Source organism: Carex rostrata, chromosome 23 (genome assembly GCF_964058835.1).
Source record: "Carex rostrata chromosome 23, lpCarRost1.2, whole genome shotgun sequence".
NCBI classification, from domain to species: Eukaryota; Viridiplantae; Streptophyta; class Magnoliopsida; order Poales; family Cyperaceae; genus Carex; species Carex rostrata.
Genome location: NC_135940.1, coordinates 6,080,955 through 6,151,742, shown reverse-complemented (window position 1 = coordinate 6,151,742; position 70,788 = coordinate 6,080,955). Strand labels below are relative to the sequence as shown.

The 70,788-nt window shown below is 35.4% G+C and overlaps 8 protein-coding genes across 11 annotated transcripts in view; 4 read left to right on the top strand and 4 right to left on the bottom strand.

The window, feature by feature from the left end:
- The window catches only part of PNG1 (peptide-N-glycanase 1), an 8,388-nt gene extending 125 nt beyond the window's left edge, over positions 1-8,263 (bottom strand). The window contains exons 1-17 of one of the 4 annotated variants that reach the window (XR_013518234.1): positions 8,087-8,263; positions 7,943-7,996; positions 7,296-7,463; positions 6,648-6,746; positions 6,297-6,383; positions 6,133-6,215; positions 5,423-5,536; positions 5,145-5,199; positions 4,975-5,061; positions 4,471-4,526; positions 4,313-4,372; positions 3,975-4,062; positions 2,243-2,968; positions 1,579-1,661; positions 1,384-1,486; positions 856-987; positions 1-222 (exon numbers count right to left, since the gene is read on the bottom strand). The exon at positions 1-222 is cut by the window's left edge and continues 125 nt beyond it. Coding sequence is in view for 2 of the 4 variants with exons in the window: in XM_078324440.1 (XP_078180566.1) it covers positions 111-222; positions 856-987; positions 1,384-1,486; positions 1,579-1,639; positions 2,243-2,968; positions 3,975-4,062; positions 4,313-4,372; positions 4,471-4,526; positions 4,975-5,061; positions 5,145-5,199; positions 5,423-5,536; positions 6,133-6,215; positions 6,297-6,383; positions 6,648-6,746; positions 7,296-7,463; positions 7,943-7,996; positions 8,087-8,164 (2,163 nt within the window). In the remaining 2 variants the exon portion in view is untranslated. Of the gene's footprint in view, positions 223-855; positions 988-1,383; positions 1,487-1,578; positions 1,662-2,242; positions 2,969-3,974; positions 4,063-4,312; positions 4,373-4,470; positions 4,527-4,974; positions 5,062-5,144; positions 5,200-5,422; positions 5,537-6,132; positions 6,216-6,296; positions 6,384-6,647; positions 6,747-7,295; positions 7,464-7,942; positions 7,997-8,086 lie in introns of those variants that run through there. The other 3 variants (XR_013518235.1, XM_078324440.1, XM_078324441.1) reach the window with 3 other exon arrangements.
- Positions 8,264-18,224: 9,961 nt separating this feature from the next.
- On the top strand, positions 18,225-27,988 carry LOC144574536 (protein CHROMATIN REMODELING 4-like). Its single transcript, XM_078324501.1, has 11 exons — positions 18,225-18,582; positions 19,091-19,324; positions 19,662-19,763; positions 19,863-20,447; positions 20,543-20,632; positions 20,756-23,086; positions 23,182-23,336; positions 23,549-23,663; positions 23,882-23,940; positions 24,127-24,685; positions 26,238-27,988. Exons 2-11 carry the CDS (start codon positions 19,106-19,108, stop codon positions 27,768-27,770), a joined length of 5,748 nt encoding a protein of 1,915 aa, XP_078180627.1. The 5' UTR covers positions 18,225-18,582; positions 19,091-19,105; the 3' UTR covers positions 27,771-27,988.
- Positions 27,989-32,559: 4,571 nt separating this feature from the next.
- LOC144575219 (peroxidase 7-like) lies at positions 32,560-34,022 on the top strand. Its single transcript, XM_078325329.1, has 4 exons — positions 32,560-32,841; positions 33,056-33,238; positions 33,330-33,492; positions 33,625-34,022. Exons 1-4 carry the CDS (start codon positions 32,560-32,562, stop codon positions 34,020-34,022), a joined length of 1,026 nt encoding a protein of 341 aa, XP_078181455.1.
- A 1,929-nt stretch (positions 34,023-35,951) lies between these two features.
- LOC144575103 (peroxidase 7-like) lies at positions 35,952-37,697 on the top strand. The gene is made up of 4 exons (XM_078325220.1): positions 35,952-36,389; positions 36,559-36,744; positions 36,925-37,087; positions 37,185-37,697. Exons 1-4 carry the CDS (start codon positions 36,138-36,140, stop codon positions 37,580-37,582), a joined length of 999 nt encoding a protein of 332 aa, XP_078181346.1. The 5' UTR covers positions 35,952-36,137; the 3' UTR covers positions 37,583-37,697.
- A 2,349-nt stretch (positions 37,698-40,046) lies between these two features.
- On the top strand, positions 40,047-45,614 carry LOC144574541 (uncharacterized). The gene is made up of 7 exons (XM_078324507.1): positions 40,047-40,967; positions 41,884-42,005; positions 42,485-43,147; positions 43,504-43,774; positions 44,219-44,372; positions 44,890-44,989; positions 45,257-45,614. The coding sequence occupies exons 1-7, from the start codon at positions 40,233-40,235 to the stop codon at positions 45,372-45,374; spliced, it is 2,163 nt and encodes a 720-aa protein (XP_078180633.1). The 5' UTR covers positions 40,047-40,232; the 3' UTR covers positions 45,375-45,614.
- Positions 45,615-45,804: 190 nt separating this feature from the next.
- Positions 45,805-47,202, bottom strand: LOC144574542 (uncharacterized). The gene has a single exon (XM_078324508.1). The coding sequence runs from the start codon at positions 47,051-47,053 to the stop codon at positions 46,010-46,012; it is 1,044 nt and encodes a 347-aa protein (XP_078180634.1). The 5' UTR covers positions 47,054-47,202; the 3' UTR covers positions 45,805-46,009.
- Positions 47,203-51,291: 4,089 nt separating this feature from the next.
- On the bottom strand, positions 51,292-55,709 carry LOC144574539 (ethylene-overproduction protein 1-like). The gene is made up of 4 exons (XM_078324505.1): positions 53,632-55,709; positions 52,722-53,016; positions 52,120-52,429; positions 51,292-51,909 (listed from the first exon to the last, which is right to left on the bottom strand). The coding sequence occupies exons 1-4, from the start codon at positions 55,635-55,637 to the stop codon at positions 51,674-51,676; spliced, it is 2,847 nt and encodes a 948-aa protein (XP_078180631.1). The 5' UTR covers positions 55,638-55,709; the 3' UTR covers positions 51,292-51,673.
- Positions 55,710-65,525: 9,816 nt separating this feature from the next.
- LOC144574540 (ethylene-overproduction protein 1-like) lies at positions 65,526-70,330 on the bottom strand. Its single transcript, XM_078324506.1, has 4 exons — positions 67,908-70,330; positions 66,986-67,280; positions 66,377-66,686; positions 65,526-66,165 (listed from the first exon to the last, which is right to left on the bottom strand). The coding sequence occupies exons 1-4, from the start codon at positions 69,911-69,913 to the stop codon at positions 65,930-65,932; spliced, it is 2,847 nt and encodes a 948-aa protein (XP_078180632.1). The 5' UTR covers positions 69,914-70,330; the 3' UTR covers positions 65,526-65,929.
- Positions 70,331-70,788: the final 458 nt, after the last annotated feature.

Here is a 70,788-nt window from a genome sequence, read left to right as displayed (position 1 = left end):
TACCATCTCCCCCATAAATCAGGAACACCATTGGGTAAAATGAGATAATATAAGATTACTGAAAAAATAACAAAATACAAGGGCCATCTCCATGTTTTACCCATTTTATTTTACAAGTTCTCTGTTTTTGAAGAAGAAGAATTGGGTGCCGCATATAAATCAATAGCGCCAATCTGAAATCTTGGCTGTGAATTACAGTCCCTTACAGAGAGAACCCGAAATCTGTTTAAAAACGTGAAAGCACTTTATTTTAACAACAAAATTCTTAACAGAAAACAATATAAAGATGAGGATGCAAAATTGAACCCCTGTCTGGCATTGAACCTCAACTTGATCTTAAGCATTTAAAATTCAATTCTTCTGAATTTCATTATTTAAATTCAGGGTTAGCGTAATGGCAATGACCCTAAACCCTAAGCACCAATGACCGAAATAAGAGTCAACTCAACTTAACAAGAAATGGTCCAGACAGACTTTTTGGGGTTATCTGGATTTCTCAACCTGCTATTAGGTACCAGGTCTGGATTTCCGGACCCACTATTAGTCAAGTTTGGGTTAAAATTACCAGCTCATGGCCTAGCCAATTATCCGGTTTGGCACATAATTAAATAAAACGCCCAACATGCGAACAAACCCAAGTTCTTCATTAAAAAACGTTTTACACAAAAAAATATAAAGATTTGCGCAAGATTGAGTCGTTCGGTTACCGGAAAACCACTTTGGGTCAGCTGGACCAGCAAAACTTTCCCTCGTACTAAAAAAAAAATTGACAACCTGACCCAACCAACTGCCACCTCATCATGAATCCGACCTTGTAAAAGAATACTATGACATCCTATAGAGAAATCAAAGTACCTGAATGTATTAGCAACAAGACGAGTCCCTATTTTGAATGACTTGCGCGAGAAACGGTTTTTAAACAATTGAGAGCTCTGCCTGTCTATTACTGTCCAGCTGGAGCCTCCATCTGTGCTCGCTTCAAGAACCCTACTCAAAGAGACCCATATATTTTCAAGATAATGGAAAATATCACATAATCCCCCATATACTAACTGCAAAGTGAGAACCCTATGCCTAACATACAAAACAAGTTCTTTATACCCCCCATATACTATTTTCAGGGGTGAAGACAGACTTTCAAGCTATGGGGTCAAATACAGATTGGGGTTCAATCCATTTATAATTTTCATGCCAAGTATGGGGGTCAATTTTACGGTACTCTTAACATTTTACTCGAAACTAAACAAACATTCATGTAAAAGTGTACAAAATTTTTGAAAAATGAATGGAGGTCAATTGACCCCCTTTCACTATACATACATCGGCCTCTACTTGGTTGTATTGATGTTCAGTAGGGGAAAACATAAATTTGTATAATCTTACCAATCCATAGGATCCCGCTCAGGAGCATCATTAGCTGACATGAGATCATAAGATTCCAAACTATACATCTGACAATCGGACGCTTTGTAAATTAGCCAACATCCTAGAAAAGTCATAAACAAAACAATAAGCTAGAATATGCAAAATTGCTAGAAATTTGGAATAAAATAAAAACATGTTCCTTTGATTGAGTACCTTTCGCTCCATTAGGTTCCTCCCATTTGTTAGCACGAGTGCCTTCAAATGCTGCTGTAGCCTTGACCAACAAACTTTTGCAACTTAATACAGGAATTAACATAAAACAAACAAGAGAGTAATTAGAGTGAGGCTATGGTACTATGCATAGCACAAATTAGTCCGTACTACGGATCAATATTTTTGTTTTCAAAGTCCCAATAGTCAATCTGAACCGTTTAACGTGATTTTCATATAAAAATTTACTTGCAAACTAAATATTACATTTTTTTAGATTTTTATTACTATTTGTTTAGATAGGTAGAAAATCACTACTTTTGAATGGTCTAGAATCTTTAGATCAAGTGATTTTATACCTACCTATTAGATGTAGTATGCTTGGTAACAAGAATAGATAATCTGTAACCGAATACAGTTAGGTTAGTTGCTGTTACAAAGCATACTCTATCTAATACTATCTGAAAAAATAGTAATTGTTTTTTTAAAATGTAAAATTTGATAAACAAGTACATTTTCATATGGAGATCATGCTCAACAGTTCGGATCAATTGTTTGGACTTTGAAAATGGAGATATTAATCCATAGTACCGGGCAATATGCACTATGCATAGTACCGTAGCCTCACTCGAGTAATTATTAGTTAGAAAATTAACTATTAGCATACTATTCCAAAAGGAAGCTGCTCGCCACTTGCAATGACCATACCGGAGCAAAGTCGATTTGGTTTAGGAAAAGCTATTCCATCTCTCTGATAAACCCTATTCTTGTAACTATTTATCACCTCGTCAACCAAATCCAGTGCAACAGGCAGAGCTAAAGAGGTATTTACTGGATTCCCAGTTACAGCAACTCTGACCACTCCATCATCACCCCATTCACCCTTCAAGGAAAGAGAATCTAACAATTTTTCAATGCACCCCTTCATCTTCTCAGAAATTTCGAAGGGTTTCAAATCTAAAGAAGTTTTTCTCTCCTTGAAAGGTCGACTTTTAATGTCTAAAAGAAAATCCTTTAGCACCTCCATAACATCAGTGGTTCTATCTCCAAGTTGAGACAAGAGGAGAGAGAAAGCATCATATATAGCTGACACATGAGCATCTACACATTTTCGTACGGAACAAGATGACAAACCCAGTGCTTCGGTTTCAGTGAGACCCAGTTCAGATCTTGATTTGCGCCACTCAGCCGATCCACTTTGCCTCCCTGGTAGGGATGATTCAGAATCTGAATTAAGATAAGATGCATTTTGAAGCTCATCTAGTTCTCTCCTGTCCCGATCAGCCAGAATTGAGAGGGCTTCAGCTGAGTAATTTCTACGGCATTGTTTTGTTATTGAAGAGAGAACAGAAGCAACAGCACTTTCAGTGGCAATTATTCTTCTAGAAAGAACCTATGAAAGGTAAAGTTCAAAAATACATGGATATCACGTATATACCCGAATAAAACATGTATATCATCAATAGCCCTTTTCTTCAAACTACCCAGACATACCCAAAACTGCTCCTTCTGTGGTACTTAAGGTAGCAGTAGTTTGAGTAAAATTTTGATTAGTTAGGAGAGGGGTATATCTTCGATAAGTTAGGAGTGAGGTATATCTGGTTGTTGCTTGCATATAATGAGGTGTATGGGATATTTCAAGTTTCGAGTTTAAATTGTACTTCAATATAACTTACAACAATGATTGAATCAATGAAATCTTTATAACTTAAATAATATATATATATAGAGAGAGAGAGAGAGAGAGTGTGTGACTGATGTGCATTCGAATGTATATGGGCCGAAATACATACGGCCCAAATTCGACTTTTCAAAATCCAAACGGTCGATCCGAACCGTTCATCTTGTTCTCCATATTAATATGTGCTTGGAGACCAAATTTTACATTTTTCCGAATTTTTTTACTATTTATTAAGTATTTTACAAAATTATTGATCCAACAGTGGCTGCTGATTTTACTGTTTTGTTAAGTCACCGTTGAATCAACAATTTTGTAAAATACTTAATAAATAGTAAAAAAATTCAGAAAAATGTAAAATTTGGTCTCCAAGCACATATTAATATGGAGAACAAGATGAACGGTTCGGATCGACCGTTTGGATTTTGAAAAGTCGAATTTGGACCATATGTATTTCGACCCATATACATTTGAATGCACATTAGTCACTCTCTCTCTCTCTCTATATATATATTTATGTATATATATACATAGAGAGAGAGAGAGAGAGACTACATCCTACGAGTTTTAGCTCACCAACTTACAAGCCAAGCATCCACATTCCAAATTTAATTTTCAAGTTGTTTTGTAATATAAAGATCCTTGGTGAGCTTAAGCTTGTATTAGCATTACTCAATTATGAAAAAATATAGAACAATGATGATATATTGTGGTTTCGCACCTCATGCCACTTCCTGGTATAGCGTCTTGTAACATCATGAACTCCATCTTTGGCGATACCAATGACGTAATTAAGTTTCTTGCCCCACCTTAAGAAAGTACAAAGGAGTATTTAATGTATGCACAAAATTAGCAAAGTATTCAAGCATGATTTAACTGATATTCTGGTCAATAAATCGTAGCAAATGCAGTTGTGTATTAGACCGTGCACAGCATAATTTAGATTGCATCAACGCCCCCCCCCCCCCTCCCCCACAAACCCCCCCGCCTCTCGTGTGAGCTTGCGATTTATTATTTCTTTAAAAAAATAGCAAGTACAAAAAAAAACAAAAGACATACCCTTTCTCATACAACAGTGGATTATCATAAATACCTTCACACGGATCGAGATGCATCCATCTGTAAATAGAAAAAATAGATAGCAATTAAAAAAAATAAAAATAAAAACATGTTTTAGAAAAGGGCCAAGGGGAGAGATGCAAGTTGGACTATATCACCTTCCATGGACTTGGGAATAACATTCCGTCCATACATGATCAGTGAAATCCATAATCTGAAGAATGAAATGTTGGGGTTAGATGCGGAAGCATTTAAGGAGTAATTTCGTTGAACACCTTGTGGGCATACACCAATACCCGACCAAATGGAGAAACCATTATTTTTCAGTTAAATCGCCCATTATTTTTCTGTTCTAGTGAAGTCAAAACTCCATTACTCAAAGTGTCTTTCGCTTGAGTTCACATTATATTTTTTCTTTTAAAATAATGAACTCAGCTTGTGCTCCACTGTAGAAAAAAGGTAGTAGTTCACAAATTGGTATGGGAAAATAAACAATTAAGTGACAATGCCTTTTTAAACTAGTAAACTAACAGCTGAATATTTTTTCCATATAACCTTTACTTTATATGTTGGATTAAATTTGCAATATTGTATAGTTTAAATGTTGCAATATAAAAAGAAAAACCTCACAACAACAACTTATATTCATTTGATAAACTAACCAGGCGAGCATCATATCCAAAGGCTCGACAGTAAAGGGTGAAGCAGTTGGCCCACTCACCACAGCGACCCCTCCTCGTTTCTACAAGCTGATAAAATGTCCCTAAAGAATCACATGCATTCATTCACTAAAAAAAGAAACTAGCAAAAAGACAACACAATGATTTCATACCTTGAGAGGATCATTATATCTTGGAAAACGAGTTATACTTGAACAACGGTTGCACCTATAAATAAAAGTCATGACCAATGCCAGCTAAGTGTGCCTCCAACTATCATCATTTCATGTACTATGATGTTTTCTTTTTAAACATATGAAAACAAAATTGGCAAGTTATCCAATGTTAAGAATTGATTGTTAAGTTTCTGCTCTGCCTGAATCTTATATACTTACACTCAGAACAAGGGATACATTTACCAAAGGTAACATCATGTATTTATTTTTCATACCTATAAACCTCAACTCTTGAAGCACCATACTCAATCTCAGAAGGAAGTGGAGCACCCATGCCAATATTGCTTGTTTCATGACCACATTTGTCGCAGGGAGGTGCATTGACCCAGCTAAATAAATATAGCCGTAATGAGAGAGAGATATTACCATATGAGTGTACTTATTTTTTAGTATGGTTCATATATGCAAACTTGGATCAGAACAATAAGTATACATCCATGAAAAAACAACATCTTCCATCAACATTTCACAATTGACCAATTAATTTTGGGTAATTTGGGTGGTTGTCTACTGACTATGGGAAAATTCATTGCTCGGTTACAAGCAGGGATATGTTGTATTCTGGTCTGAATTCTTTTTTCTGGTAAGATTTGAAAAGTCGTATTTCAAAAAATAGGAGAGACGATACTCTGTATATGTCGCACCTACTTTTTGTCTAACACAAACAGTAAACAATAAGTCAGTCACTAGTGAATTTATTGTCTAAAAGATTCCAAGTACAAAAATATAACTTTGTTATGTATGTGTCAGAAAAAAAAAGGTAGGTGGGATGTAAACTTTGGTTACATCTTTCCTATTTCTCAAAATGTAATTTCCAATTCTTAGCAAATAAATTTTGGAAACTACTATTATTAAATATAATTTGGTAATCTAGTGGCTTATTTGTTACACCAAAAAAATTGAGAAGTTCAAAGTAGAATTTAACCTGAAAGACTGTTTAAACCACAGAAGTAATTGTAGCAAAAATGAATGATCCTTTTCATCTTTTGATGGGTTGAAATTTCCTTCCTGCTCAATTTTTTTTTTCAGTTATACAATGGTCCTCTCAGATCCTTCTTTTTATGATTTTTAAAGAAAATTTAGGTGCACCTTAGCTAATGAAACCAAGGCCTTCTCCTCGAGCTCATCAACTGGAACAGTTTTCCGTGCAGCCTCTTGGCGTATAGGGCTCTCATACTAATTCCAACAAAACAAACAATTGAAACATTGTTCAGCTGATACAAAATCAATTTGTTAGGTTTTGATAACTGAATTGGGGCTCAACTGGTGCAGAATTGATACAGCTAGTGTCATCTCGGTATTAAGTTCTGGTCAAATTTACACATCATTGCATAAATGAATATAGAATATTTCTAATTTTACTTTTAACAAGTAGATTTTACAATCATCGTGTTATACTGTTATGCTATAGTCTGTTATAATATAACATAAAGAACTCACCATCAAAACCTGCTTCACGTAAGGTTCAACCCTACTCCTAAACTGTTCGCCATTATCCATCGCACTATACTGTTGTAGTAGGAGTGCCTCCTCTTCAGCCTATCAGTTGCAGAATAGAGAAATCAGAAATACAAAATAACCTTAAATATGATTTCTCCACTTCGGTATTACACTTAGGCGTATTCATTGGATCCGGTTTATTTGGTTTTCAACCGAACCGACAAATTTTGGAGAAAATGGTTTCATTTTCGGTTTAAATGGTTCAGTTCGGTTGAATTTTTCAATTACTTCGGTTTTTTATATTTGGTTTGGTTTAATCTCTCATATTTTGGTTCAACCAAACAAACCGAAATTCACTTGATATTTACTTGAATTACTTCGGTTTTTTATATTTGGTTCGGTTTAATCTCTTATTTCGGTTCGACTGATATATATCTTGATATTCATTTTTATGATTATTAAATGTATCAGTGTATGTATTGCGTTTAGGCCTTTTGAAATTTAATCTCTCTACCAAACAAACCGAAATTTACTTTGCTTTTTTTGGTTCGGTTGTTGTTTAGTTGACAGGTTTAATTCGGTTGGTTCAGCTAGACTTTGAAAACCGGATAAAATTTTGTTTTGAGTATACGTTTGAACACCCCTAACCTGCAACACCCGAGCCAGCTCTTCATCAGACATCTCTTGGGACTTTGTTGACTTTGATGACTTTGATAGATCCTTAGCTTCTTCGATGGAGACCAATCTGAGCTTAGCAGATAATGCATTGAGATCCGTGCTTTCATCGACAAGAAGCCATTCATCTTCTACAAGTATCTTTTAGTGAAGGACAGAGTTACTGTAGGTATGTACTCGCAAAGTACCCAATTTATTTTCATGAAATCAAAGGTACTCTAATGGATTTCTGAGCAACAATTTCACATGATGTTTTTTTTTTTTCCCCCACTACCACCTTAATGGTACCTATTCCTAGGTACCAGTATCAACTCTCTACTACTGGGCACATAAGCCCTACTGACACCAATTCTCAAATCGGTATCAATTACCTACAAGCCTGATATCTACTCCTTACCAGTCTTTCCCATTTTAGTACAAGTTTGACAAAACAGTAAAACACGTATGCATAAAATAAAACTCAATTGCACTAAAATTTAGTATGATCCAGCAACACAATAGCACAATATTCCCTCCTTCAAAGTGCAGAAACAGTTTAATCCTAGTGCTAGGTGCTAATGTGGCAGTAGACAAATCCGTACCAAAATAAAGAACAAAATTTGGAGGGGTAGAGAAGATACCTGTTGATCACCAGGTTCCACGGAGGTCAGAGAGAAGATCTGGAATTTGAGAACCTGTGCACAGAAAAAAAGATAAGGGTCAAATTACAAATGCGGCAAGTTTTCAGGGGTCAAAATTAGAAATGAGAAGACATCAAGGGACACCTCGAGGCCATCGTCGGTGTCGTATTCGATTGGGAACTCGTCGCCGTTGTGGCGGAGCTTGAATTCCCGAGCCACCATTCTCTCCCTTGTCTCTTTCTCTCCTCTCTCTCTTTCTCACTTCAGACGAGGAAAGGTATCGTTGATTTATTCTTCGGCTTCCTGTGGTCGATTATTAAAGAATTGGTGTGGTGTGGTGTGGTGTGGTGTGGCGGGTAAAATTTCCCTGAAATGACAAATGGTTGAAACACATTTAAGTGCGGACCCATATGTCAGACATATATCAGATCTCAAGCCCACATCTGATGAATTCAAATCCAGTTGGTACCCTGCCTTGTAGAATGAGGTAAGTATCGTTTTTTTTTAATTTTATTTAATTAATATAGCACGAATCATAAAGCGAACTCCTGCAATTTAAAAAGATACTAAGATTATTGGGAGAATTTTATATATACCACTCAAAAACTGTGAAATTACGTATATACCATCCAAATTTTTATAATTACATTTTACCATCTCAAAATATAATAACTCACATATTTATCCAACATAACTTTAGTATATATCAAATATACCCAAAACTCAGATTAAATATATTTAATTTTCTTAAAACTATAATTAATCAATGATTAACTTAGCACTCTCTTTCTTTTCTTAGAACCGTTCTTCTTTGTAACCAATATATAAGATTAAAACAAATTCCAAACTGAGTCAATAACAAAATACAGAATCTCAAACTCAGTTAGTACTTTGATAACGGTTGTGATATCAGCGTCGAATTCAGTATGAGAAATCGGAGGGCATTTTTAAAATTTTCTTTTTTTTAGAGTATTAATAAAAATGGTCGACATCTAACAGAGAATCTAGAGAAACAACCAAACATGCAGGCCTCGCTGTAAGCCTTAGCTGCTGCACTAATTGGATCCATACAGCATTTCCTGAAGATCTTGTTATTCCTCTCTTTCCAAATTATCTAACATCTCGAGAAGAAGTAAACACCCCATCTCCTCCTTGTTATTACTTCTTGGTGTGCTGATATTAACACAATAATGTTTTATATCAACACAACAATTTCAAATTTTCAAATTTTATTGACAATTTTACCCTCCACATATATTTCTTTCAAATGCTATTTTTGATACAGGTGAGAGCCATTTATAAATTACTATATATTCTTCATTGTTAGATCTTTATCTAATTTGAAATAACACAAAAAAGGAATATTAACCCATACATCTCTGGTTGTACTGTACATCAATGATTTTAACTTTTGTTAAACATGTATTTCGGCCCTTTTTGTTTCAATATATTTAGTTGGTATGAGAGATATAAAAATAAATTTTAATACATGATATATCATTTTTTTATTTAATAAATTCAAATTGCTTTGTTTATTTTAATAACTACATATACAAATTCAAAATAAGACACTACTTCAAAAAAACTGGAATAAAAGCATAAAATTATTATTACTAAGCAAATCTTATGCTTTAATAACATAGCGAGAGAAAAATGTAATTTATTCTTTTCTCAACTCAACAATGGAGCTAATTATATTGAAAATAATGTTGATAGTAGTAGAATGGACTCTTTAATTCCTTAATTTATGTTGTGGTAAAAATATAATTATTTCTAGTATTAACACAATTTAATTAATTTGAAGAATTCATTTATATCACCGTATTTTTTTTAATATGGTCATATATTATCTGTTGTCATGTATTTAACAATAGATTTTAATTTTGTCTATAAGAACCAAGACAAATAATAAATTAATATCAGACTCGAAAATATTTAAATTAATTTCAATCCAAACAAAAGATCATATAAAATACAAATTTATTTAATATAATAAGTATGAGAGAAAATAAAGATAAATAATTATTAATGAAAGAAATTGTGGAAATAAATAGTAAAGAGAGGTTAAATTGTATACAATGGTTAACCAATAAAAATACATATTTATTTCTCCATATTAATGATTATTTGTTTGTTGTTTTATTTTCATAAATGAAACTTACTTTAAAAACATTTCAATTTCAAAAAAATGAAAATAATAAATTAAAAAGCTCATTTTTTACAAATGGAATAATTATTGAGTGAGTCTATGGTACTATGCATATCACGGGTTGTTACCGTGCTACGGCTCTATATTTGAGTTTTCAAATCCTAACGGTCGATCCAAACCGTTCATCTTGTTCTCCATATTAATATGTGTTTGGAGACCAAATTTTACATTTTTCGAAAAATTTTTACTATTTTTTTAGATATTTAGAAAATCACTTGATCTGAAAATTCTGGACCATCCAAAAACAGTGATTTTCAATAAATCTAAAAAAATAGTAAAAAAATTTCAAAAAATGTAAAATTTAGTCTCCAAACACATATTAATATGGAGAACAAGATGAATGGTTCGGATCGACCGTTAGGATTTAAAAACTCGAATATAGAGCCGTAGCACAGTGCCAAATCGTAATATGCATAGTACCATAGACTCACTCATAATTATTCCATCAAACAACTCCGTTATATAATACTGTGTCAATGTGAAGTGTATGTACAATTAATAGAGTTTCTAGTATCTTTTTTATTGAATCATGATAATATATTATGAATGTAGTTTGTACCATTTTTTTTTTCTAAATTCAACAATGAAAAATTTGTACATACCACCTAATACATAATCAATAAAAGTGAGAAAAATAAAACAACATGTGAGCAAAAAATGAAGTCCATATTTAATGTTACAAATTCGACTAAGTCCAGTCAAGTCACTAAAAAGAAAACTTATTTTTATCTATTCTTTTTTCACTACAAGAAATGATTGCTTAAATTTTTGTATCTATATTCTTAAATTTGAAAAATGAAACATTTCCTTAAAGATTTTACTAAAGTACAAGGCGATTACTTATGAAAATAAAATATATAATCATTGATATTTAATATACAGACAGTTTATCTTGAAAAAGATATAGTATCTAGATAGAATTAAAGCAAGGACATATTTGTCCATACAAATAAAAAATCTAAATTTGTTGTGTTAATAAAAAAAATTATTGTGTCAATATCATTACCCTTATTTTTGATCTACATGCTTTGTAGAATTTTGTTACAGTTTCGCGCATTGAATTCCCCTTACACACAATCTCAAATCCCAGGTGCAGTTTAACTGTTTCGCGCATTGAATTCCCCTTACCAATATTGTTTCAATTGGACAGGTTGAGCACATCACACACCGCAGGTCACATGGTATGCCTCTAGTATCCATTATCTCACGAGTGAGTAGTCTGTTATTTATGCCAAGATATGCACAGATTAATTATTTTCACTGTTGGTGGGATTCTTAGCTGCCAGGTAAAATGGAAGGCCCATTTGATTCTTCGAATCTTCCCCCAGACAAAACCATGTTGTAGAACGATCCAGTAGAGTACACATCCTCTATTTGCCGGTAGAGGGGCTATGCGCATTGCCATTGTTGGATATGTCCAGTTATCGAACCAATAAGAGATAGTAGAGCCCGAATTAATCATCCATTCTGTACTCCAATCAAACAAGTGTCTGATTCTGAGTTGAAGAAGGTGATTCGAGAAAAATGATCCTCTAACCATCCATATCCGATGGGCTTGGTTTGAGGCATTAATGGATCTAATGGCTATGATGGATTTGGACCACAACGACTCTTGTTGCATGTATAGCTTCCACCACCAACGAAGTAGCAGTGACAATAAGTTTCTTTTTTCCAAATCTACCCCTCTCATTCCACCATATCGCTTGGGTGTACTGTGTACAAACCAGTTGCCAATTGACTTCATACAACGCATCAAGTATACATTTTCACTTTATTACTATTGATCGTGCATTACGCGAAATCAAACAGGTTTTGTCCATATCTTACCCCTACCTTACTGATTCAAGATTATCCAAGTTAGGAAAAAGAAGTTAAATAAAACGGTTGGTGATTAAAAAGTTGGTTTAAGAGAGAAAGATAATGTTTTCATTAATTAAAAAAAAAAAAAACATTGGTTGAACCCGGCAATACAAATCTATCTATACGTATTTTGGAGACATGGTTGAAAAAGGAAAAATAAACCAATCCTTTGCGTGTAATTTGGGGACACAGTCGAATCAATATTTATCAAGTTGAAATTTACTCTAAATTTTTCATAAGATTAGTAACATATTTTGCATTTTAACATTCTTTTTAAGAGAGCAATACTGGTTCCTCACAGCATTTATTATAAATATTAGAACCAAATTACCAAACTAACATTCTTTAAATATATTTTGGTTGTTCCTGTACATTCGTGTCCCTGCTGATGTAAAAAAGATGGCCTTATAATTGACATAAATTTATTAATTAAATCACAATATCTTCTGTGTATGATTTCTTTTATAGCAAGTGTTTGTTTGTATCATCAAAAGAATAGTATAAAAATATTGCTATTTGAGTCATAGTATACTAATTAATAATGTAAGAACTATAAGAATACTAAAATATGGTTCAAATACAAATCGGGTGAGCTAAATTACAGTGTTAAAATAGTATGAGCCGCCACACTTAACCCTGTGATATTTGGCACTTCAAAGCCAAGGTGCACCCTCAACACTTGTTTAAATTCAAATGTACACTTATTATTTCCGTTTTTTCCTGAAATTTTGCTGATTTTTTTCCTATAGTTTCTGCGACGAGAACTAAACAGACTGTTATACGATGGACTAAGCATTGAGCGAAATTGGATTAAACTGTGTACGGTCAATTTGGCAAGGAATCCGTATCATCTCAGAGGTGTAAATAATAAATTCTGATAACAATCTCTGTACATTCATCTCCGTAAAAAATCCTACAGAAACTTTCAAAACAATCATTAATAAACTGCTAGTGTTTAAATTGAAGTATCAAAATATTTATCTTGAATTTGTAAGTATTAATCCCTATGCAATGATCTCTATTTATGATAGATTAAATCAATTCATCAGTTATGCCCGCACAATTTTTTTTTATATCGTCCCAGCATAATTGGGGACCATTAAATAAACAATCCCCTCACCCAATGATAAATACTTGTCGGTTATCCCGCACAAAATTTCATTTTTTTTGGTATCTTCCCTGCACAAATGAGGACCATTAAATAAACAATCCCCATGATAAATACAACTCAAACATTATTATAAATACTTGTCAGAAATAATGATAAATATTTTATTGAACATCAATAAACATATAAACATTTATTTCTAAATATTTTAATTGCAACTTTCAGTAAAACATCTAGATTAGATGAATATTTTATATTACATGGATAAATACTTGACGATACAAAAATGAATACTTTGTTCTTGAACTTGTCAATAAGTAATATTTAATTAAATCAATGTATCATCATGTCAAAGACAATGATAAATACTTCTCAGATATAATGACAAATATTTCTCAGAAACAATGATAAATGTTTTCTTATACTTTGTTCTTGGACTTGTCAATAAGTAATGTTTAATCAAATCAATGTATCATAATGTCAGATACAATAATAAATACTTCTCAGAAACAATGATAAATACTTATAAAAAACAATGATAAATATTTTTTTGAACTTTGTTCTTGAACTTGTCAATAAGTAATGTTTAATCAAATTAATGTATCTTCATTTCAGAAACAATGATAAATGTTTTCTTGAGCATCAATAAACAGATAAATATTTATTAGCGGAGATTGTTATTAGATGACAGTATAATTAATGCGATGATTGTTATTAAAGGACAGTATAATAAATGCGGAGATTGTTTTAGATGATAGTATAATTTAATGCAGGAATAAATAAAAATTATTAGCGGGATAAATGAGGGATAAATGACAGTTAAGGAAGTTAATATTGAAAGAGAGAGAGGAGTAAAGAGAATGATATAATTATTCTTTAACTTAATATGAATTTCAAAATAAAACTCCTATAGTTTTAATAAACACTGAATTGAATTGAGTTAGACCCGATTAGAATTAATTTAGACGGTCCATTTTTTAAATTGCACATCGGATGTCCATTTTGAAATTCATTCTCTTCACTGAACATCCAACCTGTCATGGGGAATAACCGGAATATGAACGGTACTATGCAGAGTGGGCCCCTCTATTTCGTTTTTTTGTGGCATGCATGTAGGGGTGTAAACGGATCGGATATTATCCGATTTCGTACGGATCTGAATGCGGTAAATTACTTAAATTATCTGATATGTAACTGTATTCTAGACTATTTGTGTCTGTATCTGTATCCAAAAAATTATAACGGATAAGGATACAGTAAGATTTTTAACTATCTGTAACTATCTGTATCCGATCATTTACACCCCTAAACCGAAACAAATGTACTTTATGTTCTTAAATTGATTTATTAAATTGCATATTAATACTAATGATTTATTATACTGCATATACATATATATTTTGATAAATAATATAACACTATGACATAATTGGTAACCAATATTTTGATAATATGATATATATTTTGTAACTAAAAAACTTATTGTGAAAAATATTAGATCTAATTATGAATGAAAAATTATATTAAATATTATTCTTTACTAGAATATACATTAGTAATTCATCTATAATTATCTGAATTATATTCATATTTGATCTGTATTCGTCCGATATATGATCCGTATCTGTAGTGTTTAATATCCGATCTGTATCGGTATCCGTATCTGAGACTATCCGTATTCGTATCCATATCCGAAAAATTATTACGGATAATGATACAATTTGATCACTATTCGATCCGTATCCGACCATTTACACTCCTACATGCATGACATGGGGTTCCGTGCGGGTCCAGATCCCCTAAAGTAACCCAACTTTTGGGTTTTGGATCGAGACCGTCCGATTTGATTCCGTCGCTCGAGATCACTTTGGAATTCGGATTCGTTGCTCAAGATGTGTGCGCTCTACTTCGAATGGATTATCACGAATTTCAATCGGACGGTCTGGATTTAAAACCCAACTTTTGGGTTACTTCAATGGATCTGAACTCGTTCCGTGTAGCGGTGTGGTTCCTAAAAGAACTGATTATTTGTTTTCAGTTTTTTACAATCCTCTAAAAGAATGGAAACAAAAAAAAATCAGTTATTTCTATAAAATTGAAATATAGATATATTTCATCTAATATCAAATATTATTTTAAAATAATTTCTAAAAATAAAAAATTCTACACAGAATGTGTGCCGTGTGCGGAATTCAGCTACTGCTTCACTAATCTGATATATTTTCCTCTCGCAAATCTGATAAATAAAGCAAGCTATGAACACAGGAAACATTGGGAAGGTAAATCCTATGTAGTCCAAATATTTTCTACGTGCCTTGTTTGCCAGGTTGAACTAACAGATTTCAAGCAAAAAAAAAAAAAAAAAAAAAAACTAACAGATAAAGTGTGTGGTAAAAAGTCGTGTCCTTTGTGGGACTAACTGACAGCCAGACTAACAGATAAAGAGATTCGGCAACCGTTTCCAAGTTGATTGAAACACACATTCGTCGCCCACAATTTTTTTTTTCCAATTCGAAACCCTTAGGCATATATTGAAATTTAAAGAGTTCATTACATACTGGTAATTACATACTGGTACTGCATGAATTGACTTAACTACCGTAATCTACTACCGAAAGTAAAGCCCAATTATCTAAATTCACTCCATGCATAGTTTAAATATTATTTTGTACATAATATAGTACTAATTTATATCCGTAAATTCACTCGTTTAAATATTATGAAATATTAATCCAAACTAAATATCTTTGATTGCTAACCTCAGTGAAGATTGTAAGATTACGAGTTAAATGAGATTCCATATGGAGTGTCAGCACATTGATAGTGGTGAGTTTTTATTCGCCAATTAATTCTTTTCTTGAGTTAGAGGCAGAGTGTGGAGTCAGGGGTTGAACACTTGAACACTTATCAATTTTTGACTAATTTTTTTTTAAAATATACTTTTAATTTATTATTATTTAAAAAAAAATATAATAATATATTTAAACTTCAAAAATTATAAAATTTGTTTACCCCTAAATTTTTTTTCCTAAAAATATGTTTCTATTTCTATAATTTTTCAAAAAAATTATAAAAATATACTTAATATTTGAAAAAGTATTAAATTATGTCTCATTCAATTTTTTTTGTCTCAGCCTACTTATTATTCTGCCTGCGCTCCTTATCAGAGGTTGTACTCTGAAAGCAAGTGTTGAATTGCTAGAAGCAGAAATATGACCTTCTTTAGTAAAAAAAAAAAAAACACACTTCTCGTGAATAATTATAATGTATATAAACATATCCTTCCTTGGTAGAAATACACTTCGGGTACGTTTGGATGAAACAAGGAATAGAGCAAGAATAGAGCTAATTTTAAATTTGAAAATAGTAGCTAATCCAACTTTTAGTTGGATTAGTAGAATAGTGAGCTAATCCATATAAGACAAATAATTAATAGTGTGTTAGTACTATTCTTGTTCCATCCAAACATCAAATAGCTCATAAAAATAGAGCTATTCTCGAATGCTATTCTTGCTGCATCCAAAACCACCTTGCTCTTAAACCTATAGCTAGAATAACAAAATTGACATTTGTTTTATTATAATAGCTTGTTCCAACTTTTTGTGAAAATAATTTGTTATAATAAAACAAACAAGTTTGATTATCTATTCTAGCTATTCGAATCCAACTAAACAATGGCTTGTTCTAAATAGCTTGTTCCCAAGAATAGCATATTCTCATTGCAACAAAACATATACTATACCATCGTTATAAAAATGTCCGTTTAGGATGATTAATCGCCTGATTAGTCGTTGGCGGTGACCAAACCATCATGGAATTTGCCGATTAATTGGCCGATTATGGCCGATTATTCCCTATTACTCTCGATTAATCGCCTGACAGTACCATGTTTGTCCGACAAGCGCATATTGTTATTTACAACATTGCCCTATAGCGATACTAAAACATGACATTTATTATTCATGTTTAATATTTTTATTATTGGCTGTGATTGGTTTGTTTTATTAATTATTCATATTAAGTGCATTATTATTCAATTTTTTGTTTTGTTTTTCATATTGATTATTTTATAATTCAGTTAAATCGAATGATGATACGTACGTTTAACATCTATAATGCAGGAGACTGCTAGACAGTGAGTTGACCGGGATATTCATGGATGGATAAATATATCTACTAATTATATCATTGCGCTTAAAACAACTAACTCTTTGTCGTCTTTAAATGTTCAAAAACTCACCACATGGGAGCATGATAAAATCCCAAATAAATATGTACATTATTTACACCAACTCCATAACCACCTTGCTCTTAAACCTATTGCTGCGAATTCGGATCCCCTAAAGTAACTCAAAATTTGAGTTTGGATCCGGATCATCCGATCTGTTTAGAACGATTATTAAAGGGATAACGTGTATTTCATCTCGGATTGAATTGATGATCGAACGGCCCGGATGCAATCTTAAAATTTGGGTTACAGGATCCGCACCCGTTTGTTCCTGGGGTTTTGGGTAGAGGAAAAAAGTGGGCTCCACGAAAACCACCTAAAAGTTCGCTTTTCGGTTGTCTTTTTTTTTCCCTTTCAAAAACCCAAGTATATATTGTATAATATTCCATACATATCACCAGTTCAGCACACCGCTTGACCATTGGGAATTCATATCGCCTAAAGTAACACAAATTTTGAGTTTAGATCTGGGACGTCAGATCTATTTTGGCACGAATTTTGAAGGAGATCATTCATTCCACCACTGATCGGACGGTTCGGATATACCAGATATAAACACCAAAACTTGGGTTACTTTAGTGGATTCTGACACGCTTGATTTCGGAGAATCTCATATCTTTTTCTCTATCGTAGTCAAAGAGGAATTATAATAAGAAAAAAAGGAAAAAATTAACAAAGCAAAGAGCATGTATGAAGTAGAAGCATATATTGATATGATACGGGTCAAATCTCCGATCAGTGATGAAAAAAAAATGAGATGGCGATTGGCGCGCTCTCTCTCCTCGCCTCTCCCACCACTCTCTTCTCTTCCCCGCAAAACGCGGACCGAAGAGAAAAAACGAAATTATTTAAACCCAAACCCGTTAACGTTCAACGTACGCCTGCAGTAGGTCCCACGTGTCTTCACCCCCTTGGTCGCCATCCCCTCTGGGCCCCACCGCTCTATGCGCAGCGCATAGCGGGGTGGGGTCGAGCTGGATTGTTCACGCCTCATGACGTGGCAGTGGGGCGACAAATGATATGGCCCCCTCTCGATAGCCGAGTCGGTGTCTATTCTCTCTATCTTCGCGTCTTTTCGTCTCGCTTTCTCTCTCTCCCCTCTCCTCTCTGCCCTTGCCAGATTCTCGTATAGATCGACGCTCAATCCGGTCTCCAGGTTGCCTCAAGTGGCGCGAAATCGAACAAGGAAGAGGGTTTTGTACCTGATTTGCTGATTTGGGGTTTAAGGTAGTCAGGTACGTGCTTTTTTCGGGATTTAATCTTCTTCCAGTTTAATGCATTTTTTGTGTAATTTTTGGTTCTTATTAGCCAGTATTGGTCGATTGAGGTGAAGTTTTGAGCTTTGGAGTTTAACAGCTTCGTTGATTTGGTTGTATTGGTATAAATTAGAGATAGAAAGGGTTATTGAGCTTGGTTGCTCTGTAATTGTGCTGAAATTGGAGCAATTTAATCTCAGATAGTGAAAAGGGTTTATTCAGTGTCAATGTAAGTTGTACCAGTAGTATTTACAGGACTGCAATTGTAGATTGTTTGATCACTTCATATTAGATCAGGTATAATACACTGCAGTGTGTTCCCCATTAGCTTTTATAAGATGGATTACATTTCAAATCACTAGCAAATATGAAATCCCTGTAGGACATAGGAGCACAAATTGCTCCACCTAATAACTTTTATGTCGATTGCACAAATAAAAGGTGGTTTTGCAAGAAGATTTACTGTTGTAGTTTTTCATTTTCCTAGTTTCAAGCTCCAAAGATGAGCGAGGAGAGCCCTTCAGGGGAGAATATCAATGGAAACAACTCCATTGTCAAACGAAAGAGGAAGAAAACAGTATCCATGGTGGATCTATCCATTAGGAAGGAGGGAAGTTTGGTAACTTCTAACTATTTGCATAACAGCTCCTCTGCCAGCAAGAGGCTGAAGAAAGATACAGAGGAGTCTCTGTTCCGTGATCGGGTAAAAGGAGAAGATGGGGTGAGTTGTTTTAATCTTCTCTTGGTACAGATTTGTCAAGTGCATTACAGCTTACCAAATTTCTGTTCTGACAAGGTTTTGGGCGGGTTTTCACATGAAGGTTTGTCAAAATCCCCCTTTAAAGCCTATATTAATACGTTAATTCGGAAATAGATCCTTTCGTGTCTTGAACAATGGAACAAAGAAAAGTCGCTTGCCATTATTGACAAGGATAATTTGTGTGAAAATTTTCAATTAAATTAGCATTGTTTGGAGAACCAAAAAGAAAATTTTGCATGAGTTCACATTTTAATTTGTTTTTCTTTCTTTCTGATTTCTATGATATTTTTGTATGAAGTACTACTATGAGTGTGAAGAGTGCAATGTTGGGGGTGATCTGCTCTGTTGTGACAGCTGTCCCCGCACCTACCACCTGGATTGTCTAAATCCACCGCTTGAGGTGATGGTTCAAAATTTTAGAGCTTTTTGTTTTGTTTTGTTGTTTTTGCTTGAATCTATGTGACTTAATTATTTTTTTTGTTTTTTTTATTAAATGAAGAATGCTCCGGAGGGAAAATGGCATTGTCCAAGGTGCACTGAAGACAAAGGCTTTGTTTACTCCAGACGTGCGAGGACAAAAAGAGTTATGAAGAAAACTGTACCTGAGAAGTTAACTATACCCGATAATGCCAAGTCCAATAAGAAAGAGAAGGCTCCTTCAATACATGATGGTTCGCCTGATGTGCCGAAGCCGAGCTCTTCTCGTCGCCCCATTCTGGTACGGCTTAAAAGGGGGTCTAATACTCTCAAATTGGGATCCTCTGACAAGTCCGAGGAGAAAAAAACTGTTAAATCAGAGAGCATTGATAGCGCAATGAGAAAGAAGTCAAAAGAGGATGATGACAAGGGTTCTGACAAGAAATCAACAGGGAATGATAAAAGGGGTTCTGACAAGAAGAAGTCGTCGAGGTTAAAGAAGTCTAAGTTGGTTTATAATAGCGACGGGTCAAATGAAGAAGCAAGCTCGACTTCGGATTATAGTGCGTCCCGTCCTAGGAAGAGACAAAATGATCAACGTGAATCTTCAAGGAGTTTCAAGAAAGAGAAAAAGAAGACAGGATATTCTAGTAAAAAGAAGCAAGAGGTAGCTATCTATATGTTTATTTATTACTTTTATGTACTTTTTGATGCATCTTTTGACTTGTTGGAAATTGAGATACTTGGGACTCTCTCTTTTAGATTGTTGCTGAGTTTGTATCTCCTGCAATAGAAGGGCTTGATGAGCAAGGTTTGGTGGGTATTGAAGCACCATTAGACAGTGTACTTCAGGTACTTGACCATTTTTATATCGGTAATCGTTTGTTATTTTCAACTTATCTGGGTATCTGAAGTATATACGGTCTTGTTTTTTTTTTTTTAATGTACTATATTTCAAATATTTTTTTTCTTTAGGTTGACCGTGTCCATGGTTGCCGGCTGAAGTGTGATGACACCATCTCTGAGCCTAAATCAGAACAATCTCTTAAAGAATGTGAGGACAGCAATTCTTCCCCAAAAGCTAGCAACCCAACCAATGATAAACCCAAAGAAGACGCCAAGAAAGATACATATGAGTTTCTCATCAAATGGGTTGGCAAATCAAATATCCACAACATGTGGGTGTCAGAGTCACAGCTTAAAGCTATTGCAAGAAGAAAACTGGAGAACTACCGAGCAAAGCATGGTTATGCTCTGATCAACATATGCAAGGAACAATGGACCAAGCCACAGCGCATTCTCTCTCTTCGGTCTGGCACAGAAAATCAAGAGGAAGTGCTGGTCAAGTGGTGTGGCCTGACCTACGATGAGTGCACATGGGAAAGTGTAAACGAACCTGTTATAAAAGACTCTTCCCACTTGATTGATCAATTCAGAACTTTTGAATCTGATGCAATAGAGAAGGATGCAGGAAGTAGTTTTAAAAGAGAAGAAAGGGATGGTCAAGAGTTCAATCCATTACTTGAGCAACCAGAAGAGCTGAGAGGCACACTGTTCCCGCACCAGTTGGAGGCCTTGAACTGGTTGAGGAAATGCTGGTACCGGTCAAAGAATGTTATTTTGGCGGATGAGATGGGTCTTGGCAAGACTGTCTCGGCAAGTGCCTTTCTCTCTGCACTTTGTTGTGAGTTTAAGGTCTTACTCCCTTCCTTGGTTTTGGTTCCTCTTTCAACCATGCCAAACTGGCTAGCTGAGTTCACGCTGTGGGCTCCGCATCTGAATGTGGTGGAGTACCATGGTGGAGCAAAGGCGAGGGCTATAATTAGGCAGTACGAATGGCATGCTACTGGGTCATCCAAGCCCACCAAAGCATATAAATTTAACGTGCTCCTGACCACATATGAGATGGTTCTTGCTGATGCTTCATACCTTCGCAATGTCCCCTGGGAGGTGCTAATAGTAGATGAAGGGCACCGACTAAAAAACTCAAGTAGCAAATTATTCAGCCTACTCAACACATTCTCATTTCAACATAGGGTTTTACTGACAGGGACACCCCTACAGAACAACATAGGGGAGATGTACAACCTATTAAATTTTTTGCAGCCCACCTCTTTTCCTTCTCTCTCGGCATTTGAAGAGAACTTTAATGACCTTTCTACTGCTGAGAAGGTGGATGAGTTAAAGAAGCTTGTGGCACCACACATGCTACGCCGACTTAAAAAGGATGCAATGCAAAACATTCCACCAAAGACTGAGAGGGTGGTGCCGGTAGAACTGTCATCAATTCAGGCTGAGTATTACCGTGCAATGCTGACCAAGAACTACCAGGTTCTACGCAACTTAGGGAGGGGAGCTGGTGGCTCGGGTGGGGTTCAACAGCAATCGCTCCTTAACATTGTAATGCAATTAAGAAAAGTTTGCAACCACCCATATCTGATAACTGGAACAGAGCCCGAGTCTGGCACGCCTGAGTTCTTGCATGAGATGAGAATTAAAGCTTCAGCCAAGCTGACACTTCTCCACATGATGCTTAGGGTTTTGCGGAGGGATGGGCATCGAGTGCTGATCTTTTCTCAAATGACAAAGCTGCTGGATATTTTGGAAGACTATTTACTGGGTGAGTTTGGTTTCGGCACCTATGAGCGGGTTGATGGATCTGTTTCTGTGTCTGAGAGGCAAGCGGCCATTGCACGTTTCAATGAGGATAAAACCCGGTTTGTGTTTCTTCTATCTACGCGTTCATGTGGTCTCGGGATAAACCTTGCAACAGCTGATACAGTGATAATATATGACTCAGATTTCAACCCACATGCTGATATACAGGCTATGAACCGGGCCCACCGAATAGGTCAGTCGAATCGACTCCTTGTGTACCGCCTTGTGGTCCGTGCTAGTGTTGAGGAGCGGATCCTCCAGCTTGCGAAGAAAAAACTCATGCTGGACCAGCTTTTTGTGAACAAATCAGGTACCCAAAAGGAGGTCGAGGACATCCTCAAATGGGGGACTGAAGAGCTGTTTAGGGAGATGGAGGGTACTCCCAGTGACAACATTGACAGTAAAGGGACTAGTAATGATAATAACAAAGGTGCTAATAACGGGGATGTTGTTGGAGAGCATCGGCATAGAAGGAGAGTTGGAGGCCTAGGTGATGTGTATGAAGACAAGTGTGCTGGGTCAGGTAGTACCAAGTTGGTTTGGGATGAGAACTCGGTGGCCAAGCTACTTGACCGCTCTGATCTCCAGTCAGGTACACAGGGGAGTGCTGATACTGATATGGAAAGTGACATGCTTGGAAGTGTCAAGGTTTGTCTTTGCTAATCTGATTTTATGTAGTTCTTTGATTAGCTGAAAGTTTATCTCTTTAGTTGATTGCTCATTCTTGGCCACCCTTTAATCAGGCGCTGGATTGGAATGATGAAGCAAATGAAGAGCCTGCTACAGCTGATGCTACACCAGACACTGCCGGTGAGGGTGCAGAGAACAATGAATTAAAGGACAATAACATTACCAGCGACAAAGAAGAAAATGAATGGGAAAAACTTTTACGTGTCAGGTTTGCTTTATTGACTCAAATCATATCTAATTTTTTGATGCTTCGTGGGATTGTATTCTGGGGGCATCTACTGATGGTTTGTAGTCAATAATAATCTGTTATAACAATGATATTGGTTTTAGCGACAGGTCTTTATTGTGACATCAAATGATATGGTTTAGTGCTGTAAATTTAGTTTTATGACAGAAATTATGTTTAACTTGTGGTTGTAGGTGGGAAAAATATCAAGTCGAGGAGGAAGCATCACTAGGCCGAGGTAAGAGGCAGAGAAAGGCAGTTTCATACAGAGAAACATTTGCTTCAATTCCTGCTGAAGCTCTGAGCGAGGTAATCACACAAAACTCTTACATAATTTTTGTTGGCTGATATACTGAAAGTTACAGCAACTGTAACCGCAACTGCATATTAATTTCATGTGAACACAAACCTTTTTTCTGTTTACTGTTACTCATAAACAATCGAAAATAAATTATTTCACACTAACAGAAAGTTGTGTTGCTTTCTATTTTTGGTGTGACATTTACTCAAATTTCTTGATACTACAGAGCAGTGAAGAGGAGCAGCGCGAGTACACTCCTGTGGGACGAGCAAGGAAGGAAAAATAGTAAGTTTAACCTATTATTTTATTTCCAAATTAGTTGAGGTTTTTTTTTTTCTCTAGATTAGTAGAGTTGACATATAGTCAATTACCTTACCCATCAGCAATCAAGGTAGTCCTAACAAAGTTTTTACCTTGAAATAAATAAACTTTGGTAAACTGGAATATTTTTTTTTTTTCATGAAAAAACAGTGCTAAACTCCGTGCTCGGCAAAAAGAAAGGATAGCTCAAAGGCATTTGATTCCTCCTGCTCCTCCCAAAGTTGAGGAACTACATTCAAGGGATAAGGCAGTTGACAAACCACCTGCACTACCCGAGTCAAAACCTAAACCCTCAACTGAGCGAATTCAAATTTTAGAGGGACCAGAGAACTCACCAATGCACATTCAAAGACTGTTTCCTAACAAAGTTAAACAACAGCCTCTTTCTGATCTACCTATTGTCCCTCCTAAAGGACCATTTGTACCGAATTCGGTGGCCCTTTCATCGCCTCATATGCCTGTATTGGGGCTAGGTGCTCCAAATGCACCTCGAAAAAAGAGTACTAGTATCATAAGGGAGCCAAGGCCTGATAGAAGAGACACTTTGTCTCAGCCAACTTTGGGTTTGGGTCTGGATCGGCCAGCAGATCCTGGAATCAGGCCCAGACCCGAGAAGGAGAGACGAGATCCACCTGGTAGTGTTTCTGGTGATTTGTTGCGGGCCCGCCTGAAGAACTTTGTCCCGCATAGCAGCTTTCCATTCTTTGCGGTAAACTCTCAATTGCTATTTTTCCCTTTTTGTTTTTGTTTGTTCACATTAATGGTTTTATATCATGTTTTTAATTTTTTTGATGAAATGGAAAAGGCTAAACAAAATAAAATGAAAAACTACAAGGAGAAAACCATCTCTCTTAATTCTGATCGCAATACCTTACCAATAGGTGATGGGCCGTTGGTTATACTTTCCTTCTTAGTGTTGTATTTAGTTATGAGATGTGAATTCAATGTTGCTAAATGGATCTTGGAACCTTGTTACTTTGTTATTGATTTTAGTGGTGGCTATATGCTACTTTACGACTTATCACAACTTTGCACAATTCTATTGAATATCTTGGTCTTCTTTAATTTTCTTGAATATGTAACTTGTTTAATTATGAAAATTATATTACTAATTTATTTGCTTTTAAAAAAACTAGAACTTCCCCCTCAACATTAATTGACGAGATAACCTAATGCTTACGTGTAATATGAGGAAACAGCTGGTTGATCTATCAGCGTGTCGGGTTAAGGTGTGATTGGGTCATTTTAGGGTTGAGATACTTACCATGTAGGATGCTTTTAGGAATGTCAGATTCAAATCACTCTCAATTTTGATCCGGTTGAGCTTAGGTTACCATGGTTTTTTTATTATCCGTACCAATTTCAGATCAATTTTGGTGCTAATTGAATGTGTTCCTAACTTCCTATACATCTAGTTTAATTAATTCATGCATATATGGTGTAGATAAATAATGAACTGCTTAATGGGCATGTATAACTGGATCTATGGATAACAATCAAAAGCATTAGCCCACTAAATGAAAAATCTTAGTTCTACTTTTAGCAGGAAACTCCTTAGAAATGATTGAAAATGCGCTCAAGTCCTACTCTTTAGCCCTGACAAGGATGTTTCATAAAAATTCTATGCAATAGTTCCCTCACCTATTTTTGTAAGCATCAATTTAAGGGTTGGGAATTAATGAAGTTGAGATTAGTAAAATGATACATCCTATTTTGTGTAGAAATCAGGATCATTATAGTAAAATATATTTGATTATCGTATCATTGTGCAAAATATATAGTGGAATGGACTAATGATTATATTTGTGAAAAGTTGTTGGAAGAGGAGTTTGTTCTCCAAGTATCATCAATGACTAAGAAAATTATCTGTGCCAATTACACTTCAGTTCAATAGATCACAAAATTTAACAGAGTTTGATTTTTGCATGTATTCAGTAAAATAAATGCTCTCATGTGTCTAGCTTAGATTGCTTGACAAATTAAAATTTCTTTTTTAGCAATCGTAATGCTGTGATCAACTTGTAGCGTATGTGCTTAACCAAAATAACTAATCATTGCATGATATATTTAGCGTTTTGATTGTGGGCCTGGTTTCCGTATGTGCTGCTTTTGGGCCTGTGTGCCACTTGGTGAATGTAGTAGGGGCATTTTGAGAAATGATAGTTTACTATTACTATCTTAATAAGCAAAATTTAAGGATGCTTCAAACACAATCTTATATATAGTTTATGTAATACGTATAACTTTTTGCTTATTTTCAGGTACCTTTCCCTCCTCCTACAGGTCCCTCCACAACTGGCCGGCATCCGTTTGAGCCTGTTGTGGGCCCCTCCACTTCCTTCACTTCGTTCCAAGAGAGATTAGGGTTTCCTCCTTTAAATCTTCAAGATTTCAATAGCAACATCAACAACAGCACATCGGCACATGCTAGGCCACCAGCGGATCTTTTCCCTCATATGCCTAATTTACAAGCATTACACCCCGACAAAAGACAATTCTTACCAGACTTTTCGACAATACCAATGCCGAATATACCCTTCATACCAAACTTCCCTTTCAGCCAAAACCCTCATATGCCATCTATGCCTCCTATGCCGAACCTTGGCCAGATGCAACCGCCGCCACATCAGCCAATGCCAGAGAGCCACAAAAAAGTGCTTGATAACATACTATCTCGAGCTGAGTCTGCTAATAACAAAATGCTGAGAAAAAGACTAAAGATAGAAGCTTGGTCTGAGGAAGAACTCGATTCTCTTTGGATTGGGGTGAGACGACATGGGCGTGGAAACTGGGAGACTATGCTGCTGGACCCAAAACTGAGTTTCTCAAAATATAGAACTCCTGAGGACTTGGCTGCGAAATGGCCAGAGGAGCAGATGAAAATTTTTGACGAGTCAGGTTCTAAGCTGCCAAAGCCGCCTTCTAGTGGACCAGGCTTACCTGATGAAATGCTGGTACGTGCTTTACGTGGTGGAACTAGAAATTCTGGTATTGGGATGGAACCTCCACCTCCTAGGTTTAGGTCTCATTTAACTGACATCCAGCTAGGGTTTGGAGACCTCTATCCTGGATTACTGCCCCCTCGTATGGATCCCATGGGCCAGATCAATGCAATTAAGGAGACGGGGTCAAAAATTGACCCTAATCTCTTACCACCATTTTTGCGCAATACCTTTGTGCAAGGAAGCTCCACTACATCACGTGATGTCGGAATCGGATCTAGCCATGCTAGAAATGCTCCGAATGGGCCCCAGGAGTCTGCAAATTTCTTGCCTGGAACCAGTACTAGCAAAGATCTGAGTGGAACCAGTGCTGCTGGTTCATCAAAATCAAACAAGCTTCCACATTGGTTGCAAAATGCTGTCAGTGTGCCCCCTCCGCCGCCGCCGCCTCCTCCGGTACCGGCAGGCCCTTCATTACCTCCGGTTGCATCAGCTGTGGCACAGTCTCTAAAGCTATTATATGGGGAGGCAAACTCAGAGGGGCGAATACCTCCTTTCAAAATTCCAGGCCCACCTCCTTCCCGGCCAAAGGACCCGAGACTGAGCCTTAGAAAGAGAAAGAAAAGGGAAGAAAGCAAAAAAAATGGGTCTTTATTGCGCGTTGGAGTTGGATCCGGGTCAGGTGCGGGTGTAGGGGCTGCATCACAAGATTTGAACTTGAATTCTCCTTCAACCTTGGGCCATGAGTTAAGAAAGGAAACACCAGAGAAGAGTGAGGATCGCATGGAGAGCTCTGATCAGGCCGCTCTTGTTGAGACCATAGAGTCGAGTTCAGAGGAAGAGCAACATTAATTTCACTACTTTAAAATACTTTTTTTTTATGTTTTTTCTGAGCTAATGATTTCTGCTTTCAGAGGAGGTTTTAAATTTCCAAGAGTAACAAGTGTTGAGGTTTGTTTTCTTCCAAGGGTTTTCTCGGTTTAAGAATGGCAATATTTGTCTTCCTAGTTTTATATGGACAGTTGTATATGTTTAGTCGTACCTAGAGTTAACAGTAGCATTATAATAAAGGGAAAATTTCCGGTGTGCCCAAATTATTAAATATCTAATATCCCATCAAAATTTAACATTCTTCATTACTTAACATTTTATTTAATTGTTTTATAAACTAAACTGAATAATATACCCTTTGTTTTAAAATGGAGACTTCTGGTTTTTTCCTTCGTTTTAATCTGCCATGATATCAAGACGGTTCTCTCTAAATGGACTCCAGTGTGAATCTGTTTGATGTTCTGTACTATCTGTCTTCTCTTTACCTGGAGAGGAAACTGACGAGAAATCAAAGAAAGCCTATACCTTTGCATTTAGTTTGTTCTCCATCTCCCCTTCCTTCCTCTACTCTCCATCCAAACAAGGTGTGAATGGAAACTATCGAGTGTATCGTGTTGACTCTACAATGTAAGAATTTTTGTTTTAAATTCTAGTATAAAATGACTTCGATAATTAGGCATATATCAGTCTGCTGATATTTTCAAATATGAAATCTATCTTTCCTATGTTTGGTTTATTTATTCAATGAACCAATGATATCCATTCTTGCGTTATTATGCTTGTTGTCAACTCCAGAGATATGTTAGCAATTAATAACATGAGGGCTGACCGTTGATAAACAAGTTGACTTCAGTCATTATATACCGCACAGAAGAGAGCTTCTGTAACAGTAGAATGTTAGTAAAAAGTTGTAGCAAAACCTGTACTACTTAGTTATGTCAATAATAGAATATATTTTATGAATGATATCGAGATGTTTTTCTATCTTCTTCATTTTATCATTTTAAAGTTGAATGTAAAAAATAGTTCAATCAAATGAAATCTTTTTGTAAATATCGTAAATAAAGATAGTCAGAGGGACCGTTAAAAAAAGATTAAATCTATGGGCCATGGGCCTCTCAGCTGAAAAGAAAAGGAAATTTTAGAAAATATCCTTCTTTATAAAATTTTATAAAACGAAAATAAAATTATCAAACGAAAATATATTTCTTCAATTTTTTTTAACAAAATATCCTTATGAACTCCACTTTTTCCTCTATTCCCTTCCTTTCTACTCCTAATCCCTATTCACTCTCTTATATTTTTTTGGCATTTTCTCCAATTAGATTAATACTCTCCATTTAGTTATTTCGTTGTATTCAGTAGAAATGTTCGGTGACAGATATATATACAATCTTCATAATTCATACTATACACATAACTTGCAATGAATATTCAAACCATAGTTCAAAAGTATTATAGATTACGAGGCAATTTGGTCTTACCAGTCCATTTATTCATCTTGACAATATGTGGCTCTATACTTCAAATAAATTGAGGTTTAAACTTTAAATAAGGAGTGAAAACAGATTACAGAGTATTGATCGGATTGTGGTAAAACGGTAAAACCATATCCGTATTCGTCTTTATTTTCCAGATATTGGTACAAATTGGATACTAGACCGATACAAATATGAATTTAATAGAATATTTATTAAATAATATATAAATATTATTTAAAAATACTAAATTTCATAATATTTATCTAATTATAATGGTGAATTATATAATTTTTTTCATAATATATATTAAACTTTATGGTATATATCTACTATTTAGATACGGATAATTAAAATTTAAAGTCATATTTGTATTCCCATCCGTATTTGCACGGATATTCAGATATTGATTATTCGTATCTGATTTTCGAATACGGATCAAATACGAATTGGCCTCTACTTTAAATCCACAAAAGTTCAATGTCTAATATGTATATATTTGGAGTAGAACTAGGGTGCTCTTAAGCTCACCAAAATTTTGGTGAGCTTAACTCTAAAATTGATTTCAAATGATGAATCCGAACCGTTGAAATCCGCCTACCTTACGTGTGATGCATCTACATGTGAAATTTTTAAACATTCGAATTAATTTAGTATAAAGTCAAGCGGTCAAAATTAGAAGGTTAATAAATTAATTTTAGTGCATTCATTTTTTGAACGTTTTTTTACTATTTTTTTAGATATTTAGAAAATCACTTGATCTGAAAATTCTGGACCATCCAAAACAGTGATTTTCAATAAATCTAAAAAAATAGTAAAAAAATTTCAAAAAATGTAAAATTTGGTCTCTAAACACATATTAATATGGAGAACAAGATGAACGGTTCGGATCGACCGTTAGGATTTGAAAACTCGAATATAGAGCCGTAGCACAGTGCCAAATCGTAATATGCATAGTGCCATAGAGTCACTCTATTTGATATATTAGAACACTGTTTTCGACAACAAAGACTCACTTATAAATTATAAAATTAATTAATTAATTGAGCAGTGTTGACATTCTTCAGAAATACTTGAGGCTTGCCTATGGTCTATGGTACCGTTTTTATAATGTCAGCACTGCTCAATTAATGGTCTATGGTACCGTTTTTATAACACTAGAATGAGACAATGAGTCCCCTCAGTATACAGGTATCAGAAAACTCATTTTTGACCTCCTTGTAATGAGTTTAGTTTCTTTGGTTCTCCCTTGGATTTGTTGTTTCACTTTCACAGATGAGACCAGAGAAACTCAATTAAATTGGGAAAGGCGTTGGGCTCCTGTTATCTCCACAAACATTTGAGGCTAAGAGTTGTTCATACTTCATAGAGATTTGAAAGCGAGCAACATTATCTTAGATTTTGAACTGAACCCAAAGATCTCTGACTGTGGATTAGCCAGAATATTTAGTCCGAAGGAGCTCCAAGCAAATACCAATAGGGTGGTAGGAACACTACTGTTATTGTAAGTATGATGCTTACGTGTCAAAGAAAATATGTCCAACATTAATTACTGCATAAACAAAGAGCATAATACAACAAAAGCATCACTAAATTAACACTAATTAATTTATCATAAATGTCCAGTCTTTAAATAAGATTAACTTCACAAGAGTTATATCTTCATATGAGTTTTCTTCTTTTTAATCAGCCGTTACATAGGCCCCTGAGCAGAGGTGGATTTAGTAAGTGAATATGGAGGTCAATTGACTCTTATTTTTTGTATTTTTTTTTATATTAATGTATAATTATGTATATAATTTATAGTAAAATATCATGAAATGATAAAACTGACCTCTATTTTTCACATGAATTTTTTTTATGATTAATTTTCGTATATATTTGACTCCCATAGTTTGAAAATCTGATTCCCCTGCTCCTGCTCCTGCTCCTGCTCTTAAGTATATATGCATCCGAGAATCTTTTCTCATTGAAATCAAATTGGTGGGTTGCTTTTGGAGATTGTAAACTGCAAAAGGAATATGGGTTTTACCATAAGGAGACTTCCTCAACCTTCTTGGATATGCTGATATGCAAGGAGCTATATATTAAGAATAATTATATGAACCCCTTTTCAATCCCTTCTCTATCTCTACAACAACAATAGATAAATGTTCTACTATGGTTCCTCTTTCTTAATTTTGTATTTGTCCCGCGTCAACTTTTACAGGTATAAATATCTAAAATATAAGATATTAATACTTAAAAAATAAAATATTAATACTTTGATACATAACTTGTTATAATCATCTCTTTTCTACTCCTTCAATAGTCCTGCATCAACTTTTCTCTAATGAAGTAGTGGAGAACCTGCATCCCCTCATCAACCTTTTTCAATAGTCCCCACGTAACCTTCCTCTATTACTTTAATAATTTAATTACACTTTAGACACATCAAAGCACATCTTTAAACATCGAGAGAGAAGTAAACAAAATATGAGTTCTCTGATCAAGACAATTAAAAAAAAAAAAAATCAAACTGTAGTATAATTAGAGGAACATATCCAAGCTGAAAAATCAATACCAGGTAATTCTCATTTTTGCAAATTTTGCATTTGTTATTTTCTTTTCGAAAGACCAATATGATATTTCATACAAAGCAATTTAAGTTGCATTGTTGCATAACTTTGCATGAAAAATGTTATATATTATATCAGTGATATAACATTGTTGAATAATTTAAACAAATGCATATTTAGAGAAATCTAAAACATTTTTTTTTTCTCTCTTTCATTCTCTCAATTTGTCCTTACTAATTCAATGCCTTCCCACCGTACTTCCATAAATAACTTGAATTTCTTAAAATATAAAATATTTATTAAGGACATTCTATTTATCATAGTTAAAAATACATGCATTTCACAGACAGCCAAATAAAATAAAGATGCACCCAGTCATTGCAATCATTAGAATCATTAAAATCAAATCAATCAACTAATAAAATAAAACAATGGCCGATTTTTATTTTTTATTTTTTTTATTATAACAACGGGGATCTTTTAAAGAGATATCAATACTGGTTATTATAAGACAGGTGGTCGTCAAATTCTACATGCACATTAAATTATAAATAAAAATATGGACTATAGCAACATATAATCATATATCCTCCCAACGTGCAAGCATATCATAAACATAATGCTCCTCATGTCGTTAATTATTTTTTACCTCAGCCGCTCATTTCCAAATTCATGCATCCCACATTTTACTAGCTATAACACTACGTCAACTATAAAACCCCAATAAAACATCTTATCTTTCATACCTTCATTTCATTGCCATTAATTTCAACAATGAGGCTCTCATCTCTCTCCATTTGCATCCTTTGCTCTCTTCTCCTTTTTGCTCTGACTTGTACCGGTGATGATACAAGCAACACCGACAAACCACCTCCTTTTGCAGTGGACATGCCGGCTTATTTGCTCCCGGTTGACGGATTAGATTTTGATTATTATACAAAATCATGTCCCGGAATGGAAGGCATTATTTACAATAAGGTTAAGGAGTTATTTGCAAATGATAACAGTTATGGTGCTAGCCTCATCCGACTGTTCTTTCATGATTGTGCTGTTAGGGTATGTGATCATAATTAATTAATGTTAATTATCATTCTATTTATTATTTTCCAAGCGGCTCAATTTGGGTTCAACTAAATCAGTTTTTGTGCATAATTAAATATTTAATAAAGAATAAACATCAAATTTAGGTTGAAACAAACCCAAATTTAGTAACCTGAACAGTTCGATTATATATGCTGGTAATAATAAGTTACTGAATTTGTAATTATAGGGATGCGATGCCTCGATTTTGCTCGATCAGCCAGAGACAAGTGAGAAGTACGCAGGGGTTAGTAGAACATTGCGGGGCTTCGAGTTTATAAATGAGATTAAAGCTGAGTTGGAGAAGCATTGCCCCAAAACAGTATCTTGTGCCGACATCCTCAGTGCTGTTGCGCGGGACACTACCACTTCTGTAAGATACAAATACCAGTTGTTCAATTTTCTTGCAAATAATATAACATAGATTTTTTCCATTTTAATTGTGAAATTTATTTAATAAATAGGTGGGGGGACCGTATTGGCAAGTAAAGTATGGTAGGAAGGATGGCCGCATTTCACTAGCAAAGGAAGCGGAGGCGATACCGATGGGGCGTGAAAGCATCACTGAGCTCATCCAGTACTTCCAATCAATGGGTTTATCTGCTGTTGACTTGGTAATTCTTTTCGGTACGTAAATACTTGAACTTGATCTACTGACAAAACAACTTACTTTTTTTCTAGTAATTATATAATATAATTCCATAGTACACTTTTCTCTTATTTGAAAAATAAGTTGCTGCTTTTCTCATAAAATTCCAGGAGCACACACCATTGGATACAGCAGCTGTTCCTCGATCCATTACCGACTCTATAATTACCAACGGCCCGGGAATTGTGACCCAACAATTGACCCGCAATATGCGAACTTTCTGACCCGCTATTGCCAGGACCCTACGAAGAAGATTCATCTCGACCCGACCACACCAACTCTTTTTGACAGTGTATATTACCAGAATCTCCAGAAAAACATGGGCTTGTTAGAGGCTGAACAGAAGTTGATTGTTGACTCGAGGACGGGTCCTCTTGTAAGATCCTTAGCAAATCAGCCTGATTTATTTTATATGCAGTTTCGTGCGGCCATGGTCAAGCTCAGCAAGACACTGGTTCTCACTAAGGATGAAGGAGAGGTTCGCCTCAATTGCTCTGCTGTCAATTGAGGATCTACATTAAAACTAAAGATGTAGGATGGGTATTTTTGTATTAAATTTAGCTTTTTTCAACTTACATTTCTTACCATGTTGAGTTCAGTAAAGGTTACTACTGGACCACTGGTAAATTTACAAATATTGTGTAAGCAATAGAGAGATCTAGCCACTTCTTGTGCTATTAATTCAGGATCAAGGTCTAGTTAAAGATATCTCAAGGAATTATTAATTGGATTGCGTTGTACTATGTTTACTTTTTGTTGTACCATGTTGAGTCTTGTATCAGAAACTTATGAGACCACTGGTACACAAACAATGAAAGAATTTGTAAGTATGAATTTGCAAGCGTTGTGTCATTGCTCTGTTAGAAAATTCTCTGCACTATTTTATTTATTTCCCAATATAAGATATAATTAACGTATCTTTTTTTTAAAATAAAACAACTGGCATGTCAATTGCAAAGATAAATAAAGAACAAGAAACCTACTAACCATTTACTAAACAAACACAGACACAATCAAACAGAAATCAGAATAAAATCAAAATCAACAAAAAGATTATTACTAAGAAAACACAGCTATATATATAGTATACCATACTCTCTGCAACCCAAGTTATTTTGCTATCCTTAAAAGTACACATCATCTTCCAGAAAAATTAATTAGTTCACACAAATGTAAATTAGTTTTGAAATGTTTTTATTTTGAAAAATATTGGCAGAGGTTATCAATTTTAAAGTTATGATTTTATGAAAATGTTATACACCGGGTTTGAATATATGGAAAATCTACCCAGCCCGAAACCCGATATGGTACCTCCTTACACATTGACCTTGTGATCATAGATGAATCTGCTCAAAGAGATTAACATATTTGAGAAAATAATTATAGAAACTAGCTAGAACATAATAATTTGGAGGGGAAGTAGCTATCCTTGATCCGATGAGTTATTATTTAATCTCTCGTTCATAATCGTTAGTTTTTTAAGGGCAAGAATGTAAATTTTAATAATAGATCAACTAATATATTATTTCTGTACATCAACTAATACATAAAATTGACCCCAAAAAAAAAACTCTTTTCAATAATAAAAGAAAGTTATTATATTTTTCCAAGTTTTAGATTTGACCTTAAGATGTATATTAAGACACCAAATACATTAAAATTTGAATTCACACTCGAATTACCTATTAGTTAATAGCTCCTGCATTTTGGAGGACAAATCCCAAATTAAAACAAATTAAAAAGCAAAATTTCTGGCATTAGTAAGCCCTTTATTCAGGATCGGCCCAACTTTTCACTAAGCCCAAAACTGAGAATAAAGCAATCGAAAACAAAATTATTTTTTCATTTCACAAAATGTAGGCCACAACATCTTTCCCTTAAAAGCTATATAATATTTCTCATTTGACAAAATGTAGGTCAAAATGGAATCCCTTATTTGTTTCGTACACAATCATATAACGTATATAAACAAGTGCATTGGTCAAATTTTATCTATATATAATAACCTTTTTCATTTTAATATTTGTTCGAAAAAATGCCGACGAACAAAATAGTATAAAGTTACAATTATAGTTTATATATTGAATTTTTTAAGATATATGTTTCGTCTCCTGAGCTACTTTAAAAAATGAATTCTGACAAACCACACTCATATGTCGTGCTTGCCTGTTAAATTCTTTTGCCATGCTGCTCCTCACGTTGGATACCTCTCTGTGGAAAAAAATAATTAAAGTTTGCTTTGACACCCCTAAGAAACTTAAAAATAAGATCTAAATCCATGAAAAGGGAACATGATCCATACCAAAATTTTCCACCTATTGTGAAAAAACAAGGATTAAAGGGCAGCTTGGACATGCATGCAAATAAGCTGTAGTTTGCAATGGCTGGTAAATTTATGATGTTTTGAAAGTATGTAAATAAGCTTGGAGGATAATTCATGAAATTCCCACCCAAAAACAATAACAATTATATTTTATGATAAGAGAATAATTCTTCCCTTTTTCTTTTTGGAGAAAAAAAAAAAAAAAACACAACATGCATGCATGTATTACAACTAATACTAACTATAAAATTCTCCTTCTCTATTAGTCATCCAAACCCTAATTAAGAACAAAAGCTAGACATGGCAAGAACAATGGGTCTCCTACACCTTTCTCTCCTCCTCTTCTCCGCCTTCACCATTGCTGTTGCTGACAATAATGACAATACCCCGGCATATCTGTTGCCTGTCTCTGGATTGTCCCATGATTACTACAAGAAATCATGCCCCGATATGGAGGCCATCATCCAGAGAAGTGTTCAAAAATTACTAAAGGAGGACTATACCTGTGGCGCATCCCTCCTTCGTCTCCACTTTCATGACTGCGCTGTTAGGGTATGTATGTAAGATGATAATATCTCATGTATTTAATTGATATATATACTTTAATTTAGAAAAATATTTACAGTCCAGGAGTATACCTTGTTTAGCCTCATCATGAATTTAGTTAAAATTATATCATATGTTTAGCCTCATATTTACAAAATTGTTGTTTAATTTGTAGGGATGTGATGCTTCAATTCTGTTAGACAATGCACAGAAAAATACTGAGATGTATGCAGAAGCTAGCAAAACTCTGAGGTGTATTGAAATTATTGATGAAATTAAGGCCAGCTTAGAGGAAAAATGCCCTAAGACAGTATCCTGTGCTGACATCCTCACCACAGTAGCTCGTGACGCCTCTAATATGGTACAATAAAAATTAATATATTTTAACAAATTCAATTATAGTTTATGCACATGATCATGCAAGGAAGTATAGATATTGTTGGGTAAAGATATATTCAGAAAATTCAGAGAACACACATATATATCTTGACGACATTTTTAAGTCTTCACGATCTGATATTCTGATCATTTTAATGAACAGGTTGGAGCCCCGTACTGGTTGCTAGAATACGGAAGGAAGGACGGTACCATTTCCATTTTGGAAGAAGCGAATGCAGTCCCCTCGGGGAGGGAGAGCATGACTGATCTTATACTCTTCTTTCAGTCCATGGGCTTGTCACCGGTCGACTTGGTATCCCTTCAAGGTTCGTTGCGGAATCATTTTAAATTTATGTCACATTTCAATCAATTGAGTTAGTTAATTAATTTGTACAAATATTTTGCATATTGATTTGTTTTCAGGAGCACACACAATCGGCAGGGCCAGTTGCAAATCATTCGGGCAGAGGCTTTGCAACTACCAGGGAACAAAAGATGCAGACCCCACCCTAAACAATCAATTCCTGAATTACCTAAAGAGAATATGCTCGAAAGACACAGTATACACCGACCTCGACCCGACCACGCCGGCGGTTTTCGACAACACCTACTACAAGAATATTCAAAACAACATGGGTCTGCTCGAGACCGACCAAAAGATGTGGGTCGACTCTAGATTGGGCCCCATCGTCAAAGCCTTAGCAAATCAGCAAAACCTTTTCTACTCGCAATTTGGAGCTGCTATGGTGAAGGTTAGCAGGAGCAATGTACTAACAGGGAATGATGGTGAAGTGAGGATCAAATGCTCAGCTATCAATTAAGGGGTGCATGGGGTGTTTAAATTAATTGATGTATACTTGTATCTATATTCTTCTTTGTTTAATTTGGTCCTTCTATTATTTTTGTTCTAAAAGTTTACTATGTTTTTTTGGCCTTAATTAAGCTGTGGTGTTTAATTACTTGATTGTGATTAAATGGCTTATTAGTCTTGAGTTATTCTTCATTAAAGTGGGGGTGCCTAAGGGAGACTACATGCTCTTTCTTTTGCTGTGAACATATGTAAGATGAATTGAACCGATTCATTGAGTATATATTATATATCTGCTTTGCGTAATTAGTCTTATATTATCATTCTTGGTTCGATTGTTGAATCATTTATGCAATGCAAATTCTGAATAAATGAATAGTAAGGTCCCAATCAAATAAAACAAAAATGAAGTGCATCTTACATGAATCAGGGCCTTCTTCAATTATCAAGTCTTTTTTCCTTGTACATATATTTACTAAAATCTCATTTTCAATTTTCTAATAGGAATTGATTATTCACGATCAAACTAATTAATTTTGACAATTATATATAAAAAGCCGCATCAAATTAACACAGTTAAAAACAAAAAATTACTTTCTGAAAAAAAATACAATTAAATTATTCATAATTTAGGTAAACCATGTATTAAATTTTGGTGATTTTTTAGAATTATTTAGCCGCAATCTAATATAATATAACTGAATTATTAGTTTTTAAACGCTACACAGATAATTAATTCCTTTTCAAATTGCATCAAATTAACATTATACATGACTTCAAAACTTGTCTTTGGTCTAGTGGCAAAGACACATAAGTCATGTTCGGCAACAAGGCTTTAGCCTCCTTAGAGTAGCTTTAGCTTCCTTAGTTGCTTAAGCTAGCCGAACAACAATTCCTTAGACAAGTTTAGAGCACCTTTCTTAAGTTTCCTTAGAGCAAATTCTTAAGCCAATAAAAACTCAGGCTTAGGGAAAAGTGTCTCCTTAGAGCTCTTCCTTAGTACCTTTATATAGTTTAAGTTTCATTACTCTAAGCCTTTGTTAGCCTAATATCTCCTCTTTAGCACAGCTTAAACTCTTAAGCTGCAACACTCTAAGCTTCGTTACCGAACATGACCATAACTCTCATATGGGAGGTAATGGGTTCAAAACCCATAAAATGAGAAAGTCTTCTATATTAAACATAAAAGTTTAAAATGCATTAGGTGACTTGACTCCTAATTCATATTTTAAAACATTATACATGATTTATCTAAATTACAAAAAATTACGCAACATTTAAAATTTTACGTATTGATTTATCTTTTTCTTAGCATTTGATGAGAATTAAAGTCAATTCACTCACTCCGACACCGAGTTTGAACATGGGACATCTCACACGTACATATCCTGTATTTGTTAACAAGATTGTCAAGTAATTTTATTTCATCAGAATGTCTAAGTAAACATTAACAACATTTTTGTGTCTCGTTAGATGAATTGGACAAACTTCATGTAGGCATTTTGTGTTCAATGTAGCAAATCCGGACATTTAAGAGATTAAACGAAAATGAAGAAAGAAGATGCACTAATTTTGGTCCAAGATTCGCTGCAATAACCATTGAATTATTCAAACCTTATCCTTCCAAAATTCGTTGATGTATTGTACTCCATTAATTTTCTGCGGAAATGAAATATTTTGAAATTTCAAGACAATTTACATCAATTATGTTGTAAACATATATATAGTTTGTTTATTTATACCAAACTAAAATTCGAACGAGTCACCGGCTATGCGAGGTCCAGTAACCATCAGACATAATTTATCGAATTCATAGCAATCCCTTTCTGGATCGGGTTGGTTGTAAACGAAGGCAATTAATGCTAACAAATATGCAACAGTACAGTACATAATTTACGGCCCAAAAATGTGGTTCTCTTTCTAGAAGTTCGGGTAAGGATTTGAACAGATCATTTTTTACTTCATACAGCACATGAATTATAAAATTAAAACAGCACTTTATATAATTCGTCAACTGCCTAAAATCTAAACAGCTCCGTTAAATTTACCCAAAAAATCAAACAAAATACCAATACAACGTTCCAAAAACCTCCCTTAACGCGACACCTCAACGATTTATTTATTTATTTTGATGTAACTCAACGATTCTTGCGACTCCTTCCCAAAATGTAGTTCCCTTTCCAAACGAGACCAAATTTCCAAACCCCGATCTGGGGCCCACATGCAGCGCAACGAAATCTCAACACACCGGTGGACCTGGCGCACTTAATTCTTCTCCGTACAAACGGTTACAGACATTTCGCTACCTTCGCCTTTCCCTCCTCTCATGAATCACGGAAGACTTACCCTCCACGCGGTACATCAGATAACCAGTGAATGATTTGCGGGTCCCATAGATAACTGTAGAATCTCTGAGAGTTCCACGTGGCATCTTTCCTTGTACACCAACTGTTGTGCGTCGAAAACCTACACTAACCTCTTTCTCTCTTCTCAGAATAGCAAACAACAAATCATTTCCCTCTCTCCTTATCAACCTCTCCTGTCACTTCCTTTACATCTCTCTTTTTTTTTCCCTTCTGTCTTTCTCTCATGCTTACAATTTTTGTCTTATTATCTTTCTCTCCAACTCTGTTTTGAATTTTTTTTTTTTTTTTTTTGCACCGATGGCATCCTCCGTGGCCAGGATGCCGGGCGACGACTGGCCAGGGTTCTTTGCGGGGTCACATGCTAAACATCTCAAAAAGATTCACCTCCCAAAAATCTCCATCCAGCCTACCACCCAGTCCCAATTCTTCCAATCCCAAAAACCGAATTCAAATTCAAATTCAAATTCAAATTCAAATTGCCACCCTGAGCCTGACCATGATGCCGAGTTTGTCTCACCACCGAGCAAACGTCACCAGCACTCCCAAAAGATTCTCGACCGTTGGGCTGCGCGCCAGGCCCGTGAGATGATCACGACGATTGAGCGCCAGGCACATGAGGCCGAGCTCTCGGCTTTGTCAAACACGACCCAGCCTGTGTCGGCCCGGGCTAGACGCTTCTTGCATCGGCGCGTGCCCTCTCCTACTCCCTCTGACATGTCAACCTGTAGTGCACCTGCGGTTGCATGTGGGGACGTGCCTCAGACGGTCCGAGCCTCATCCTTGATCCAGATGTGGCGTGACCTGGAGGCATCGACGCCACGTGACATGTCAAGTGGTAAGCAGGAGAATGGGGCATGGGGAGATGAAAATGACGTGGTCACGAACAAGAGCCCGATGTTGAGGCCGGCAGTTAGAGGGAGAGGAGAGATTGAAGAGCTGGTGGCAAGGATGGAGGCAGAGAGGAGAAGAGAGGTTGACTCAATTGCTGAGCGTCGTGTTGTTTCGCAATTCCCAAATCGTGGCCGCCTTCAGGTAAAATTGATTTTGGTTTAAGTTTATTGGTTTTTTCTTTTCCAAATTAAATTTTTTATTTTTTTTTTATGGTTGGCAGCAAGTTGCCGTCAACAAATTTTATAAATAATAAAAAGGTTGTAATTACAGATAGCTATTTATTATTTACACTCATAAGTAAATTTAAGTAAAGCTAAAGCTATGAAATTAGAAAATTTTCATCCACAAATTCACTTCGAGGACCGTATCCGATACCAGTCTCTCTTCCTCTCGTCGTTTTCCCGCAAAGGTCCTCCTATTTCTCTCCCTCCATAGTGCCCACGATCCCGCCACCCAAATAGTTCCCCACTGCACTTTTTCCGTCGTTTGTAGACCCCTTTTTCCTTTATTCCAGACCTCTGTTATGTTCTCGCCGCCCATGAAATTGATTTTGAATTCGGCTAGCAATTGAGTCCAGAACTTGATCGCATATGCGCAACTCCACAATATATGGTCCCGGGTTTCTATTCTAATTGAACTACAAAGATGGCATCCCTATTGGACCGTGCACCCACGATATGCCATGACATCCTGAGTGAGGATCTTGTTCTTCAGCAAACCAAATTAAAATTTTAGATTTGTTGGTAATTATATTGGCCCTTTTATAAGCATTGGTATATAAAAATTACTCAAATTATAAAGAACTAGTTTGTTATTTTGGATTTGGGGAAGCAAACAATCCAATTGATTGCTTAACTGGGTAGATGCTTTTCAGTTCCACTTTGCTTCTGTCAGAGAATGGAAGTCTAACATTTTTTTTATATATAGAATTTTTTTTTGGTACAGAGTGCAATTATTTCTTTAGGATTGCTATTGTCACTATGAATTACTACTATGATTAAACCAGTTAAATAGCTGATGCACAATTTGATGTTTTGTTTCAATTTATCACTCACAGTCAATTCTGAAGCTTAGGTTCTTACGCCGAAAAATACCAGCCCAGGAAGAAACGCGTTCCCTATCATTCAAGTCAAAATTACAGCAGCCACAAAATAGTCCGAAAAAGAAAAATCCCACAAGGTACTGCACTCACTACATTATAAATTCACATCTATATCACATGTAAAAATGTGTTTTTTTTTTTTTTTTTTCAAAATCACACAATTTATCCAGAGTAATTTTGTGTTCTTTATTTTCTTGAACCATAATGAATATTATTTAAATTTTCAGCTATGTAACGAGTACAAATTAATGATAATAAGTTGTATAGAACACACAAGGTTCACCTTTTGGTTCATGACCATAACATATTCCATTTTTGTTTCATGAGCATTTATCATTTTAACAACTAAATCTATTTTTGTGTGTTGTGCACGTCTTCTTTTCTTTCTTTCAGTTTCCATTTTTGGGGGCGGTGTAGATGGGATGGGATAGGTGGTGGTTATGATTTGCATTTACATGTTTCCTTCAATAAAGTACATCTCTTTCAGATACTTGTATTTGAAGGCAAGTCTGTGACAATTTTAAAAAAAATGAATAACTGTTTTCTAAAATTTCAGACAAAAATCAGAACCACCGCATTGCAACAATGTCCCTGCAACATCCTATGAGAGCAGTACAAGCTCGAACATTGATCAAACTGTTGACTCAACTGCTGAATCCAGTCAAAGGTCAGAATTTTCCAGAGAAATCACAGAAATCAAACACTGCAGTGGTGATATAGCCCCAAAAGACAAAAATAAAGAGGAAAATCACTACCAAGAACACATTGCACCTACCAATTCAGAAATTTCAAACAGCAGATACTATGAAAACGAGGACCACTACCAACATTGTCCCCACCCTCCTGCTGACCTGACAGAAGGTTCTGTTCCTAGTGAAGCAGGCGGTCTAGACCATCCTGCTGATGTGGCAGCAAACTCTTTTCAAGATAACAGCTTGTCAGAGCTCAATTCTCCTTGTTCTGGCGAGCAAGAGGAAAGCAGGTGCGTCAGCATGGAATCATCATGGGATGAGAGGAACCTATGGATCGGCAGCGTTGATTGGCAGCGTTCGGCCGAGTCGACCACTCCAATTAGTTGGCACGGCAATGTGCTCCCAGTTGAAGAACTCGGGGCCTTCCCATGGTCTTGTGACTCACCCAATTCATGGCGGGCCCTCACTACTCGTGACACCTTTGAGAACATTTCAGAAAATATAGATATTCATGATCTTCTTGAGAGGTTGTTTTTTTATATATATTTATTTATTTATTCATTTGCATTTTTTGAGGGAAAAGGTAAAAATTGTTTCTGACTGTTACTGGTACATGGTATGTAATTGCTGTATCTGCCAGTATTGACTTGTTACCATAGTTTTGCAGTCTCACTCTGTTTTTGGTTTGTCTTTTTACTATGGTAGGTTTTGCATACTCAATGCCTTTAGTTTTCCCTGCTTTACTTTTTCGGGCTAATTCATGTTATAATAGAACATAAATATAAGAAATTAACAAAAAGCTGACATCTAATCTTGTTTCAGTACAATTTAGAAGTTGATTGGCAAATGAATTCTGAACTTAACTTGCATGGTACATGTGCAGGAAAAGAGTGACAACCTCCCTTCAAAGTGATTTCTGTACCAAAATGAATCGGTTGATCTTATCAATTTTGCAACGGCAAGACCAGTACAATGTTGATGATAATTTCGGTGAAGAGTATGCAGCAAGGCCATACTGGAGGCAAAAATACGAGCTGAACAATGCTGACCAAATTGCTACTGCTTCTTCCTCCCTCGTACCATTTCAGTACAATAATAATTCAGAGAACTGGCGGATTACCACATTTACTAATAATGTTTCCGACAATTCAGCGGTGAGATTTCAATGCAATTTTGTTCATCTAGCTGCATCTAACATCCATACAGTAGAGTTCAATGCCCCGTGTCTTTCATGTCTCAATCGTGCCTCGCACTGTTTTTGGATGGTCCACAATCTTCTGAAAAACAGTGATCTTGTACCTATCTAAGAAAATAGTGAAGTTTCTAAAAAAAATATAAAATTTGGTATTCAAGCACATTTTAATATAGAGATTATGTTGAGCAGTTCGGATCAACAGTTTGGACTTTGAAAACAAAGATAAGGATGTGAGGCATGAAAGACATGAAGCATTTGAACCCTGCCCATGTCCATATATATACCAGACATTTCATGATCCGACTGAGCTTTGACCATGTTTTAACATCTAACTAACAATCAAGTTCTTAGTTATTTTTCTGCCAGAAAATTTGAATTTAACAAGTTATTTCAACTTGTGCAGGATGTGGAATCAGTGGCACAGATAAAAACAGATATGGAACAAATTCATGATGAAATAAGTGAATTGAGGAAGTTGGTTGAGAGTTGCATGCAATGGCAATCCAAGTTGCATGAATCTATCAAGATCGAAGTCTCCAATGCCGTCTCTCAAACAGGTTTTGAATAGCAGATTTTGCCATCTGTCACAATAACACTTTTCGGTTTATCTGGTATTATGAAAAACACACTACATTATAAAAATCTGTTTCCCAATATCCGGTCATGAGAAACAATTGACAAAAATAATCTATATCTCTAATGCATCAAGTATCCCTTATTTTAATATGAAATGTTGAATGAAAATATTTTCTGTAGTATCAATAAAATTTCATTTTAGAAATTCCATAATGACTAAAATGAACAGTTTTCTTTCTAAATTTCACAAGCAACACAAATGTATAACAAATTACTACAATAGAGTGCATTTAGTATAAAATCAAAATGCAAAAATATCATTGGCTTGTTTTATTATGTCCGTTGATATTTTTACCTCTTGATCTTATCTCAAATGAACTCCAAATTTTACAATATTTGGTGAACAAGCACTTGTCATGGTTATCATATATGTAGTTAAACATCTTGGATTAATCCTTTGTTAAAATAATCATTTAATAAATGATCTTATAATGTCAGTTGGAGGTCAAAGCATTGCAATTAATGCATGTTCAGCATCAGAAATGAAAAGCAAATGCGGTATCTGCAATGACGCACATATCGACTCCCTTCTCTATAGGTACAATCGTACATGTTTGTACTCCTAAATGCCACACTAATGCATCAGATCTTATTTTCTCAATTGATACAATTACTTTTTAGGGTTTAATATATGTGACCAAATAGTATTAAGTATCGTGAATGCACAAGAATAAATGATATATTGCATCAAAGAGGGTATCCATGTAAATTAAATATATATTTGGATCAAAATGAAGTGCATAGCTACTGCAATTTTACAAATTGGCCACAGTTGTCTCTGTAATTATGCTTAAATCTTCATTAGGTGTGGGCATATGTGTGCTTGCTTCAAATGCGCAAGAGATTTGCAACTGAATGGTCATAAATGCCCAAGTTGTCAATCTCCAATCGAGGATGTAGTTCGAGTGAATCCAAACTTGTAAGATTAATATATATACAGATATTTCCTTTTAATTTTTTTTTTTAATATATTGAGGTTCCGTGAAGCCCCTGTTATTGGAAGGAGCACTAACATATGTTAACCTCAGTATTATAATCAAGGGCACCGAATGCTGCTGATTAATTGTAAAGATTTTTTTTTTTTCTCTTTTTTGTTTTTGTTTTGTGTTGATAAAAGTTAAGATGTACATGGGTAGATAATTTATCAAGAAATTTTGAAGTCATACTTTCCTTGGGTCTTGGAAATTGGAACTTAGCTTTTTTCTAATCATTTTAAAGTCATTTGGTTTGACGGTTAATAAATTCATTTTGCTTCTTAAGAGTTCGAAGAGAACCAAACAATGAAATATTCAAACGTACAGCTAGGAGAAAAAATTTTCTGATGCTATTTATAAGATTCCTCAAATTATTTTTACATATGTAAACTGCGTTTGGTATATATCAGATGAAATTCAAATAAAGCGAGAGAAAAATATAAAAAAAAAATGAATGTTACAATCCTAAATATCACGGCAGAAATTCACATATATTTATAGCTATACATTCAGTCAAGGATAAAACTATATATGATACACAGAGAACATCAGATAAAATTAATTAGAACAAATCACTATTTTAGTCATCCACTCTGCGCCTCAACCAGTGCTTTGAGTTCCTCCCTTGCCTTCATAATAATTACTTGCGGTGCAATGCAAGCCGAAGAATGCGAAGACCGCATGGATGATGCATCTGATACCTTCGATGACGATGAAATCCTCGAATTGTTTGACCGCCGGCTTGACATCTCATATGATGTCTTGCTAGTATTGATCCTAGATGAGCTGCTCTTCTTTTTGCGTCGACCAGCCCTGCGGTCATTTTCAAACACAAATGCTGAATTGATCGGCAAGTCTGTGTCGTTTTCGCCGCTGTCTATCAACTCCATTGGTAAGTCGAAGTATGACGAATTACCATGTCGTTCATTCCAACAATCAATAATGATGTCAGAAGAAACAGATGACAATTCGAATCTCTCAAGAGACGCTACTTTTGATATGACACTCGGTCGGGAAGGAGTAGCATTTGCGTCGAAATCAGGTTTGTAGAAATTATCTCTGTATATATTATCACTTTCAGCACTGTATGATGATAACTGTGATTCTGACCTCACCGGCATTGGTTTCTTCTTGGAGAGGCCAGGCAGGTACATGCAAAATGCATTGCACTTGAAATTACCAGCAGTGCTTGCCTTAGGTGGCTCGAAACCACTGTCATTTCTGTAATCGTCGGCGGAGTCATGGGTGGACTTATCGATGAGTGGAGCACCGCTACCTAACCTCTCGGTGTTTGCCTTTCTTGAGATAACATCCAATGCATCAGATGGCTCAGACGACCGTCCCTCACCGCATGACTTGCTCCTGGAGAGAGTTGAATTAGAGCTAGAAATAGGAGACAGGTGCGGGTTGCTCCGTGTTGGATCCGATGGGTGTTTCTTGTACTGTCCTGGTGGTCTTGGGGGAATGCCAAATGTCATGTGATCATTATGAGGGGATTGGTTTGAGACAATCGGTGGCGACACCGGTTGCATTATGAAATTTGTCGGTACAATCGGGATTGATACCGGGGTGTCTTCGTCAAGCTGCCCGAACTGACTCATGAAAGGAGGATCTATATTTATTTGCATGAATGGTATATGGCTGTGTTAGGAGAGGGAATAAACGAAGGAGGCATTCTCTTGTTAGCCACGACTATATAGAGGTTAATTTGAAGTTGGAAATTTATTTTGTTTTCTTTTAATTAATTATTTTCTATGGATTGAGACATAGGTGGAGAGCACGGTTTGGGGTCAACTCAAGTTTGTTCTTGGCACGTTAAATCAATGAACTGTAAGGATATGTTACCTAATAGGTCATGCTTTATAAAGAATTTATTAGCTATATATGGTTGCAAGGATATGTATATATATATATATATATCATATCCATTAATTATCATTAAAAAAATATTAATTAAAGTATATTCACAACAATTTGTTGTATCATTTGCAGCCGACAAGCAAAAAAATTGTTCATTTAATGCATTTTTTTTTCCTAAAAGAAATTAGCAAATTACCTATATATCTTGATAAATAGATGCACAGTATATGCTCAAATATTACTCAAGATAATATCCCATACAAAAGGTTAGCCGGATTAATTATCATATATTCCACTTGATAATACAAAAAAAAGTACTTCACAGAAACGGTCTAATTATTTATATTATGCAAACTCTTATTCATACAATGTGAAAATATATCTGTAATGCAAAAAAAAAAAAAAAAAAAAAACAATGTAAGGGTAATTTAATTACTTTATCTAATGGATTTTGGATCCGCTAGCTAGCATTAAAATTTTATCTCGTTATCATTAACTGACAATTAAGTTGATTGAATTGTTAAATAATGCCCCGTCATAAAATACTCTGATTTTTTTTTTGAAATAAAAGAAATAAATATTTTTAATTTTTTAATAAATATTTTTTCAGTTTGAAAAGCGATATATTGAGCGATTGTATCAATTAAATAAAGAAAATGCATCTATATCGACAGGTGTAACACGACGCCAGACATCTGATAATTAATTAATCCGTTTATAATGTTGATTAACTAAAAGTCTAAAACTAATTGGTTGCCAGAGAGTTATATATAGTAATAATTAACAAATCACTTCTCAAAGCTTCATAAGTAGCAATTAATATTTTTTAAGGAAAAATGAAACAAAACTTTGAGCAATTGAAATACCATTGTTTCATGAAGGCGCTGTCTGTATTAGAATACCGGTAGAATCATTAAACAAAAATATATATTTGATGTGCTGTATACCAAATCCAGAAAAAAAAATATATTTATAGATTAAACAATTTTTTGGTCAATACCAAGAAGACATGCATTGCATCCCTACTAATTAAACATATATATATATATATATATATATATATATACAACTTTATTTTGAGAATATATAAAAGTATAGTGGCAGCAAAGAAAGCTGTAGTGATAGCTGTATGAAAAAGGAAAGGCACTGATCGCTGGATCGATGTTGCGAAAATAAAACGGATTAATTGTGTGTTGATATTTGAAAAGCGGCAAAATGTTGAGATTTTTTTTTCTTAAAGCTAATTGAATTTTCCAATTTCAAAATAATGAGATTGTTTAACATGCCAAAAACATAAAATTATTTAACACATTTATGTTTTTACACCTGTACATATATATAAATATGGAGTTACACTTTACATCTACGGAAGACATCGGATGAAATAAATGTGGCCATAGTTGAGAATAACTTTTGATATAATGGCAAAGGGAATGCTCTCTGTATGAGACATTGTAGATTTAAAATTCTAATAGGCTGGAGATTTTTTTGTGGATATTAAAACAGGTAGGTGGCTTGACCTCTAACTTTACTTAAAAAAAAAAATATGCATGGCCATAGTTTAGAGAACTGATAAATGTATTTGTACTTCTTACATGTTATTTAAATGTGTTTATATTTAATAACGAAATTATATATAATTTAACGCTAGTGGAAATGAAAACTCAAAGTTATATTTTTGCTTATTTGACAAAGTTTAATTAACTTGAATGTCTTAGTAATTATTTGCTAGTTCAAATTAATATGAACAATTTACACATTACATATTAATACTTTAGCATATAGATAATAATTAATTAATAACAGTATATATATGAAGTGCAAGAATATTTTTTTTTCTAATATGAGACAATTTAGTACTGTCATGCTATGCTCATGAGTGCATGTAATCATTTTGACCATACACAAACGACCGGCCGGCATTGTAAAATTAGAACAAGTAAAATAATACTTAAAAAAAAAACATATATAAATAAATCCAGAAAATGATTTGTCAAAATACTTTTATGATACTAATAATTAGTTTAAGGTTTGGGTATTATATTATCTAGTAATAGATCGAAGGAGAACTTACATTAATTATTCAAGGTAGAAGGTAGCTAGGCAGCTAGCATAGTAGCGTTAAAGTCAATTTATTTTAACAAAGAGGCGTCATAGAAGTGCAATGAAAGATGAAGAAATGGTAAGGCAAGAAAAGTCCATGTAAACAAAATTAGGCGAAGTTCAAAATACAAAAAGTCAATAACAGCAAAAAGAAAAAAAAAATCCAATAATTAAACTTGCAAATATTTTCTTTGTTGTTGAATTGAAAAGCCAACCTTATTATATTAGCTAGGTCAAGGAAATGGAATGGGAAAAAGCTTCTTAGCAAAAAAAAAAAAAATTTAAACTAAAAAAAAGTCAAAATATCTACAAGTTCTTTGCATTATAAAAAATGTATCCACTGGTTCAGAACTTCATGATGCAGTGTATATATGGTCCCTCCTTGATTTAACAATAAATTCTTTTTTTTTTTGAGAAAGATTTAACAATAATTTTAATCATACTAGGTTACTTGATGAAAAAAAAAACTATTATATTGATGAAAAGCACCATAAACTTATAAACTGTCACACTCTGAGACAACTCGCCACGTATTTTTACGTAAAGCGTATTCACATCACATACATTATCAATAAAAACATAATAAAGCCACATTTTATTCCATAAACAAAAGAGTTTTCACAAACGATCAATAGCGGACATGGCTAGTAACACAGACATCGTCATACCCACTCAATGTATCAATATAGAATTATGGAAACAAAAACTAGACAACATGTGGCAATTTATCAATAACATGTCTTTCTGCTTAGTCTCACTCTTGTACTTGCTCGAATCCTTCCTCTTCGTTACCTGGAACCCACATAAAAGTAGAACGGGTGAGAGATCAAACCTTCTCTCAGTTTGAGATTTAGTTTCAACCCAGATCGAGTTCATAAAACCTTTACATTATTCTCACAAATATGATAAAAAAATAAAATGGATATGTACTCCCTAATGCAATGCATATACTATTATCACGTCTATTTTCATATTCTTTTCACTTTCTGCAATTAACCATTTACTCATCAAATCAATGGGAAGTCCAACCAACATTGGAAAGGCCACCAACCCGCTGGGAAGTCCAACCAACAACGAGAGGCTGTCTCACTAAATGGTAAGTCCATCCTACGCTAGATCTTGACCGGTGACAAGACCGCTTTAGCCTACAGTCACGTTAATAAGGGGTCCAATCAAATACTAGACCTAATGTATACATCCCAATATGCAAGTATATTGGCCTCCTGTTCACTTTCATTATCAGTTCATTTCACATGCATTAATTCAATTACATAATCCATGCCATGCTTAACACATCCTATTTATGCAAGTTCATTGGTCAATGTATAAATTCTATCCTTTTTTTATTTATGTTCTACTCAAGTCATACGAATGGTTTGAAAATAACATGCATAAATAGAGAGAGAAAACAGAGAGGAAGAGAGAAAAGAGAGAAAAAGAGAGGAGGAGAGAGATCAAAAGAGGAGATGAGGGTCTTCCTATTCTTGAATAGAAGGGGATTTTGTTCCCAAGCATAAGAAGTGGCATCTTAGATGGGGACTCTTTGACAGGGATCTAACCAGAGAAAAGCCCCCTCAAAAGAGGAAATGAAAGATAGGAAAGAATAAAGTGCAAGAGACAAATCTCAGATGTAGCCCTTAGTTGTCTTGCTCAGAAGAAACATGTATGCTATCTGACAAAATTAAATGATGTTAAATCAAAGCTCAGGATTGAGTTCACATATTTCAATTAATTCTTTCAAAGGGAACACAAAAAAATCATGCAAATTGCAAAGACCATTTCCTTTTCATCAAGTGGGAAGCACTCAAATTCAAGAAAATTATAGCAGGAAGCAATTACAATATGCTATATTTTTTCCTCATCACACAACCCCAGGTCATCAGGTAAAAAATTCATTGTTCTCTTGACTCATGGAAAATTTTTATCAACAATCATCTATCAAAATTACATATGATTGAGTAATCTATATTGGAGAGCTAATGGAATACTTTCTTTTGTACTGGAGCCTTTTCAAAACCTAAATCTCTCTCATGTACATGCATTTTTACAACATCCGATGTTGCATTTCCATACAACACTATAAAATTTGTATACATACATAGTTAACCCCTTTGGGCCCACCTTTCATCTCTCTCTCTAATCCACCCAACCTCTTTCTTGGTCTGTTAATCTGATGCCTCAGTTTATTCAGTGCGCCATTTGGCAATTCCGATTGACCAAAAATCACACCTTAATAACGGAAAACAGAAACAGAACAAAATAGCACCAGTGCTAATTGGCTAGCTTTAACTTCCTCGTTTATTCACTTTCGGCTCAAGGGCTCTATGGTATAAATCAAGGGTGTCACCATGTGTGGGTTCAAAGCAGAGTGCGGCCTCACAATCACGCACAGCCAATTCATTTTTGCCGATAGATTCATAGAATGCTGCACGCAGATGCAATAGCTGCAAGTCTGGCTTAAAATTTATCACCCGCGTCAGCTCTGTAATTGCCTCATCTTCCCTGTGATCGTCCATCATAACTGGAAAAAAATATGGGGAAAAATTGAGGGGTTTTTATTATCATTTGCTGCTTTTATATGTGCACCACACCCAATAATTTAGATGGTTTGAAAGCCAAAACTGCTGCATTACTTTTGAACTCGAGAAATTTTTATCGTTTGTGGAACCCAATACTTTACTCTGTCAGGAATTCAGTGAGTAAAAAAAAAGAAAGAACCCGAGAAGCTTACTAGCAGCTCTGTAACGGTAAGGGTAAGTCCTCAAGGGATCTAGTGTAGTCGCAGTGTTAAGATCGCTCATGGCATTCTCACGCTCACAATACTCGGATCGCTTTTCATATGCCGATGCATTATTCTTGGCCTTCTCTATCAGCTTTGTCATCTCGTCATATGCAGCTTTCTTTCTGTTCGTTACGTAAAAAACCCGTGCTAGTCCCTGGTGAGCACGGGTGTGCTTTATGCCAAGTGCCTTCTTGTAGCAATTTTCAGCCAACTCGAAGTTTTCAATATCCACATATATACTTCCCATATTATTATATGCCTGAAAATGATCAATAGGACAAATCACCAAAGAAAATTAGCATTAGTTGGTTGAAAAAATAACATAATAACTTTTCTTTTGCATGAACTTAATGAATCATCTATAATAAACCTACATAATTAGCATATAAATTTATGGTGCTCTTTGGCACTCTTTCCTTATTCATGACAATATCAGTGCTATAGTAACACTAGATACTTTTAAAATCGCAAGGACTAGCACTACTCAGCAGGATTGTGGAACTAAACACGGGTCAAAAATACAATGATAATAAAAGCATCTAATTACTTACTTGGCCTTTCCGGAGATTATCTGAGGCGCAATTAACTGCCGATTCTAATAATTTAATAACATAATCTGCAGTTTTAGTACTATCAAAGGGGCAATCTCCCAGAGCATATGCCTTTAGGAAAAATGCTTCAAAAGACCTATGCAATTTGATTGACTCCTCAGCTTTAGCCAATGCCTCTTTTCTATGGCCAGTGTCATAAAGGATCCATCCCTCATACACAAGTCTTTCATATTTGAGGTTTGAACTGTTTCGGGCCTGTCTCAAACTGTGCATAGCTACCTTCTGACAATTTAACCTGACACAAGGAATGGATAAGTACTTTCTAAATTATCTTCAATTGTGCAAAGGAAAGGTTGATGTAAAAGATGCTACAAAAAAAGGCTAGTATGTTATCTGTCAAGAATGTTTTGTGCCTTAGGTTACAGTGGTAATTGACAATTGATGGAGCTGACCCAATAGTTTTAAATCTCCAAACTTGTAAAACAAGCTGAGTTCAACTCCGCAAATAATATTGTAAACAACTATGCAAAGGGTCCCAAAAAGAAGATAACGATTGTTATTGAAACTTTTACAAGTCTTTTCTTGATGACCTAATACATTAGCCTTCGAAAGTGAATGTAAATAGTCTAATTCAAGACAAAGGTTAGGTTAAGTTAATTCTAGATAAGCCTTAGGATTAAGTGCAGAAATATATGGTTACGCCTAATAAGGTTTGTTCAATATCACAGTGTAGGAAACACAACTGCAAACACAGTGGAACAAAACTCAAGCACAAAAGTCTCTCGATCATTAAGCAACAAAATATGCATTACTCAATTATAGCAAACACAGCCAAGTTCCACTTGACATGGAACAATACAACCAAGTCTGTAAACCAAGAAAATCCAATGAGGTTTTACGAGGAGGTTACCTTAGGAGAAGAAGGGATTGGCGAAATCGCAAGCTGCTATTATTTGGCTCCTTTGCTAACATCTGGTGTACCACTGCAAGAGACCCAATATCATCCACAGCTGACCACCTGTCATACAATTGCATCCAACAATCTGCCATGTCCATCTGCTGCACATAGCCCTTCATAGCTTCTATAAGGTGGTCCCCATGTACCTTACCGTGAAAAAATAGGTAGCTCGGGTCTAACGTCATAAGAGCCCTGACATCCTGCATGGCCCCCTCGTAATCTTCCAGAGCCAGAAAGAACCAAGCTCTTAACTCAAGTAAGTCAGTCGAGATCTTGAACCCAAGTATTTTATTTACCTCAGTAATTGCCGCACCAATCTTATCCTCTTCCAGCAATGTGATTGCTCTATATTTGTATGGGTATGTGTTGGTGGGGTCCAATGTGGTGGCGGTCATCAGATCGTTCAACTTCTCCTTCCCGACACAGTACATGGACCGCTCCTGGTACATCCAGCCAGCTGGTTCGAACTGATCTAGAATAGTATTCAACAACTTGTATGCAGCATACTTGTGGCCCCGTTTATATTTTGCACGTGCCACACCGACCCAAGAGTAGATATGGCCTTCTTTGGCTGCCTCCTCAAACCAGCGTTGTGCATCCTTGTACTCACCTCTCTCAAGCATCACACACCCAAGCTGGTGCAAAGCCTGTTGCCTTTGCCATCCTGGCGCGGCACATTCACCAAGCCTCTCGAGCAACATGATTGTGGTGTTTGATTTCATATCCTCCTCCATTGCCACCTGACTAAGAAAATAGTACAACACAAAAGATGCATTCCCTGTTGCCTCAAGCCTTTCCCTCCCTTCTAAGCTGCAAAAAAGGCGTGCCACATCCGGGTCATGAAGCGAATGTGGGAGCTCCCGTAAGAAGCACTGTAGGCACGCTGCCACCAACAAATGAGATGTCTCTTCAAGAGCATGTTCAATCAATTGCAGTGCATCATCTGTCCCGCCAACCATAGATGTGAGCGTGGCATCACAATCAGCTTTCATTTCCTCGCAACAAAACTTGTTGGAGAAGTATAGAAGCTCAACTATGATGTCATGAGGGGTACAGTCACTAATCTGGCCTGTACGACTGTACACATCCACTGCTTTCATGGCTGGGACAGAGATCCCATCATGAGTGAAGTCAATGTGGTCGCGTTGTGCCTCGGCAAAACCTCCATACAGTAATGCATTCAGAGGTTTTGAAAGGGCTGCAATGCAGGACCGCACACATAGAACCTCCTCTTCGCCAATGATGAACCAGAGGTCACCATCGGCATCAACTTCTTCCCTATGTCTAGGCCTGGTTGGGTCAGAGGGAATCAAGGAATGAGGACGATGGCACGGGCAATACGGGTTAAGGGGCATAGAAGGCAGGTCAGGGTGCAATGTTGCTGTAGGGCATTCTAAGGATGGGGAGGTCTTTGTGCATGGGGTAAGAGGGGAAGGTGGCGGGTCAAACTCGTCTTCACGCCGTTCATACCGCAGCCATGCAGATAGGACCACACGACGGTGAACATCTAGGGCATGGACACGAGCTGCACGCAAAGCCCGACGTAGAAGTTTTGGGTCATTCATGGACCGGAGAAGGGAATGCTGCTCTAGGTGGAGGTCGCATAAATCATCTTTTGGATCACATTCTGCGACCATGAGCCGGCGGTACAACTCAGCCAGGGTGGAAACCGGGTCAATCGGGCGGAGGTATGGGTCAATTGGTGGGTCGATCATGTCAACCGAGGGGAGACCGAATGGGAGGAGAGAATCTGTAAGGATTGAAGGTGAAGGATGGTGGCGAGATGGCGGTTGCGTATACTGGATGGATTTTGACCGGAGAGAGAATGTGGGTCGAAGTGGGCCCCGGTCATCGGAGGGACCAGAGCTTGAAGTGGAGGAAAAGGCATAAACTTGGCTACCCTTACATCCATCTATAATCTTTAGGCTACGTATTGTGGTGAGAAAATTGTTTTGCATTTCTCCCTATCTTCTCGTCTTAGAATTCTTCTTCTCTCCGTCTTGGAATTCTTCTCTTAGGGAGAGATGGGGGCAATGCCAGATGTCATGTGATCATTATGAGGGGATTGATTTGAGACAATCGGTGGAGACACCGGTTGCATTATGAAATTTGTTGATACAATCAGGATTGATACCGGGGTGTCTTCCTCAAGCTGCCCGAACTGACTCATGAAAGGAGGATCTATATTTATTTGCATGAATGGTATATGGCTGTGTTAGGAGAGGGAATAAACGGAGGCATTCTCTCGTTAGCCACGGCTGTATAGAGGCTAATTTGAAGTTGGAAATTTATTTTGTTTTTAATTTATTAATTTTCTATGGATTGGGACATAGGTGGAGAGCACGGTTTGCTTGGCACGTTCAATCAATGAACTGTAAGGATATGAACTATTGATTGAAGTTGGAAATTTATTTTGTTTTCTTTTAATTAATCAATTTTCTATGGATTTGGACGTAGGTGGAGAGCACGGTTTGGGGTCAACTCAAGTTTGTTCTTGGCACGTTCAATCAATGAACTGAGGGATATGAACAATTGATGCTACCTAATAGGTCGTGCTTCATATATATATGTCCTCCATTAATTGATCACAAATAGATTTTATTAATTAAAAGTATATTCATAACAATTCGTTGTATCATTTGCAGCCGACAAGCAAAAAAAAAAGTTCATTTAAAGCTTTTTCTTTCCTAAAAGGAGTTAACAAATGACCTATCTTGATAAATAGATGCACAATATATGCTCAAATATTGTTCAAGAATATCCTATACAAAAGCAAACATTTTTAAAAATACCCTTTTAAAAAAAATAAACAAAAAAAATTAAACCAAAAGACAACTAAATTTTCAGAATTTCAGTTTAACAATTCCGTCATTTGTCATTGAGGACACCAAGAGGTTGTCCGTCATTTGTCATTGAGGACACCCTCTTGCCCTGTCTGTAACAACAAATGACGGACATGACCCTATATATATGCCACAGCTGGGAGAGAGAAAATCATAATTTCATTCACTCGCCAAATCTCTTTGAATTCGGATAAGTTTTCTCTTATTTTCTTGTTTCAATTTTTAATATACACTACTAGAGAAAAACACTTTGCTATTGGTTGAAATTGCTATCCACCATCGGGGTCCGAACCGTTGCCTATCGCCCCGATAGGAAATGTGTACCCATACGCCGTCGGTATGAGCCGATGGCATTAAGCTCCAACACGATCGGTTAGAAATTAGGGACCGTTGTAATATTAGTTTTTCGTCCGTTAAATATGTCATTAATATAGAAACACCATCGTCTCTGGGTGTTATTAGCCGTTATCAAAAGTGTATTACACCATCGGATGTGTTTGAGTTAGCATTTGCATGTCCTAGTTTGCCATCTGTTATTACTTTGGACCGTTGGTGATTTGTTTTTATATATTTAATTAGAGGAGGGTTCAAATACACCCAAATTTTTGTACACCCAAATGCACCCTATCCTTTTTCTCCGTTTTCAAAGTCCGAATAGTCAATCCGAACCGTTAGATGCGATCTATATATTAAAATGTGCTTGGAGACCAAATTATATATTTTTTGGATTTTTTTTTACTATTTATTAAGCCACTTTGAAAAATCGTTGATCCAATGGTCCAGAAAATGTAAAATCAGCGATTTTCAAAGTGGCTTAATAAATAGTAAAATAATTCCAAAATATATAAAATTTGGTCTCCAAGCACATCTTAATATATATATCGCATCTAACGGTTCGGATTGACTATTCGGACTTTGAAAACGAAGAAAAAGAATTTGAAAGATAGAGTGCATTTGGGTGCACAAAAATTTGGGTGCATTTGAACCCTCCTCATTTAATTCTATATGCATATATTAGGGGTAGTCCCCATATATATATCTATATCTATACATATATATAGAGATAGAGTGTAAAGCTCATATCTCTAGTTTTAAAGTTCAAAATGTCAATCCGAACCATTCAAGTTGATATCCATATTAAAGTGTGCTTGGAGACCAAATTATATTTTTTGGAAATTTTTTACTATTTTTTTTAGAATTTTTCAAAATCAGTGTTTTTCAGAAAATTCGAGACCATCAAAATAGTAATTTTCAAAAATTCTAAAAAAATAGTAAAAAAATTTCAAAAAAAATATAAAATTTGGTCTCCAAGCACGATTTAATATGGATATCAACTTGAACGGTTCTGATCGACGTTTTAAACTTTAAAACTAGAGATATGAGTGCAAATTAAAACACCCACTTTAATTTGCAAAGCATGGTGGCCTTACTATATATATATATATAGATAGATAGAGAGAGAGAGAGAGAGAGGAGGGTTCCAATACCTCATTTTTTTCATACCTCATCATACCTCATATTTTATATTTTCGTTTTCAAAGTCCAAATTGTTGATCCGAACCGTTCAACAAAATATTTATACTAAAATATGCATGGAGATGAAATTTTATATTTTTTGAAATTTTTTTGCTATTTTTTAAGAGAGGTACAAAATCACTGTTTTTGAACCGTTCAAAAAACAGTGATTTTCTACCCATCTTAAAAAATAGCAAAAAAAAAAAAAAAATCCAAAAAATATAAAATTTCATTCCTAACCATATTTTAGTAGGATATCATGTTGAACGGTTCAGATCGACAATTTAGACTTTGAATATGAAAAAAATGAAGATATAAAATATGAGGTATGATGAGGTATAAAAAAAATGAGGCATTGGAACCCTCCTCATATATATATATATAATTTAACGCCAGTAGAAATAAAAACTCAAAAGTTATATTTTTGCTTATTTGACAAATTTAATTAACTTGAACGTCTTAATAATAAATTGCTAGTTCAAATTAATATGAACAATTTATCCATTACATATTAATACTTTAGCATATAGATAATAATAACAGTATATATATGAAGTGCAAGAATATATTTTTCTAATATGAGACAATGTAACGAGTCATACCTAAATATTACAAACGTAACCCAACCGCTGGTCTGTACAATTTAGTACTGTCATGCTAGCTATGCTCATGAGTGCATGTACTCATTTTGACCATATACAAACGACCGCCCGGCATTGTAAAATTAGAACAAGTAAAATAATACTTAAAAAAAAAATGATTACCAAAGGGAAACCACATAAATAAATTCAGAAAAATGATTTGTCACAATGCTTTTATGATACTAATAATTAGTTTAAGGTTTGGGTATTATATTATCTAGTGATAGATCGAAGGAGAACTTACATTAATTATTGAAGGTAGCTAGGCAGCTAACATAGCAGCGTTAAAGTCAATTTATTTTAACAAAGAGGCGTCATAGAAGTGCAATGAAAGACGAAGAAATGGTAAGCCAAGAAAAGTTAATGTAGGCAAGTTCAAAATAAACAAAAAGTTAATAATAGTAAAACGAAAAAAAATCCAATAACTAAACTGGTAAATATTTTCTTTGCTGTTGAACTGAAAAGCCAACTTTATTATATTAGCTTGGTCAAGGAAATGGGATTAGAAAAAGCTTCTTAACAAAAAATAATAATAATAAACTAAAAAAAAAGTCAAAATATCCACAAGTTCTTTGCATTAAAAATAAAAATGTATCCACTGGTTCAAAACTTCATGATGCAGTGTATGGTCCCTCCTTGACTTAACAATAATTTTTTTTTTTAGAAAGATTTAACAATAATTTTACTCGTACATGGTTACTTGATGGGAAAAAAAAAACCTATTTATATTTGATGAAAGTCACCAGAAACTTATAAACAATAACAAAAACCAACATGTCTTTTCATAGAAGATGCATTAATAAGTTTGTACTTTGTAATACAGGGTCTATGTCAGGAACGAACAACATGATTGGATACACAATTTATAATGAAAAGTTACATTTTTTTTTTTAATCCCCCCCCCCCCAATTCGAATTTCAAGAAACGAGCGGACATAAACGGGACGGATGGTAATAATTGTTCCTTTTTTGATACAAAGTTTTAATGTTTTAAAAAATATATTAATTATTTCTAAATCGCTAATGTAAATTTTATTGATAAAAATATATATATCATTTTATAAATTCATACTTCTCAATAAACATCTTTAAGAAAAAAAAAATCATAATTCTCAAATCAATACAGCTCAAGATAATTACATCAACATAAAAATTTATTAAACTATTTTTGCTTAAACTACTCCCATAACCATGCTAATGAGATCATGGAACAAAGGCAATTATGAGTAGGTATTTCCTTCAATTTTCTATTGTACATTTCTTACATTTTTTTTTGTTTCATCTTTTTATTTTTTATTTTTTTTCAAAAGGAAGGGTCTTTTTAGGTTAGAGTTGGGGCGTTTCGATGAAAAAAAATTCTAGACCATTAAAAATAGTAATTTACTATCTGTTTAATAAATAGTAAAATATTCTAAAAAAATATAAAATTTAGTCTCCAAGAACATTTTTAATTTTTCATATGGAGATGATGTTTAGCGGTTAGGATTGATCGTTTGAAATTTAAAAATAGAGATATGGATGCATAGGTCGGGCCAATTTGCAATATGCATATTATAATAACCTAACTCATTTTAATCTAATATTTATTTTACGGAGTTTTATTAATAAAATGTACAACTAAAAAGAAAAGCCACATAAAATATATTTTAAAAAAAAATCATGAGAGAGAGCATTGTTCCTTTGCTACATCATTTTAATTCTCAAATGATGTTTCTGTTCAGATCTAAATATTATGACAAATATTGTTAGTCCTTCCATGCTGATCAAGTATTCTTAGGTACTAAACAAATTTTGATTTTTCAAAATAAAAAATCTTCGTAAAAGTTGCGAAATCGTGAGGGAAAATCGAACTCTCGACCTTTGGATAAACAAAAATTTTAGAACTTCTCTCCTAACCAACTGTGCTACCTTCCTTTCTCAATAAACAAATTTTGATATCTTTAAAAATTTAGAGATTTCAAATTGCTAGACCTTGATTGAATGGTCCAAGAAAACTTGATTATGAACAAAGCACCATATTTTCAAAAATAAAAAATCCTAAAAATGGGTATAAATAAAGTATTTTAGTAGCTATTTCATATTAATCACATGATAAAAAATGGATGACATAGTTCTTTTTATCATGAAATTAAAGATAAATATATTAAAATACAATTGAAGCATGAAACAATAGTCCATTTGAACCCTCCACTAGATAAATTAAGTATATTATTGAATACTAGTATCGTGCCCGTGCGTTGCAACGGGAACTGTAATTTTATTTATCCTTCTATATAGTCATGTTTGATTCATAAATTTGTATAATTAAGAGAGGGTTTGAAGTTAATTAATCCCAAATATAAGAGATGCATCCAAGGCATAGAACAAAGTGGTGACAGTATTGGGAACATATTATAAAATTGAATAAAATATTAAAAGATTTTGTTATTGATAATCATACAGAATTAAGAAAAAAAACGAAAGATAAGACAAATAATAAATAAAAGTAAAAGAAACAACAATAAATAAATAAAAGAATCAAATAAAACACAAAAAAATTCTTGAAGTGTTATTGATCATTTTCGATATAGTCCAACATTTATAAAAATGAACAAATAAATTAGTGTCAATGTCAACGTTACGCATCTCTTCCATCCCATATTTTGCTCTAATTATGCAACCGACCAGGAGCATACAACCGCCTCAAGTCCGTTAGCTTCCTCGACTTGATTCAATGTGTCTCTCAGCAAAATACTTAATAAAAAATTATCAAGGTTTTACCTAATCAGTAAAGGAATTCTTTCAGAATTGTTCACAAAGAATTTCTAAATTTATTAGTCATGAAATTACATGATAAATTTTCTGAATCACTAAAGCATAGAATTGAAACCAAAATTTCACAATGAAACAATATCAAATCACAATTCAGGGGCAAGTAGTGATACAGTAATTTCAACTCAACAATGAATTGCAAATATACAAGTTCCCCTTGTTATCCAATGGAAACCCATTTCCAAATATACCCAAGATTATAATCTAGGGCAACATAGGTAGACTTCAGATCATCAATGAAGAGTATAACATTGTACTTATATTTTAGTTTAATTTGTGCTACCAGTAATAGATAAAATTGACAATAGAACTGAGATGTTGAAATGTGCTACCAGTAAAAAGATGCCCTTATTTTTTCGGTACATATTATGTACCCGGATGGAATCTGCATGCTGGGATGGATCTTCAAGACACGTCAGAGCTTCGAACCCTATTTCCAAATCAGGGTCATTTCTGGTACCATAAAAAACCATTGGTACCACCTAGATTGACCGTTCCTCCATCCAATCAAACCAAATTATTATAAACAAATGCATCTAATGCTCAAATAAAATACTCACCTATCATGGAGCGGAGTGACAGATGGGCCCTTGTTGAGAGTGATCTCAGACACCAACCACGGGCACATCTCCAAGCGCTCACGCTTGCCTGAGCACATTGCAGTGGCCGTAGTGCATCACACGTTGCAGTGCCAGTGAAAACAAATTCATTCTGAACCACTACCTCTTTTGCCTCGGTGCCTTCTACGTCTTCTTTCTTCTTTTTACCCCGCTCTCTTCTCTTTCACTACTCTGCATTTCTTGCGCTCCTTGCTCCTAGTTCATTTGCAACACACACCCTGAATTGTTTGAGAAAAGACATATCATATTCTAAATGGTCATTTTTATGTACTTTCTTTTGGTATTACCAGTAGCTTGCACTACTATCCTTGCAATAGTTAAGAAATAACAGATACAAATATTTATCAATACAAGGCTACAAATAAGATATATCTCAATAGTAATCATAACAACAACATTAGTAATGATGTTAACTTTAATACTGGTTATTATTACCAACTACATTGCAAATTTCATGTCATTTGATGATCAGTGAAACTTGCATAAAATTTCATTAATTATCATATACATAATATGTATAAAGTATAGATTATAATTTTCTTGTAGGATTTCAAAAATATAAGTTAATATTACAGGTGTCAAGGTTGTCAAACTTATCAGTAGTCTATAGATCTTCAACCTTTTAAATACATTGGATGATCCGTTTCATACAACCAATCAAAAAATATTTGCAAATTTGCTTTACTGGCATCTTTATCGGGACCAAACAAAAAGCAACTCAAATCGAATCAAATCAACCAACATGATAGGAATTGCATACAGAACAGATCGATTATTCATCAGACAATTGATCATTTTTTAAAGTAAAAAAAAAGTAATTCTTACCTACTGATATACTGATAGAAGAAGGTCCAAGGTTCGTTGCTTTTCCCTCGGTAGTATCCATAGCTGCAAAAATTCCATAACACAATTAGGAAATAATTCAACTAACGACGAACAAAACCATTTAAACAATGGTGAGAAATAGGAGGAGACGAATTCATACACTGAGGAGCATCAGGCAGCGGAACGAAGCCTTGAGACGAGGTATCCATTGGAGCGACTCCTCTGTTGTTGTTCTTCTTCTTGTTCGCGGCGCCATGGCATGGCTGATCTGATCAGAGCGCTAAGAAGAAGTCGCTAGAAGCAGTTCGTCGTTCCGATCAGAGCGCTTGAGAGAAGTCACTGGAAGTAGTTGGCGGAGTGGCGGAGATCTGAGGAGATTAGGGTTTTTTCTCTCTTTTTTCTTTGGAAGAAGGGATCGGGGAGGGACGGGCAGCGCTCCAGCGAAATTTTTTAGATTAATTTGCACGATTTTTGATTAAAATCCGACGGTGCAGAATTAAAATATCTGTGATAATACATGTAGCTGTACGTGTGGCGGGTACAACTGTAACTAATTTTGGACTTCTACACATATAAATGATATATTTAATCAAAGAAAGACAGATTATTTGTTTAGATGGCTCAAATTCAATTTAAATTTAAATTAATAAATCAGGATCCTTGCAAAATCTAGACATTAAGCTCCTTAATAAGGAGGAGAGATATAGTCAACCTAACAATATAATTCCGTGCAGTTTAAATTTTGTTTAATTATGCACTTAGAACCTTTAATTTTAAATCATATTATATACGACGCGCGGAACATACAATAAACATTATATTTTGTAGAATTCCGTGCAGTTTAAATTTTATTAATTATGCACTTAAAATCGTTAATTTTAAATTATTTTATGTACAACGGAGCATACAATAAATATTATATTTTTCTATAAACATGATATGATATGTGAATAATATATATCATGTCCATAATATTAAATTTTAATTTTGAGCTTTATATTTCTAGATTCTTAAAGGTTGTTGAGATTATAAAATAATTAAATGATTAATTGGGTAAAATTTTAAAAAAGCCATCCAATACTTATCAAGTCCCAACCTCTGATCCAGGCCACTCATCCAACTAACTCCAAGATCTCTCGCGCACTTGCAAAATGCCAATTTTTTTTTTCTGAAACCATTCAAAATCAAACTTTTTTAATACTATGATTGGTTTTGATATTTTTTTTCCTTTTTTTCAATTTGCATGAATTCTTCACTCGTTTGATATAAAAAATAATAATAAAAAGATATAGCACTGGTGATATTTTTAATCCACAAGACCACAACTGTTTCTTAGTTTCATTTTATAAATAAAGACTCATCTGAAGAGGATAGCCAGCAAGTATGATACATTCGTTGGTGCCACCATGAATGATAACAACCTGTTGGTTCTACTACCAAGCTTTAACCTTTAATTTCTCTTCTAATTTTGCAAAGCAAAAGAATAAATAATAGAATAAAATAATTTTGCAAATCAAAAGAATAAATAATAGAATAAAATACTGGTTACATCTAAGACCCAGAAACATATATAGATTGACCACTTTTCTACAAGACAATAATTTGCCAAGACCTACCAAGTATCTACTTTTACACCATGTTTGGATGGAGAGTAAAGGAAGGGATGGGAGATATAGAATAGAAGGGAATGTAATAGAATAGAAAGAAATATTAACATATTTAACCTCTTCGTGTTTGAATGATTAATGAGAGAGAATAAATTTAATTTTTCTTTCTTGTTTGGTTAATGAGAAATTCAGTGACTGTTGTAGGTTTGAGGAAAAAATCTTGTATGAGAATTATATATGTAAGATATAGGATTGGACATTTATGTCATTTTTATAAAAAATATTTGTAACAAAATTTCTTTCCATCCGTTACACTCTAATTTGGGAGGGAAACCAATTCTATTAATTATAATAATACAAAGTTAAACCTTTCTCCTCCTGTACCCTCTCCCACATAATTTTATCAACCAAACACAATTCAACGGAAAGTTTTTGTTCCTTTCCTTTCCCTCCCTTCCTCTACTCTCCATCCAAACAAGGTGTTAGAAAACGGGGTGAAGTGTTTATTTTTGTCCATAGCAAGCTTGAGTGGTGAGAATCTGCTCCTTTTCCAGAGGACCATCCTTTTAGAGAAGGAAGAGAGAAAAGAGAGAAGGAGAGATAGAGAGGAGAGGAGGGTCCTCCTATTCTTGAATAGAAGGGGATTTCGTTCTCAAACATGAGAAGTGACATCTTAGATGGGGACTTTGACCGGGCTCTAATCAGAGAAAAGCCCCCTCAAAATGGAAAATGAAAGATCGAAAAGAACAAAATGCAAGAAAAAAAATATCAGATGTAGCTCTTAGTTGACTTGCTCAGAATTAGAAACATGTTTACTATCTGACAAATTAATTGACGTTATTTCAAAGCTCAGGATTGAGTTCACATATTTCAAATAATTCTTTCCAAGGAAACACAAAAAAAAAAAATGTGATTTGTCATGCAAATTGCAAAGGCTAGTTCTTTTTCATCAAGCAGTTACAATATGCTATTTTTTTTTCCATCACAGAACCCCAGGTCATCAGGTGAAAAATTTATTGTTCTCTTGACTCATGGAAAATTTTTACATATGATTGAGTAATCTATATTGGAGAGCCTATGGAACAGTTTCTTTTGTACTGGAGCCTTTTGAAAACCTAAATCTCTCTCATGTACAAGCATTTTTACAATATCCGCTGTTGCATTTCCATACAACACTATAAAATTTGTATACATACATAATTAACCCCCTTAGGGCCCACCATTCCCTTCTCTCTCTCTTACCCCACCCAACCTCTCTCTTGGTCTATTAATCTGATGCCTCAGTTTTCTTCAATGTGCCATTCGGCAATTCCAATTGACCAAAAACCACACCTTAATAACGGAACACGGAAAAAGAACAAAAAAGCACCAGTGCTAATTGGCTAGCTTTTAACTTTGTGGTTTATCCACTTTCGGCTCAAGGGCTCTATGATATAAATCAAGGGTGTCACCATGTGTGGGTTCAAAGCATAGTGCGGCCTCACAATCACGGATAGCCAATTCATTTTTGCCGATAGATTCATAGAATGCTGCACGCAGATGCAATAGCTGCAAGTCTGGCTTAAAACTTATCACCCGCGTTAGCTCTGTAATTGCTTCATCCTCCCTGTGATCATCCATCATAACTGGAAAAAAATATGGGAAAAATTAAGGAGGTTTTACTATCATTTGCTGCTTTTATATGTGCACCACACCCACCCAATGATTTAGATTTGAAAGCTAAAATTGCTGCATTACTTCTTAACTCGAGAAATTTTTATGGTTTGTGGAACCCAATACTTTATTCTGTGAGGAATTCAGTGAGTAAAAAAACAAGAAAGAACTCGAGAAGCTTACCAGCAGCTCGGTAACGGTAAGGGTAAGTCCTCAAGGGATCTAGTGTAGTCGCAGTGTTAAGATCGCTCATGGCATTCTCACGCTCACAATACTCGGATCGCTTTTCATATGCTGATGCATTATTCTTGGCCTTCTCTATCAGCTTTGTCATCTCGTCATATGCAGCTTTCTTTCTGTTCGTTACGTAAAAAACCCGTGCTAGTCCCTGGTGAGCACGGGTGTGCTTTATGCCAAGTGCCTTCTTGTAGCAATTTTCAGCCAACTCGAAGTTTTCAATGTCCACATATATACTTCCCATATTATTATATGCCTGAAAAGGATCAATAGGACAAATCACCAAATTAAAATTTGCATTAGTTTGTTGAAAAAACAACATAATAACTTTTCTTTTACATGAACTTAATGAATCATCTATACCAAGCCTACACAATTTGCATATAAAATTTTTGCTGCTCTTTAGCACTCTTTCCCTATTCATGACAATAACAGTGTTATAACAACACTAGATACTTTTAAAATCACTAGGACTAACACTACTCAGTAGGATTGTGGAACTAAACATGGGTCATTTAAAAAATACAATGATAATAAAAGCATCTAATTACTTACTTGGCCTTTTCGGAGATTATCTGAAGCGCAATTAATAGCCGATTCTAATAATTTAATAACATAATCTGCAGTTTTAGTACTATCAAAGGGGCAATCTCCCAGAGCATATGCCTTTAGGAAAAATGCTTCAAAAGATCTGTGCAATTTAATTGACTCCTCAGCTTTAGCCAATGCCTCCTCTCTATGGCCGGTGTCATAAAGTATCCATCCCTCATACACAAGTCTTTCATATTTGAGGTTTGAACTGTTTCGGGCTTGTCTCAAACTGCGCATAGCTGCCTTTTGACAATTTAACCTGACACAAGGAATGGATAAGCACTTTCTAAATTATTTTTAATTGTGCAAAGGAAAGGTTGATATAAAACAAGCTACAAAAGAATGCTAGTATGTTATCTGTCAAGAATGTTTTGTGCCTTTGGTTACAGTGGTAATTGACAATTGATGGAGCTGACCCAATGGTTTTAAATCTCCAAAATTGTAAAACAAGCTGAGTTCAACTCCGCAAATAATATTGTGAACAACTATGCAAAGGGTCCAAAAAAGAAGATGACAAATGTTATTTAAACTTTTACAGGTCTTGTCTTGATGACCTAATACATTAGCTTTTGAAAGTGAATGAAACAGCCTAATTCGAGACAAAGATTAGGTTAAGTTAATTTTGGATAAGCCTTACGATTAAGAGCATAAATATATGGTTAGACCTAATAAGGTTTGTTCAGCATCATAGTGTAGCAAACACAACTGCAAACATAGTATAGCATCACGGTGGAGCAAAACTCAAGCACACAAGTCTCTCTATCATTAAGCAACAAAATATGTATTACTCAATTATAGCAAACACAGCCAAGTTCCACTCGACATGGAACAATACAACCAAGTCCTCAAACCAAGAAAATCCAATGAAGTTTTATGAGGAGGTTACCTTAGGAGGAGGAGGGATTGGCGAAATCGCAAGCTGCTATTGTTTGGCTCCTTTGCCAACATCTGGTGTACCACTGCAAGAGACCCTATATCATCCACAGCTGACCACCTATCATACAACTGCATCCAACAATCTGCCATGTCCATCTGCTGCACATAGCCCCTCATAGCCTCTATAAGGTGGTCCCCATGTACCTTACCGTGAAAAAATAGGTAGCTCGGGTCTAACGTCATAAGAGCCCTGATATCCTGCATAGCCCCCTCGTAATCTTCCAGAGCCAGAAAGAACCAGGCTCTTAACTCAAGTAAGTCAGTCGAGATCTTGAACCCAAGTATTTTATTTACCTCAGTAATTGCCGCACCAATCTTATCCTCTTCTAGCAATGTGATTGCTCTGTATTTGTATGGGTATGTATTGGTGGGGTCCAATGTGGTGGCAGACATCAGATCATTCAACTTCTCCTTCCCGACACAGTACAAGGACCGCTCTTGGTACATCCAGCCAGCTGGTTCAAACTGATCCATAACAGTATTCAACAACTTATATGCAGCATACTTGTGGCCGCGCTTATATTTTGCACGTGCCACACCGACCCAAGAGTAGATATGGCCTTCTTTGGCTGCCTCCTCAAACCAGCGTTGTGCATCCTTGTACTCACCTCTCTCAAGCATCACACACCCAAGCTGGTGCAAAGCCTGTTGCCTTTGCCATCCTGGCGCGGCACATTCACCAAGCCTCTCGAGCAACATGATTGTGATGTTTGATTTCATATCCTCCTCCATTGCCACCTGACTAAGGAAATAGTACAATACAAAAGATGCATTCCCTGCTGCCTCAAGCCTTTCCCTCCCTTCTGAGCTGCACAAAAGGCGTGCCACATCTGGGTCATGAAGAGAATGTGGGAGCTCTCGTAGGAAGCATTGGAGGCATGCTGCTACCAACAAATGAGATGTCTCTTCAAGGGCATGTTCAATCAGTTGCAGTGCATCATCTGTCCCACCAACCATAGCTGTGAGAGTGGCATCACAGTCAGCTTTCATTTCCTCGCAGCAAAACTTGTTAGAGAAGTATAGAAGCTCAACTATGATATCAGGAGGGGTACAGTCACTAATCTGGCCAGTACGGCTATACACATCCACTGCTTTCATGGCCGGGACTGAGATCCCATCATGGGTGAAGTCAATGTGGTCGCGTTGTGCCTCAGCAAAACCTCCATACAGCAATGCATTCAGAGGTTTTGAAAGGGCTGCAATGCAGGACCGCACACAGAGGACCTCCTCTTCGCTAGTGATGAACCAGAGGTCACCATCGGCATCGACTTCTTCCCTGTGTCTAGGCCTGGTTGGGTCAGAGGGAATCAAGGAATCAGGACGATGGCATGGGCAATACGGGTTAAGGGGCATGGAAGGCGGGTCAGGGTATAATGTTGCTTTGGGGCATTCCAAGGATGGGGAGGTCTTTGTGCATGGGGTTAGAGGGGCAAGTGGCGGGTCAAACTCGTCTTCACGCCGCTCATATCGAAGCCATGCAGATAGGACCACACGGCGGTGAACATCTAGGGCATGGACACGAGCTGCACGCAAAGCCCGACGTAGAAGTTTCGTGTCGTTCATGGACCGAAGAAGGGAATGCTGCTCCAAGTGAAGGTCGCATAAATCAGCTTCTGGATCACATTCTGCAGCCATGAGCCGACGATACAACTCAGCCAGGGTGGAAACTGGGTCAACCGGGTGGAGGTACGGGTCAATTGGTGGGTCGATCATGTCAACCGAGGGGAGACCGAATGGGAGGAGGGAATCTGTAAGGATTGAAGGTGAAGGATGATGGCGAGATGGCGGTTGCGTGTACTGGATGGATTTTGACCGGAGAGAGAATGTCGGTCGAAGTGGGCCCCGGTCACCGGAGGGACCAGAGCCTGACGTGGAGAGAAAGGCATAAACTTGGTTACCCTTGCATCCATCTATAATCTTTAGGCTGCGTATTGTGGTGAGAAAATTGTTCTGCATTTCTCCCTATCTCCCCGTCTTAGAATTCTTTTTCTCCCCGTCTTGAAATTCTTCTTTTAGGGAGAGATGGGGGGAAATGGGAAGAAAGAAAGTGGATACGGTGGGATCAAGAGCTTTGAATAAAATGATAGCAAATTCCTAATTGGATTCTTTTAATAAATATTGAAATCGAGATGGAAAGGGGTAAAGCAGAGATTGAGAGGAGGGAAAGAGAGAAGGGAGGAGGTTGGAACGGCATACCAATTTGGTTTTCTTCGCTCCCTTTTTTTCTCTCTATCTTTCTTCTCTCGCTCTTGAGCGAGCTCCTATTTTTTCTCTCTCTACAAGGATACCCGTTGATTTTTCAAATTTGCTGGATCGCAACAGAAAAGGAGTTACAAGAATAGGGATGAAAAGAGAATGGACGAGCACATTAGTCGGAGGTGACTCTCTATTAATAGACTATCCAATATCCATCCAACAACAAAACTTGTCAGAGATAGAAAAAAAGACAAAAGTTTTAATAAACCATCTATTAAAATAATTAAAGTATAAAATATATACGACATCAATGGGAATTATGCACAAACCCTTATGACATTTTGAAGTTTCTAAACCAGATAAGGACAAACGGATTCCTGTTTTCATCGTGTTAGTCAATGTATTCAAAGCGGAAGCTGGGAAATAGAATAATTTGGCAGTTATTTGATCATAACGAAAATAAATTTAAAACAATAATTGTATGCATACTTTTTCATATTTCTGACTTTTTAAATCATTCTAAATTGTCAAATTGAATAAAGAGTAAAGAGGGAATAGCGTGTGTGATGCATTTGTATTTTGTAGTGAGTAGTGACACCATGATCTCGGACAGTCTGATACAGAGTCCAAATTGG

Coding starts and splice junctions, on each gene's coding strand:
- LOC144575219 (XM_078325329.1), top strand. CDS start 32,560: ATGAGGCTCTCATCTCTCTCCATTTGCATCCTTTGCTCTCTTCTCCTT. Junction 32,842..33,055: donor TTCATGATTGTGCTGTTAGG/GTATGTGATCAT, acceptor TTGTAATTATAG/GGATGCGATGCCTCGATTTT. Junction 33,239..33,329: donor CGCGGGACACTACCACTTCT/GTAAGATACAAA, acceptor TTTAATAAATAG/GTGGGGGGACCGTATTGGCA.
- LOC144574541 (XM_078324507.1), top strand. CDS start 40,233: ATGGCATCCTCCGTGGCCAGGATGCCGGGCGACGACTGGCCAGGGTTC. Junction 43,775..44,218: donor ATGTTTCCGACAATTCAGCG/GTGAGATTTCAA, acceptor CAACTTGTGCAG/GATGTGGAATCAGTGGCACA. Junction 44,990..45,256: donor ATCGACTCCCTTCTCTATAG/GTACAATCGTAC, acceptor AATCTTCATTAG/GTGTGGGCATATGTGTGCTT.
- LOC144574542 (XM_078324508.1), bottom strand. CDS start 47,053: ATGCAAATAAATATAGATCCTCCTTTCATGAGTCAGTTCGGGCAGCTT.
- LOC144574539 (XM_078324505.1), bottom strand. CDS start 55,637: ATGCAAAACAATTTTCTCACCACAATACGTAGCCTAAAGATTATAGAT. Junction 53,017..53,631: donor CAATCCCTTCTTCTCCTAAG/GTAACCTCCTCG, acceptor TCCTTGTGTCAG/GTTAAATTGTCAGAAGGTAG. Junction 52,430..52,721: donor ATAATCTCCGGAAAGGCCAA/GTAAGTAATTAG, acceptor GATCATTTTCAG/GCATATAATAATATGGGAAG.
- LOC144575103 (XM_078325220.1), top strand. CDS start 36,138: ATGGCAAGAACAATGGGTCTCCTACACCTTTCTCTCCTCCTCTTCTCC. Junction 36,390..36,558: donor TTCATGACTGCGCTGTTAGG/GTATGTATGTAA, acceptor TTTAATTTGTAG/GGATGTGATGCTTCAATTCT. Junction 36,745..36,924: donor CTCGTGACGCCTCTAATATG/GTACAATAAAAA, acceptor TTTAATGAACAG/GTTGGAGCCCCGTACTGGTT.
- LOC144574540 (XM_078324506.1), bottom strand. CDS start 69,913: ATGCAGAACAATTTTCTCACCACAATACGCAGCCTAAAGATTATAGAT. Junction 67,281..67,907: donor CAATCCCTCCTCCTCCTAAG/GTAACCTCCTCA, acceptor TCCTTGTGTCAG/GTTAAATTGTCAAAAGGCAG. Junction 66,166..66,376: donor TTACCGTTACCGAGCTGCTG/GTAAGCTTCTCG, acceptor ATTTTTTTCCAG/TTATGATGGATGATCACAGG.
- LOC144574536 (XM_078324501.1), top strand. CDS start 19,106: ATGAGCGAGGAGAGCCCTTCAGGGGAGAATATCAATGGAAACAACTCC. Junction 23,087..23,181: donor ACATGCTTGGAAGTGTCAAG/GTTTGTCTTTGC, acceptor CCCTTTAATCAG/GCGCTGGATTGGAATGATGA. Junction 23,941..24,126: donor CGAGCAAGGAAGGAAAAATA/GTAAGTTTAACC, acceptor ATGAAAAAACAG/TGCTAAACTCCGTGCTCGGC.